At 36.0% G+C, this 72,089-nt stretch overlaps 2 protein-coding genes across 2 annotated transcripts; both read left to right on the top strand.

Moving 5' to 3' along the window:
• The first annotated feature begins 26,291 nt into the window (after positions 1-26,291).
• Positions 26,292-29,944, top strand: LOC149374599 (kynurenine formamidase-like). Its single transcript, XM_089592497.1, has 8 exons — positions 26,292-26,337; positions 26,421-26,511; positions 26,583-26,684; positions 26,776-26,910; positions 27,180-27,258; positions 27,688-27,873; positions 29,567-29,717; positions 29,804-29,944. The coding sequence occupies exons 1-8, from the start codon at positions 26,320-26,322 to the stop codon at positions 29,942-29,944; spliced, it is 903 nt and encodes a 300-aa protein (XP_089448623.1). The 5' UTR covers positions 26,292-26,319.
• A 10,581-nt stretch (positions 29,945-40,525) lies between these two features.
• LOC149374598 (uncharacterized) lies at positions 40,526-41,537 on the top strand. The gene is made up of 2 exons (XM_089592486.1): positions 40,526-40,565; positions 40,708-41,537. Exons 1-2 carry the CDS (start codon positions 40,526-40,528, stop codon positions 41,535-41,537), a joined length of 870 nt encoding a protein of 289 aa, XP_089448612.1.
• The last annotated feature ends 30,552 nt before the right edge of the window (positions 41,538-72,089 follow it).

Raw genomic sequence — 72,089 nt, 5'->3', positions numbered from 1 at the left:
ATAATAAGAACTCACCATTTTTATCTGCGCAGACACAGAAGACGATGAATTACTTTTCTCTTAATTTTCTTAAAATCTAAGTATTTGACATGTTATTTTTACAATTCTAAAATACTACTTATAAAAAAAGGTACGAATACAGTTTTCATTCATTTATATTTCGGGTTATAGTCGTTTTAGTCGTAAATCAAATTAGACTGCGTGTTAAACTAGTGAGGTTTTAGTAGTGACTTTCTGAAAAATAAAGTGATTGACTCTAGTATTTTTTTTATCGCAAATTAATTAGGCAAACTTTATTAATATTATTTTGAAATTTTAGGGATTACTATTATTCCAATAAACCACCCAAGCCACCTTTAATTATACAATAAGTGTTTTAAACTCATTATGCCCCCACTGCAAAGTAAACGAGTTCATAATTACTGATAAATATTGTTGAGTTTCAACTTCTTACAAAATCATTTAAGAAATTTAGTGGGGATTTTAAATATTTTTACACTCTCATATAAAATTTTTCTGTTTGAAAAACTGTTCAGGTATTCATAACTCAATAAAAAAACTTATGAGTCTTTATATTAAACTATGTTTTCACGACTATTACTGTTATTTATTAGCATCTTATCAAAAGTAGGTCGTTAGTGTAATCAGTAAGTAATAAGACTTTTTTACGAGTAAATATACTTCTACTTTTTTCTGCTTTAGTATTTTTTTATCCATGAGATCAAAATATTATGGCCCATTGAGCGGAAATGACTTTAGTATTATGAGTCTCGTTATTACAGCAAACAGCGTAACTCTGCACTTTTAGTTGTGTTAGATTAACAATAAGTAACTGTAAGATTTGTGTCACTGCAAATTTAAAAAATTGTTTTGGGCAAACGAATTTTTTTCTATTTGATATCAGTTTCATGCATATATAATAAAATAAGCTATATTATTTAGTCAGCCAAATTGCAACAACAAATTTTAGCATTTTCAATAAGTAATAAAATAAGCGAGAATATGTCACAATCCCACTATCACTAGATTTTCATCATAACTATTTTTTTCAAAAATTGGTAATTATAAAAATGTGTGATCGTTACATAATAAATAACGTAATTCTTTTGGGCAACTTATACTTTTGGTATCTACGTAGTTACAGCAGATAACCTTTTATTTTATTACGTTAGAAAGGTTAAGTCTTTGTTATGCATCGACCCTACTAATGATCTTTCATGATAAATTTTTTTTTTTTTTTGCTCAATGGATGTAATTAAACAGAGAACTGTGACACTTGCTTCATCAAAACTTTCCTTTAATTTGCCAGCCCTATATCGTTACTTAATTTTAATTGTCACACCAACATAACTGTAGTGCAAAAAGCATATGTCAATGATCGAGACTAAAAACATAAAGTTAAGTGCACTGCTGCCCACATTACAATTTGAGGTTACAAAAAAAACTATGTATAACTTATTTTTACGTATGACTATTAGATATTTTATTATAATTATATTAAAACTATTTTCTACAAAAAGAACTGAAGTGATAGTTGTTATACATTGAATCCAGTTGGGTGTTAGAAAATGTGTGTTTTTATATATTAATACATACCTAAAAATGTAAAAAAAAAAATAAGTAATTTTGCCCACTCAAGGCGAGTCAGTGAGTTCATCCAACTTTGATAACTCGACATTGCTCACTGAAGGGTGTGTCTAATTTGTTAAAACAGAACTTTGTACAATAAATAATTAATGCTTGAAAAGTAAGGCCTTAACCTTAGCTTTATCTATTTTCACTGTATATTGATTTGAGGAACGTCTTAAGGTTACATGCCTTATAAATGCATCGAATAGTAAGATGATTATTGTACCTAACTGCAGTAGTTAAACGTAAAACTTAAGAACTGTACACTTAACAAGTAGACACGTTGGTAAGCGATTACGCCTTGTCACCCACTATATGTAGGTGTCCGATTGTGATTTGTTAAACAGCAATAAAGCTAATTGTCGCTGACATGTGGAGAGAGAAGTTACTTATTTTTTGTACCACACATTCTCTGTCTTAGTCATCCCCACCGATCTGTTGCTCAGCTAAAAGCTTTTAAAACTTGTAGTTCGAATGATTGTTACTTGTTAACTCTAATGATAATCTTCAAGTATTTTTTATTTTTTAATAAATTTTTAACTATCCAGCAAATTGATGAAACGAAAATAATAATATATCTTTTGAGGATGATTATTGAATTACCTCCTGTTAGTTGATTGAGCGTTACTAAAATTCGTCTCCTAGAGTCGGACGATATTACTTTTTGGAGTTTTGAACTAGACAGAAATAGTAATTATCGTATAATATTCGAGATCTTTTTTTAATGGCTCTATTAACTTTTCTTCTTCCTTAAGAGAACCCATCACACCTATCTGAAAAACGCTAAAAGCTTAGACCAACGTGCATCTAAAAAAAGGTGAATTATCTATGAGTCCACTCGTAGCTATACTACGACATGACTGAGTATTACTCAAGTCAATGCATACTAGCCTGCACTGACCGGAAATGAAACAGAAACTTCATGCTTTTTAATACAAGATAATAAAATAACATTAGAAAACTAGTTAACGCAAAAATTTATGTGAAAGGAGATATGCTGATGAATAAAATATATATAACTTTACAAACTAGAAATTAAACATGTTCTTGAAGGTAAAATTGAAAGGTAATCAAATTAAATACCGAAGCAAATACATACAAGCTTAATTCTCGTAATTTCAGTAATGAACAGCTTTACATAAAAACGTTAAACATTGTAAATCTAGCAGTAAAATATCATTAACTTTACTAAAAATCATCTAACGTCCACCATTTTTTACGTAGATGCACAATTAACCCTGTTACCCTTAACTATTACCCTACCTATTTTTCAACTCTTCTGGGAAGCAAAGCCAGCTAAGGCCCTTTCCCCTTTTTCTGACGGTGAGACGTTAAGAGAGAAACCATAATGTATTTTTTGATCCCTAAAACACGATCAGCAAACTTTCTCTGTGACAACCAGTAGCGAAAAGGAATTGTTATTTAATATGTGTGAATTTTTTAAGCTATAAAAAGATACGTGAACATAAAATGAGACAAATGAGCGACATGCCACTATTTGATGTATGTCTCATAGTTGACTTAATAAAAATGGTTTCAAAGTAAGTTAGTTTATCTTCAAATTATTTTATAAAGAAAATAATGTAACTTGCATATTTATAACTTGTGCATTTATGAGCACTGCATCTTACCTTTACATAAAACGCTGTGCATGCTGTACTCATAAGAACTTATAAAAAAGTGTCAAATTACTGCATTCAGCAAAAAAATTCCAAGAGCTAATGACAAGATGTGCCATGTATATAAAATATCTACTGGGTAGCGTTTACTGTGAATCGACTATTCAATGCACTTTTCCAGCCAACAATTAGGTTGGTAAAGGATCTCTAAGTAGAGGTCAGTGGTTAGCTTTTTTTAAAATGCCCCTGGCGGTCTTGACAACTTAAGAACTTTGCTATTGTCTTTATTACAAGAATGAGAAAACTCGGGGCTTACATTTTGAGTTTTTTTTCTTGTTAAGAATTTTATCAAAAAAACCCTTGGCGATTTTTCACAGAATACTTGATACCGACAACTCATGAAAGTTTTAAAAGATCCGTAGCTATCATGCTAACTAAACCATTAAACTATGGAAACTCCGTTTATAAGAATGATTATTTTCATACCTGGTGGCACATGTCACCAGATTAACCAGCATGATCGAGAAACTCTTTGTACATGCTCTAGTTAAGTTCTGTTCTCCCTACTGAGGGTGCAGCAAACGTCTAGAAATAAAAAACACGCCCAAAGTAAGAGTCAATTATGTCATTTAATATGTTAAAAAGTTTCTAAACAACAAATGACGACGTTTTCTACTTTCGGTTCTTAACTATGTGCAGGAAGTCGAGTCTTAAAACTAAATCTTTCTTATCACTCTTAAATAAAAGCTCTTAAAACTGTTTAATAAATCGGTTAACAAATAATATATTTTTACATGTTTTAGAAGATTGTTGGAAATAGTATTCAAAATTTAGATCACGATCCATCTTATGTTAAAAGTATAATTAAATTTTACACGCATTACATAAAAAAACGTCAGAAATGTATTACTTATCGGCTGAAATTATTTGTTGGTTCCTTCTAAAGTGCAAAAATGTTTCTAAAATAAAAAATTATGATTTTTTCCAGGTTTGCAATGAAAAAGTGGCATTTTATGTAAGTAGCTCAATGCTGAATAAAATAGAAAATTTACCTTGTGAACTATCGAGTATTTTTATAGCCGGACCAAAATATGAAAGTTTTGCCTTGAAGAAAAACTCTCCACTAACAAAAATCTTAAATAAATTGTAAGTATACTTTAATAAATTTTCGTAACAGTTGTATATTAATTAATTTTGTGTAGTATTCTTAGATTTTTTGAACACGGCCTTATTACAAGATTTAAAATAAGTATCAGAAGAAAACCTAATAATAATATGATTAAATTTTATCAAGTTGGTATGGAAGATGTCATACTTCCATTCACAATTTTTTTATGCGAGTTCCCACTAAGCCTTATAGTACTGATGCTGGAAAAGTTACATTATCAATGGCTTAATAAAAACAAAAAAACAACCACATTAGGATAAGAGGCACCAGAAGGAAGTTACGTCATGCAGTCAAGCTATTGAAAAATTACATTCTTTGTGATGACACACCTAATCCATAAGCCTGAGAAATATTTTAAAGTAAATAAATAATATGCAAAAATGGTTAGTGATATTGTTTTGTTAAATATAATTATTTGTCTGGCTATAATAACTAATCCAAACTCAATGGTCAACATTTTTGATTAATTTAATTTCTACATCATACCGCACGACTTCATCATAGTAAATTTTCTGTGAGGTAATGCGGTAATTGAATTTATACGTAAGGAAAATTTTTTTTAGTTTACGTAAATAATTCTCTCGTAAAACTAATGATTATCCGTGTATTTCTTGCTATTTTACAAATTTTTGTTTTGTATGTAAATGCTGACTATCCTTAATTTTAATGTTCATTTGTAACTAATTATTTTTATCCACATCATTTTATGACATTATTGTTATGTATTAAAATTATTCGACGAGAATAAATACAACAATTTCTTGGAGCAAGTTAAAGCAGTTATTATCATTAGGGTGCTTTGCCCTAGATAGGCGGCCCACCTGAAGGTCATTTTATGAAAGTTACTCTTTTTACAAAGCAATTTGTATCTTTTGAATACATATAAGGAGTTGGCAAGATCATGAGATTTAATTTTTTTTTACTTGCTGAAGATTTTACGACCAAAACTTTTTATGAAAGCAATGTACGAATTTTCTTGATGAGAGGCAAAATATTTCTAAATCTTATGAAAGTAAGATTTTGATTAGTAAAAAATAAATTTTTACTCTTGTCAATAATTTGAACTATGTAGCAAGTCTAGAGCTGTTTTCATAAGACACCAGATTATAAAAAAATATAAACATCTGATTGACTGAATTTTGGAAATTTTTTTAGAAAAAATTTATTATATGATTTATTTTACGTTCGAAGAAAGTGTATACTGTACGTCATTTATTGGAAAAATGTGTTTAAGAAAATCTATGAAATATTAAAAATTCTATAAATTTTGTTTTCTAATAGCAATTTACCTTGAATTTTGACTCTTATAAATGAGCACTTACTTCTTATGAGTATATTATACGGAATTTTTAATCTCCAATTGAGGGATTATAAAGAAAGTTAAAAAAGATATCAATTTCAAAGTTAAGAAAGTATAAGTTAATTATAAAGCGAATGTTTTAAAAGATAACTTTAGTTTTCAAAAATGTTGTTTAAACTAGTACATGAAATGTTTTTTTTTTTTTTTTATATGTTACTTGTATAAAATAGAATAAAACAAAGGTATCGTGATAGTTATAGAGTGCTTAGAATCATTCATATTTACTTTAATAGAGGAAGTTGGAAACACAAATTAAATGAATATTAATGAAGATGAAACTAACAAAGTTACTAATAATGTGTTTAAAATTATTAATTTTTAAAAATATTTTTTTCATCATACACTGGCGGAAAGTTTGTGTTCCTGTACTGATTTTAGGGTAGGAAGGCATACATTCCCGTCAGCTTCAAATGCGCACTAAGGTCCTGTGCAGCTCCCTCCAAGTAACTTTTTTAACCGATATGTATTCAAACATGCAAAAGATTTTTTTTATTTTTAGTAAGTATTTTAGTTATTTGCACAATTATTTAATTCACAACTTCATTAAATATAAGTTGTTGTCATTATAATTGAAAATACAAGACAGAAGACTGTTTAACACTAATCTTAACAATAAAAATGAAATCTTGTACATTTAATAAATACATAAATTATTTGCCTTAACACACAAATTTTAATTTCTAAACAGAATGTTTTTTAACCTACTTGTTAGTTTGTTGATTAGATGAATAGATATTTATATTAAGCATACCTTCCTTTACTACGAAAGTTTAAATATCCCGATCGAGTTCATCGCCCTTTACCGTCTACCTTCGCGGCTCCGCCTATATAAGCGCTGGCTTGTTGTTGTAATTTATTGTCAGTCGATAGCACGACAGGTGACGAGTAAGTCAACCAAACTTACGAATTCTCGCGTACCTGCGGTAACAATTTACATCAAAATTTATTGTATTTTGTGTTTGAGCCTTCCAGATCACTCATTGTGTGTTTCTAATTTTAATTTTGTAGCCTGATGAGGCTGACGCATATTGTCAGCGAAACGTTGCGCATTAATAAATCAACGCAAGAAAATTTAAATACACTTTACTTGTATTTATTTATTTTCTCACATTTCGCCCCCAACGGATCACTGATCACTTTGAATTTCCAAATTCACCGGCCTAAACCGGCCGGTTTCTTGACGCCTAAAATTTAATTCATTAGATACATTTGAAGTTTTTCCACAATTTCACCCTCTTGTCACTTTTGGCATTCTTAAGACTTTTGTGACCCCTAAATTTTTGTCAACTTTGTTAAGTTCTAATATATTTGTTGGCAGAGTAGTTCGACGTCCGATGGCCATAAAAAAGACCGATGAGCTTATTAAGTAAACTCTTTCTTGACTTCAGTTAGCAGCAATCGTGATTGCCTAGATACCTCAGGATGATCTTCTCTGGCCTGCTGTTGAAGCCCCAGACTGATCGGAACAAAAATTACAAAGTCCGAAGCTTTGGAGCTAGTTGTAAAGATATTTTCCAACGTCTTCTTGTATAACGTCGAAGACGTTGGTGTCTAAAGCACTTTTTTATTTTGCAGATTCAGTTGTCTTGGTAATCTAAGATAGGGAGATTGCTTGCTCGTTAAAGACTGTTCCGTTGGCTCCATTTTTTTTCCTTTATAGCTGTTATAGGTTTGCCCAGCGCAGACCTTGGAGAGGATCGGTGATTCCTGGTTGAATGCTTAGAGTCGAGAGGTTAATATAGGGTCGTCGGTCACCGGGTTTTCCAGCCTTGCGAAGAACAACTTCGCAGGTGACGTCTGCCAGTGAATGGCTGATTTGGTTTAATAGTGCCTGTCTTCAGTTAATATAGTCTTTTAGTCGACGAATTGCTTCCAGAAATGTTTGTAAAAATGTATTTGTTGGCAAAGTAGTTTACACTTAAGTGGCCCCTAAAAAAAACCGATGAAATTGATGGTAAAGTAGGGAACGTAAATACTTATAATGGCCCTAAAAAGCGCCAGTGGTGAAACTTCCAGGCTATTCTTTATCATTATTCCTGATGATGAAGAGCTGGCTACGGGTAGCTTGATTCTTACCCAGGGAGTCTCGATAAACGGAGACTGTGATAGAGGGAGGTACGCCGCTGGCCAAAGAATATACGTATAGTCTTCGGGTCTTTCCTCGGATAACCAACCGCTCATCGTTAGTGGAGAAAATGTTTGTATGACACGACCACTAAGAAGGAAGCCGTTGTGGCTGCCCGTGTCTCTCAGGGCTGTCTTCCTTGGCTAACATTTTTAGCTATAAATTCTTTGACGGCACCAGGTGGAATGGTGGAACGGCCACTTAATTGGGAAGTGTTGGATCAGATTGTGCTCTAGCTAGATACGTCTCCTAGTATTCCAGCGGAAACATTATTGGTTAGAATGATTTTTTATTGGTAGCACTGGTCAATCCTGGAGATTCCGGGTGGATGTAGACCTAGTTTACTTGCCCATTGGAGAAGAGTATCATCGGTAACTGGGATACCCAACTGCGGGACTATCATCTACATTCTCTATGCAGCTCGATAAACTGCCGGAGGACGACGGCATAATTATTTAAGACGCTCCAGCGTATTATAACCACACTTGTTTAATTCTGTTGCAGGTAGCCTCGATTTTATGTTGACGCCACCTAGCGGATCCTACTAAACTAAAGTGAAATGCTGGCATATTTTTGAAAAACTTTGAGCTTATTTATTGCTATTGCTATTGTTATTAAATTTTTCAAGATAAAAACTTCACTAAAACCATCTAAGAACCGTTATAAACCAGTGTTTAAAATTTTAGCAAAATCGGTTCAGTAGTTATCGTGGTTAGCGATTACAACGGTTTTAGCGACTTTGCTTTATATATTAGTACTAGCAGCCCCCCGTCTCGGCTTCGCCCGAGACTTAGTAAATAAAACACCGTAGTGTGTTGACATGTAATGTGAAACGTTTTCAGTTAGAAATTTTATACATATTCATGACACATCTTAGAACAAAAATCTTCTTATTAAAAACATATTTTTTTGGAATCCATATAGTTTATTTGGTCAAGTATTAACGTGTGAAAATTCAAAAAAATAATTATGCTGAAAAGTACCGTGCGTTCTTTATGCCATAAAATAATCGGTGGCCATAAGAAACCGTTGATTTACAGTTTCTCCCGTGTAATTTACGAAAAGGGCTATTTTTTAAAGCTGTTAAGATTTTAAACCCCCAAAAAATTTATATTAAAAAAAAATTGTTTTTTCTCATATCTCACAATTTTATTACCAGAGCAACAAAGTCCTGGACCATAAACCCTACATTTTTTTTTGCCACAAAAATACAAATGTATTTTCTTCTTATTTAAAAATCTGAATTTAGATCTTTAAAGATTTAAGAGATTACTATGAGGGTAAAGTGAAAAGCTGATCTCTCACGTAATGCATTCTATATTTGTCGATTTTGAGGCTGTTGTTCCAATCTCGATAAATTTTCTGCGTCAGTATCTTGACGCTTCAAATTGTATTCATTAGATACATTTGAAGTTTTCTTTCCAATATACACTTTTGCGACTATTGGCATGCTTACGACTTTTATGACCCCTAAAGGCTATTTTCAGTCAACTTTGTTAATTTTAATATATTTGTTGGCAAAGTAGTTCGACGTCCAATGGCCCTAAAAAAGACCGGTGAGCTTCTTAAGTTAACTCTTTCTTGACTTCAGTTAACAGCAATTGTGACTGCCTGCATTCCTCGGGGTGATCTTCTCTGGCCTGCTGTTGAAAAACCCAGACTGATTGGGAGAAAAATTACGAAGTCAGAAGCTTTGAGGCTAGTTGTAGTGCTATTTCCTAACGTCACCCGGTATAACGTCGAAGACGTTTGTGTCTAAAGCACCTTTTTATTTGCAGATTCAGTTGTTTTGGTGATCTTAGATGGGGAGATTGGTTAGTGATACTTGTCCAGTGGAGACTGTCCCTTTGGCTCAAGTTTTTTATTCCCTTTATAGCTGTTAGGTTTGCCCAGCACAGACATTGGAGAGGATCAGTGATTTCTGGTTGAATGCTTAGAGTCGAGAGGGTAGTATAGGGTCGTCGGTCACCGGGTTTTCCAGCCTTTCGAAGAACAACTCCGCAGGTGACGTTGTGCGTCTGCTAGTGAATGGCTGACTTGGTTTAATAGTGCCCGTCTTTAATTAATATAGTCTTTTAGATGACGAATCGCTTCCGGAAATGGTAATAAAAGTGTATTTGTTGGCAAGGTAGTTTACACTCATGTGGATCCTAAAAAAACCGATGAAATTGATGGTTAAGTAGGGAACGTAAATACTTATAATGGCCCTAAAAAGCGCCAGTGATGAAACTTCCAGCTATTCGTTATTCCTGATGATGAAGAGCTGGCTACGGGTAGCTTGATTCTTACCCTGGGGGTCTCTATGTACAGAGACTGTGATGAAGGGAGGTACGCGGCTAACCAAAGAATATCTTGTCTTCGGGTCGTTTCCCGGATAACCAACCGCTCATCGTTAGACGGGAACATGTGGGTAAGCGCGTTGGGGACGCAACGACCAAGAAGGTAGCCGTTGTGGCTTCCCGTGCCCCTTAGAGCTGTTTTCTCTTGCTTACATTTGTAGCCACAAATTCTCTAACTGCACTAGGTGGGATGGTGGGACTGCTACACAACTCTGAAGAGTTGGTGCAGACTGTGCTCTGGCTAGATATGTCTCCTGGTATTGTGGCAGAGACGGCATCGGTTGGAATTAATTTTTTTTTTTTTGATCTCACTAGTTGAGATTCAGGGAGAAGGGACACCTAGGTCCGTTTCCCTTTAGAGAAGAGTGTAGTCCGTAACCGGAATACCCAGCTGCAGGACTATCACCAGCATTTTTTCTACAGCTTGTTGTGCTGCCGAATTCGACTATACCACTATCGATACGCTCCGGCCTATTATAACTACACTTATTTAATTATGTTGCAGATAGCTTCGATTTTATGTCGACGCCACCTAGCGGATTTTACTGAACTAAAGTGAAAAGCTGGCGTATTTTTGCAAAACTTTGAGCTCATTTATTGCTATTGTTATTAAATTTTTTAAGATAAAAACTATACTAAAACCATCTAGGAAGTATCATGAATCAGTGTGCAAAATTTCAGCAAAATCGGTTCAGTAGTTTTCGCGGTTAGCGATTACAACGGTTTTAGCGACTTTGCTTTATATATTAGTAAGAAGATAAAAATTCAAGTTAAAACATTGCAATATTGTTAGTATACTTATTACAGAACAGAATTTACCACCTTCTTTTCTAGATCCTTAGAACATGTTACCGGGGAGAATTCAATAATTGTAGCAATGTAGCCATGCACATTGTACTCACGTTATCAATATTAAATAGTTTTTTTGTTGGTTCCACAACCTCGAAAGACACGTTAAGTGGCACATCAATAAATTTAATGATCATTTAAATAATTAGTATTTTAAAAGGTACTTCTTATGATAATAATATTAATGATAATAATAATAATGGTAATAATAATAAAAACAATAGTAATTATAATGATAATAACAATAATAATAATAATAATAACAATAATAGTACTAAAGATAATGATCATAATAGTAATAAAAATAATTTTAATTATAATCATAATTATGATAGTAAGAAGAAGAAGAAATAACGAAAATGATAAGAATAATAATAACCAGTGAACTGTACAGTGGATGCTGGGGTACCCAAGTATGAAGTTATACTTCTATAGAATTATATGGAATGCACTACAGTTATGAGTATAAAAATACCTTCTATGAAACAGTATTGTGTACAAAGGTGGTGCAATAGAATATTAACAATATATAGGCTTGTCAGTACAAGACTGTGCACTTACATCGAATCTTCCGATTACTTAAATACAACTTCGTACTGCCTTCGCTAATTATATCTTAAACGTCGTGCTCACATACTTATTTCTTGTCTATAGTGAAAACTCAAATTATAATTCTATTTAAGAAATTAGGGAGAACTATTCTGTAGTACCGCTTTCTTCAATACAGTAGTAGTACCTAGTACATGCCAGTAAATGTCTCTTTACGGCCTTTATCACACATAGGTTTTGTTGGACAGGTATTATTCACATCAAACATTCATTTGAAATAGTATAAGAAATACCAAAAAAAAGAAAATTGCTGATCTTTTAACTGTATACCTTTTTTTCTATGTTCAATTTAAAAAAATCGAAATTTAACATGTAACTTTGTAGAAAAATCACGTAAAATTGCATTTATACAATTCGTAGAAATCTTGCAACTTTGGTATGAAGGATGACTTTTAGATAAACCTATCCAATTTTAAAATACATTCACAAGTTTGTTTTTGGATGAATTTAGAAAGAGGGGATCAAGTATGCGTAAAAGCATGTATGTGAGTATATCAACATGAGAAAAACAATTGCCTGCTTAGCTGCTCATATTAGCGCTTTTCATACTTCTCTGAACTGTTTCCCCGGTATCTATGTAAAGAACATCCTTATCAGGAATGGAAAAATTGTAAAAGAATAAAACACAATACGAATCAATTACTGTATTGTACAGTACAAAAAATTTAAAAAATTTTTTGTAGTTTTGAAAAAGTCATATAAAAATGTATAAACAATTATTGATTTATTTTAAAAGCGACAAATTAATAATAAGTGAATAAATATTTGTTCATACATAGGAAAGCTGCTCTGCTAAAATATACTAATTTTCTAGTTTAAAAAAAAAATTTTTTAACAAAAAATCAAGTCGCGTGGGAGCGCGACGAGGTAAGTTTGAGAAAGCAGACGAAGCCTCAGCGACCGCGAGACTATTTACTTCAGATTTGCATACTCGAATTTTCAAATACTGAAAAATAAGTGTTTTTGCCGGTATGTCTGATGTATTTTGGTTTAATTAAGTCTATTTAATCCTAGTCCACAACTTTACCAAAAAATATAGTTAAAAAAGTCATTAGAACAACAAAAACGAGACATGTGTATCTCAAAATGGTCAAAACAAGATTTTTTCAGGCTCAGTGTCCGAGAAATGGTCTTATCGTTAAGTTAGCTGCAAGCCAAATTTTTCCTGTGTATAGTTGGAATAGAAATGTTCTTAAAACCAAGCAGAGCTGCCAACAGTGTGATATTACCTACAGGTACTTTCTAATTTCACAAATTCACAGTAGATGATAGCATGCAGTGTTGGGAGTTCTCAGTGGCTAAGGTGGTAGAGCACGTGCTTCCCGCCTGGAGGGCTCGTGTTCGAGACTCTGTTCCGTCACTTCCTCCCGGGTAACTAGGTGGTGTTTTTAATGTGAACTAATCACTAGGATATCATATAAATAGGCTACTTGGTATATAGCATTTCACCGTGGCATGCCAAATGCAGTTTATACGAAGATGCAACGATGCCTCAGAAGGGGGAAGTGGTGGATATGACTTTCTTGTAAAAATCATCCCCTAAATGATCAATAATACAAATATTGCGATATATATGGCAAATTGAGGTCAAATGTACATGTGCGTACTTATAAGCATGTAAAATGTACCCAGCTATTCAAACAACGACTGACAAGATGAGGTGTTGGTAAGGTAGGACACCTACCGTGGGAAAATTTTGAAAACGAATAAAAATATGAAACCAAGAATACTTCAATATCCTATTTATCCTAACCCTGAATTTCGTGTGTCTTATATGCGAACACATTAATTTCAGTATCTAAATTAAAATTTGAAATAAATTAATTACTAGTAATAAATTTTATTATTTTTTTAGTATACTTTTTTTGGCAATTTAAAATGAATCGTGTAACACAGCTGTAACAGTATCAACATAATCTGATCGATTAGATTGGAAACTCTAATAATTTCTGAGAGTGCCCTAAATAACAAGCTGTAAACCTAAGCCTTATTTGATTTAGTGATTTGGATAGTAAATAATCATACATTAATCATCAATTTTTAAGTACTAGTAAAATAGGAAATGGTTTAATAAAAACAATTCTTTTAGTAACTTAGATACCACTTTTACGATTTTCGTACGTATTTTCGTGATAAAAAATTTTTTACTGTGAGAAAACCTCAGGTATTAAATAACTGTAATTTAGAATATTTGGATTTTATCATTACCTAAAAAAATAATGATTAATGGTAGTTGGTTAAATGACAAATTTAGGATTTTTGATATTTATAATTACTAAGTATTTCATCTAAAAAATTTGTTGTGGTAGCTCAAGCTATCACGTCACTGTATACCTATATTTCGGGGTAAGTCATCGGCGGCTACCGAGTCCTAGAATAACTGGCTCGGGAACACCAGACACTCCTAAAAGGAAAATAGAAGGGGGAAAATGGGGGCACTACTTCTCAATAAACACTCGTGGATATAAATTTTCACAGCGCTCTCGCGCTATTTATTCGCCTTAATGCACACTCTCAACAACGTCGCGTCTCTCTCTCTCTCTCTCTCTCTCCCTTTATATATATATTTTTATTGGCACGCTATTCTGGAAGTAGATATCTTCGTGCTGTCACCTCCGGTCATCCTCTTCGCCGAACTCCTCCCTGGCTCGACTGTTGGTGGCCGGCACCTAGGCTACACACACACACGGACATAACCTCAAGCATACCTTCCGCTCAATTCAATCTTTCCTATCCCTATATAAATCCTACACCCATTTATCCTGACTCACTCGGATCGTCCCCAAACCTTTACCTCGAAATAACTCTCTGCTTTACCTGTCACTTTTTTCTATATCCAATCACTCTCTCTTTCCTATCTGCTCTCTATGCCGCTCCACATGATACTGACTGCATTATGGCAGTACACTTCAACAGATGCGCGCGCCCCTCCCGTGTATTCGAAAAATCTCCAACACGCCTAAAAACCGATAAATTATTGGAGGTTTCAAAAACTAGGGAATCGACGCGGCCACTCGGCGCTCAGACCTCTTCATCTCCTTCTCTAGCAGAAGGCTATATATTATGCTTGGCCTCCTTGAGAATGTACTCAAAACTGGGTCCCCTTCATATCTGGCCAAACTCTTCGAATTCAAGACTAGATCATCCAACGCCATTGCCCTTCGCAACACCGATTCTCTGGAGCTGCAAGTGTCACCAGTCAATTTAGACATCTACAACAACTCTTTTACCATTGGAGCTGCTAGAGAATGGGACGCTCTACCTCCTTCTCTACGCCACCCACCGCTCACCTGGACCGAAAGCCGACTCTTAAAAGTCATTAAAGAACATGACAGCCGCTTGAATTCTTAACTATCTTTCTTTTAGTTTTAATTTATCCATATCAATTATTTATAAGCAGCTCAAATTTTAATATTCAGTATTAATTCAGCATCTACGACGTATAGTTTGCATTATATTTATCTTATTATTAAGTACGATTATTATTATTATTATTATTATTTATTGTCTAACTAACAATTTACTCATCTGTATGTGATATTACTTGCGAACACTATGTAATAGGACTCGCTCCTTATTAAACCTCTGTACGCTGTCTGAAACAGCTATGTATACATTGCAAGGCTACTTTGGACCGTTGGTCCTTAGCCTAATAAACTCTACTCTACTCTACTCTACTCTACTCTACGTGTCACGAGACTTGTGAAGTTAGCGCCCGCAAATATTAAACATTGACATTGCGTAATTGTTCAAGGCTTGAACGATTCCTCCTTATTTGCCGAAATTCTCTCCACTTGTATTTTTATTTGCGGATGACTAGTTCTCGAGATATTTGCAAAAGAAAACTGTGAAAATTGGCGCGGCGCTGGAATAAAAAAACCTTTTTTTCAGGTGCTAGATTTTGTTAAAAGAAAATTTTGCCTACAGAATTCGATTCCTCCTCTTTTGCGGATTGCATATATGAAGTGGTTGATCGATGTGAATGCAATAAAATTAGCAAATAATAAATTTAATATTATGGCCGTGAGTGGGGAAAATATCTAGTAACTTTCCCTAGTGACTTTTTGGTCCTATTCCGTTCCTGCAATTCAGGCGCAGAAATAAATCCTTCACATTGATAGAAATCATTTAAAATCAAAAGTAATCAATACAGTACAGTAATCAATCGTTTTCTCCTCAAATGCGGATTCCAAACAATATTCGATATCAGAGGTAAGCAATCAAAATAAAGTAGTAACGGGTGTTTTTCACGTTTTTCAACGAATCTCGTACAGACGAGCTCGGATGTACTCTCATATATCTATATCTACATGCATCATGACAGGTACGAAGAAGCAGTCAGCGATCAGCTGATTGACCTGCGCGGCAACTTTTATTCTTGGATCGCTACACTTTTTCTATTTTTTGTTTGAAGTAAAAAAATATGCTTTCTGAGAATAAAATATCAGTGCAACGCCTGATGAAATCAATCAATCTTTTGTATCCTGTAGTATGGCTATGATAGTAGGTGGTAAATTACAGGAATCAATAATATGTCTATTGTTGATCCAAAGCGATAAATCATAATTGTATTCTTGTATGTATGCATTCATCAGATGTTAATTTTTCAAAAGGTTCAACGTAGTCTTTCCTATTTGATATTACCTATATTATATGTTTTTTTATATTTATTGTTTGACACTTTTGACCGATGAATTATTTTGAAATTTATTTGAATATTTAAATAAACTAAATTAATGTGATTTCTTCATTTTTTTAGGTTATTATGCAGGATATTATTACCTTTTATGTTATTTTTATAAAGGGTCAATTGAACTTTTACTGAAAAATTAGTGCTATTAACTGTAACATAATACAATTAAAATTTTGTTGCTTTAATCTTGATATAAAATTTTTTTTAGATTTAAAGGCAAATTCTTTAATTACTCAGATTAATAGGGCATCGTTCATTGTTTATTTGTAATATATTTTAAAAATGGAGGTAATTTTACTATGAAGTTTATTAAAAATAGCCAATTAAAACAAATTGTCTAGTGAAGCTTGATTAATAGAATATTGAAACCTAATTAATTTTTGTTTGGTTTATGATAAAAAAAGTTTTTAAAATTATCTATTCAACGTAAAAAATCATAAAACTATTTTAAAAACTTGGATGTTTGTATTTGGCGCTTTCTTGTGACGTCATGCGGGCTCTTGCGCGCGAACTGTAGTACCGAAATAGTCGAAATACAGATGGCGCCTTTTCTATTAGTTCGATTAAAATATATAAGGCTTTGAGGCAGAGGCACCCCTTTCAAGTTTTGACTTGTCCAAAATTCGTAACACTACTGAAAAAATTGTAGCTTTAATCGTAGTGATCCGCGTTACAATTTCTAAATAAAATTTCCATGTAGTAAGTTTTTTGCACGTAGTCTCTCAATTATAACTAATTTTTGAATATTAAGGACATCTGTCACTTGTTAGTAATGCCGCCGGGGAAACGCGCTGTAGATCACAGCTATCGACTAAGTGTACTTAAAAATTTTTATTTATTTGACAATGAAGGTTGTTTACTTCTGGAAAAAAATCCTTTATGGAGTAAAACTAGTGAAGAACTTGGTATAAATGTACGAAATTTATACGAATATGTGAAACAGAATCGGTTCGGAGTAAAAGATAACTTATTAGCATGCATCGCAAAGCCCAAGTCGTTCGAAGAAAATTGTCCAAGCGAGAGTAAAACTGTACTAGATAAAGCATGCAAGAATATAGATGATGATGATTTGAATAAAAAAGATGGTTATTTTGAAGATTTAGAAGGTTCGTTAGAAGAAACTGATAGCGACAACAGTTGCTACCAAGAAGACGAAAAAAAGGACAATGCGATGGATAAATTAAACTCCATGAGGTTTGACATAGGATACCGACAGTACTTTAGATTAACGAGCTGTATAAGTTTTGTTTTCATGTTCTGGTGTCCAGAACAAATTATTCTCTATAAACAGGTATCAAAAGATTTGTTATTTTTAGAGTTGCTAATATTTCCTAAGTGCGTGAATAAAACCGTTATAGGTGAATATAACAGTGAAATTATAGATTTTTATGTTATAATAGGTCATTCAACAAACGAAATCTTATTCTTTTCTCAAATGTTAAGCGAGAATTCAAATAAAATATGTCTATGGTTATCTGAGTGGCTAAGATCTGGTGCAACCAGACCTAAAGAAATATACTGTCCTTGCCTTCTAGACGTAATTTCAAAAGTAGTCAGTGCACTAAACTCAAGTATGACTTATACAGAATACATCTTATTGTGTTTCAATTTTTTGACAAATAAAAAAAGTTCTCATTCTTTATGTTATGTTCGAATCAAGATGACTCACGTGAGTAAATGGTTTGATGAGTTGAATTGTTTTGAGAAAAAAAGCGTAAAAATTTTTTATGAAAGATGCGCTATATATTTAGGTACTATAAAGGATTGGAATTTATTTATTGAAGATGCAAAAAAAATATTAATTTTATTAAACAGTGACTACGAAAATAATTATTGCACACAACACAGAACTTATTTACTTGAAAAATTCAAAGAAAGTAATTTTGAAAAAGAAAATTTAAGCAATTTGAAGAACATTATTGATTGCGTGCAAGTGCCGAATGAAATTACAACGTATTTTCAAAATATTTTTGAAACTTGCAGTTTGTATTGTAGTAAGGGAGATGACTTTTCAGGCATACCAAACGCATTAGCGTGTTCCAACTTCGTGGATCAATTTATTTTGTTTTGCTCTCATGTTCCTCTGTGGGGAAATTTACTAGGTAATTCATCTAACAGATGGTCGATGTCAACGCATTCATTTGACAAATCACATTCAGTATTTAATAATTTAATATTTAAAAAACTGGATGTTGATAACTTTTTCAGAGAGTATGTTAATGAAACAAATCATTTAGTCAATAAAATATCAGACTACGCTCTTAATAGTGAGGAAAACTATGACAATAATTTGGAATATAGTTATTTATTTCAAACAGAGAATTGGATGGGCCAAGGAAAAGAGAACTATAACTGCGTTGATTTAGAACAGAATACAATTATAGATATTGAAGAATTAGTTTCGACACATGAACCTTCTACTATAAATTTTGGTAGCTCAGATTCAGCATTATACAGCACCACAAATTCTAAAAATACATCAGATACAATTGCAAAATGTAGTCAAGGCTTGAAAACACAATTTGTCAACAACACATCTTTAACTTCTGCTGAAACGATTCATGCAAACTTATCTAGACACACATTTATAAAAAATGGAGATAAGTCTTTATTGTATAATGGTCGGTGTTTTGCAGTATACAATACCTGTCCAATAGACAGTATTCTGGAACTTTTTATCCAGCTAGTTTTAAAACAAAAAAAATTCGAAAATTATTTTTATGCTTCTTATTCATCAAACGACAATTTAGATGTTTTCAAGTTATTGTACGATTACGCATTAAATAACTGTTCATTGGAATTTTTAAGAAAACGTCGTTTTGAAATTATGCTGGAGATAACAAAAGCAAAAGTTGATATGATTACTAGTCTAAATTGTAGGTATAGTGTAACTACATTGATTTCAAAACTTTTAAGATCTACAACTGAAAGTTTCAAAATATTATCTTGTACCTTATGTAATAAAACAACTAAAGAGAATATTTCTATTGTACCAGTGGGATGGTCAAGTTTTCTTAATAATGGAATAAAATCATTAGAGGAAGAAGTGAAAATAAGTTTACAAGATCGTCAAAGCATGTATTGTATTTCTTGTAAAAAAAGTACGGCAGTCTTACATTCTTGTATTAATTCTTTCATATTCATTGATGTCGAGGATACTTACAGAACTGCGGTGATTAAAAATTTGAGTAAGAGTAAACATTATAACTTATCAGTAAATCAATCACCTTTTACCGCATTGAAAGAAATACCTAAAAAAATTACAATACATGGAAAATCTTTTAAAACTGCAGGAGTCATAGCCTTCGAAGATGGAGAGGTACCTCATTATTTTACAGTGTATTACCATAAAGAAGGAATATGGGAAGAATTTGACGATTTAAAACCAAGTGAAAGTACACAGTTTCACGAAAATGACTATATTTCTTTACAAAGGCAAAAATATAAACTTGCTGTTATAATGCTCATAAGCGAATGAAAATATTTAAATTGAAAAATTAATACTAACATAGTACCTTAAAAAACAAAATTACACAATAAGTTATTTAAAATTTTGTGGATTCAATTTCATTTTTTTCCGTTACATTGTATTAATATGAAAAATTGTTAATGTATGTATTAAAGTTACAAAGTTTTTATGAATACGTTTTACGAATTTCTTTTTCTAATAAGATATTTTTATTATAATTTATTGCAAAATAATCAAAACAAAATTTCAAACATAATTATAATTGACTACTAGTACTGAAATTCTGCATGCTATTAATTATAGACGTGTGCTATTTTTATTTAAAATACTAAAATTGAGACTCAGTATACCTGAAAGTTTCGTTCATTTTTTATACACATAGTTTTTTTATCAAGATTGTTGATTTCAGATGTGATGTGATGATTGAAGGGCCTGTAACTGAACTTATAAAGGTTAACAGTGGAGAAATCTAGGTTGATTAAATTAATCATGATTACAATAAACTAAACTTAGGTCTTCGGCTTCCAGAAGTCCTGGGTAGACTGGAATCTGGACATATGATGAAGTGAATATAGCTGTACGCACTACGCAGCAGATGTATATCGCCCGTTGCATATGAGAACTGTTAATAGGACTGACAGTCATCAGCTGACACTGACACGGTGTTAGGTACTGATGCGATATAACTGTCAACTGCCACATCTAATAAATTCTTTGAGGAAGTTTTTGTATTTTTATTAAGTCTAGGTGACTTTTTATTCTAAAAAAATTTCAAAAATATTTTTTATTGAGATTCTGAAAGAAAACAAATGAAATTAAATTAAAATCTATATGATGAAAGATATATTTAGTATAACTAAAAAAATGTTTACTTGTTTGGTTAATGTAATGCTTAAAAACCACGTACTTTTTTTATCTTAGACTTATCAGGAACTGCAGCTGTCGAAGGTTCTTCACTTACTAGATGAGCCAATTGTAGAACTTTCGCTTGTGACTTTTGAAGATTCTGGAGTCTGCTTTTTGCTGGTTTGAAAATTCTTTTCCTGAACTTGAATAACAATTTTTTTACATCTGATACATTAAAATAGTTATCTACAATAAACAACAAATTAAGCTAGTTATTATACTCACTGAAGTACCTTAATTGGGTGCATATTACATTAGGAAATTTTAGATAAACATTAATATGATCCATAGACCTCAGTCATCAAGTCTGACCGAATTAGCTAAGATACCATGTCTTTTCTCAAGTAACTCTTGGCACATTCTGATCTTAATAAATCTCTTTGACATTCTCTAAAACTTGAGATTGAGTGAAAGTTGCAGAATGGTTGCTGTACAGCAAATTCATGGTTACTTGTCAAGGTCAAAGACTTGAGTGTAAAAGTCAACCGTATCATACGGTTTATTTTATTGAATTCCTTATCTACTAGAGCAATGATCAAAAAATAAGATTTTTTAAATTTTAATCATGGGAATTTTAAAAATCGAATAAAGAAAATAGTGTTCATACCTACTGGTATTTACACAGTAATCAAGCTATTACCTAGTATTTGGGCAATTTATGTTGTTACTCAAGTTTAACCTTGGTTGCATCAAAGTTTTTGCTGTACAATGCATCAATTACTTTTTGTAAATTCACTTACACTAGAGATTGAATAATAAGCATTATTCAAGCTATAATTTGCTGATAAGATGATAGGCCTTTTCCTTGTCCATGTACAAGAAGTTTAAAGGAGTCAGTATTTTAAATATTTTAAATTTAAAATCAATGCTAGATGAACCAACTGACTTCCAACTGAGGAGAGCATTTCTGCCGTCTCAGGGAAAAAAAGCGTAAGTGCAATGTTATTCTTATGGCACATACACTTTTTTTCCCTGGGACGGCAGATTTTGATTGCCATGATTGTTTACAGTTGAGGCAAATATACATCTGATGTCACTTCAGACATTGCTAATAAAATTGAATTAAAGATTTGCAAGCATTGTTGTTTAGGCAACTCATGTTTATAAAATTGACAAACCACTATCTGTAAAAGTGTTGCCTTTAGTTTTGTTTTCATTTTTTTGGGATAAAGCTGTCCAACAATTTATTATGATGTAATATTTTCTAAAATAAAGTAGCACACCCGGCCAATGGTACAGCCGCAAAGAGCACAGGTGAGTCAGTTTCCCAATCCCAAATAAAAGGTAAATATGCAAAAGCTTACGTCCCCAGACTCCCCACTCCCCACGGCTGCGTACGAACACTATACGAATTACGAACTAGTCCATCGTCCATCGTCCACGAATGTGAGATATTTCATCAGATATCTATCCATCGGAGCATCCAGCATCGCAGGCGCTCCGCAAGGAGGCGCTCACCATCACACAGTACTAAGGCGGAAATATTTGAACCTTGAATGTTGATAAACAATTTGTCGTTAATAAACAAAAACTAAGTAAAAAACAGTGAATGTAAATAAATACTTATTGGTATTCATTCTTTGTTATATAATATTAATTTGTATCTATTAAAAGTGTGATGAAAAATGTCACGTGTAAGATAATTTAAAATCAAATTCAACAAGATGCAGCCTATGTGATGGATAAATTTTGAGAGGAGTCAGTAATGAAGCCGAAGTGATGTAGGATATTTTATTATGGCATCAGATTTAAGCTTTAAGAACAAGATTTGCTTACTGCCTTTGAAGTAATGTGAAATGCCAGCTTCCTTTGGCAAAAAACCAACTGTCAAAAAAATGATAAAGCATGCATAAAGCAATTATGCAAAATATACAAATTACGAATAAGAGAATTTATATTGAGATAATTATAATCTTAGAAAAAATATATAAAATTGTGGGAGGATCTTTCTATATACCAATAATAATAATGATAATAGTAATAATAATAGTTTTTTTAATAATAATAATAATAATTATGCTAATAATAATATTTAAATACATTCAATATTGTTTTTTTTTTATATTTTATCTTACTTAAGTGCATGTGATCGAATATACATGTATGATTTGTATAAGGCTCTTACCTGTTCTTTTAATTAAAAAAATTAATACTTACATACATTTTTTTTATTTTATTAGAGAAAAATTATTTTAAAAAATTTAAATAATTAATATTGCCGTCTTACTATCTTATAGACCTCCTGTGGCTCCCTCGCTCCCTTGCGGAGGAATAGCCCCCAACTTCTGCTCCGCACTCCGTTTATGGAAAGAGGAACGCTGCGGGGACTACGGGTGTGTTCCAGTAACGCTCTCCGACAACTTAATTACGTATTAGGATGTCTTGCGTCATGTTTAAGTTGTCGGTAAGTTGTTGGAGAGCGCTACTGGAACACACGGTCAGAGATAACTTATAATACTTGCCTTTGAGTGTACACGCTGTGCTCACGCGAAATGTATATATATATATATGATTTCTGCCGTGCGCTCGTGCAGCTTGCGTATCTTGCACTATACCTAACTTTTGCGATAGGACGAGAATATGGGGGGGAAGGCCCCACTCTTAGCTGGCTCTTTTTCTCCCCCTTTTCTAAAGGTGTGTGTGCACAGGTATACATACATGTATAAGGGTACGAAACTGCTGCAGTGCTGCGACTGCTGCGCCGACGATGAAGAAAGAGGGGAATAAGGCCATAATATATATTACACAGGCTCCCATCATGTCCCATAGGTAGGTGTATACACTCCGCAATCCGCACAAAATTCAACTCCATATAGCGCGACGAGTCCCGTAAAACAAACGACAGTAGTGTTACACTACTACCAGTGTACATATATACACTGTACTGTTTTCGAAATAAACAAAACATATACTTATTATATAAAAATTTACTGTTTACGTCTGCGGTGCTAAATGTTTTAGACGATTGCAAACACAGAGCAAAGTATTTATCTAATCCCGTTTTAGAGTTTTTATAACGACCATATACTTAGTAAAACATGGTTCAAATTTAAAATTATGCTTCCTTCTTCAAAAGGCTTTACTCCACCATTAACATATTTCATTTACTTTTAAATTAAATATTTTTATTGTAGGACACGAAATTTTGGTAAACATTAACAATAATATAATATTAATCTACCAACATTGTAAACAAGTTTTGTACTTGCCACTCTGTATCACGTGGTCTTAGTATAACTTTGAGATCAGCATCAGCGCCATCTAACGGGGCTCGTAAAAAAAAAAAAACCAAACTCACAATATAACAACTTATAAGTACACTGCCTCTTTCCACACCATTACTTCAGTAATTTCCCTGATATGTAAAAAATTTCTTTTTTTCAGGATTGGCTTTATCATCTTGGGCTAATTGGGCTTTACAATTAAAGACAATTCATTAAAACCTATACCCTTTGAAAAAGTTTTAAACTCTTTTCAGGACGAATAAAAATATTAATAAAAATAAAAATTTTTGATTTCTTAAATTTGATCAAGCAGATATCTATGTATGCATGTCATTGAATAAATCTTTAGACGAGAGTCAATTGTTGTAACCACAAGTACAAATCAGATTAGGTGATTAGTAATGAATAATGAAATATACTCGAGATGGTTTTTAATCTTACCAAAAATTATTTTAAAAATTGCACATTAAGTACTGAATAAAGTTTTAACTTTCGAGAATTTTGGTGTGCAAAATACTACAAAGAACTGACACTTGTACAACCAAAATAAAAAATTTTATTACTTTAAATGTGACAGAGTGAGAAAAAATTACGAATAATCGTTTTATTTTTTATTTCCAATTAAAAATATTTTATATTCATTATTTCCAAATTTTTATATCATGTAGCATCAATCATAAACTGAAAAATAGCAACGATTTCAAATTAATTTAAACATTTGTCACGTTCGCTCAAGTTCGAATTATATACCACTAATCTTGATTTCTGATCATTTTCGTGTATGGATTTTTCGTTTGAATAGAAAGAGTTGGTACTAAGTTATTTTTTTGCAAGATTAATACTGAAAATTGTGATATAAAGTGACGCTACTAATTTTACCCGGATCACTTGTTAAGTTTTCGACACGATGAGAAACATTGGGATATTTTACCTCGTATTCCACAGTACAAAATCATTGTTACAGAGGATACCTCTCGTTTGTTCTAAAGTTATGGCAAACAATCTAAGTATACATGAAAATTGCATAAAATATTGTGAATCCGTGAGACTTAAGCCACTCAAAACGATCAAATAACTCTCCCAAATACTCTAATAGCATGCAGATAAGCTTATCATATCACACAAAGCCCAAAAAATAAATTTTGTTTATCTACTGTGGGACTTGGGCTACTTAAAACGATTAAATATTCATTTCTAACATTCCATCATCCAATACATGAGCTCATTATACCACCACACATAGAGTCCAAAAAACGTAGTGACCAATTACTTGAATTGTATTGTATAGGCAGTAAAAGGCTATAAATGTATCAATAATTAAATTGATCATGTTTATTTAATTCATTTTCTATACAATTTTTCACGACGTATAGATCAATTAAGGTTATTTTTTTATTAATACTAATTTTCTTGATTATTTAGCTGTCTTATTTTAATAAAAATTACTTTAAAATTTTCTTCTTTTCAATAAATTATTAATTAGTTATTCACAACATTTATTCATTAATTTATATTGCAAATGCTTGAAAAATGCGCCAAAAGCAACCAAGATGGTTCTCGCTTGGCCTACACATCTGATTAGTTGCCGGCTATTCATTAGATGAAAGCTTGAACAACCATGTATAAAACCATTTCTAGCATATCACGTGAAATTCATCGTAGAATTTAACGACTTCTCAATTCTGTGCTTCTGATATCAACACATATTTTGGAGTTAAAGTTTCTAGAAATAAACACAAGCTTTTCATAAACAAATGCAGTGGCTATCGGCTTACAACGTACACACTCTTGTCTAGGAGTTCATACTTCATTGCCATTAGGACTCTAACGTCAAACCCTAATAAATTACAGAAATAATATCGTTGGGATAATCTTAACTGGAAAATATGTCTCACTTCCATGTATCGAACAAAAACTCCAAAAAATGCATGGACGGTAGCAGAAGATGCAGTAGAAACTGTAAATAACCAGGTTCTCTCTCTCTCTCTTTTTCTCTAGGAATATGACAAAACTCCGGCTACCCTGCAGAATTAACGCCATCTCTGATCGACCAAGTATACAATCAATGTGCGATGCTGCCATTTGGGGTCACCGCCGGGAAAGAATCACATTCCCTTGGGTGTACAAACGTACACGCCAGGGAGAAAGAACGCAGCCACGGAGCAAAAAGCGTCCCTGTAGTTGCTCAGTTACGTGTGCGTGGTAAGATAATACGGAGCTTAAATAAACTGTTGGCTTTGTTCTCTACAAAACCAGAGATAAGAACTTTTTTTTTTTTTTTTTTTTTTCTATTCTTTTTTGAAAGGAACCTAGAAGCAACTAAATAAAAATGCAGTCCCTCACACCAGTAAGTGCATCAGGCCTATAAGGTTACTTTTTTTTTGTTTATTAGCAGGTCGAAAGATTGTAAAAATGATCGATTTTTTGCAGGACCACGAGTTCAATTACATGCCAAGCAATTGGAGCAAGAGGTACGGTCCGATAGAGTTGCAAGCTCGGTTCCTCAAATTTTGTGAAAACGGTAAGCTGTAGCTCTGTTTTTAAAAAAAAAAGTATTTCAATTTAACGCGCGTGGGTTCTTTGACTTTGTAGTTACGAGGAAAACTCGCTCGTCAATAGCGCACGAGCTGAACGTACCATATGGATCATCTGAGCGTGCCAAGTACGATATATACGGAACCGATCTTCCGGATGGTAAAAAAAAGTTTTTGTGATTCAGTGTTCAAGTGATCGTAGATTTTATGATTTTTCGGTGGTTATAGGTAATATATTTGAACGCTTTTAGATGCACCGATTTTTATATTCATTCACGGCGGCTATTGGATGGAGTTCAGCAAGGACTTGTCAGGTTTTGCAGTCCCAAATTTCGTGGCCCATGGGATTAAAGTTGTTGTAGCTGGTTATGACTTGTGTCCAAACAGTAAGCCGATATTTTTTTATTTCCTTTTTCGTATTATTTGTGATGTGATGTAAGAATTTTAAATATATAAGAGACAACAAGTGGTAATATTAATAAAAAGTTTATTTGCTTTTCATAAAAAGTAAACAGTAAGCGTTTCAATCGATTTTTAAATCGTCGAAACTTATCTATAAAATGAGTTTGAATCATTTTAAACAATAAATTGAAAAAAGTTAAATCATACATTCTTAACTACTACATCTATTAACAAACTATCTTTTCGATTTCAGTAAGATTAACCGATATTGTGCAGCAAATAAAATTACTGGTTGAAAAAATCATAATTTTGGCTCAGTCTTTAAAATCTAAGTAAGTATAGTAAAATATATACAATTTATTTACATCAAAATAATTACATTAATCTCTGTACAAAAGGAATTGATTTTTTTTTCCAACGATTTACATATTTACATGATGACTTACAGAACCTGACGTTCAACTTTTTTTTATTGTCAAAACTTTTGACTAAAAGACAATTGTGTAATCAGTAGTTGTAAAAGAGTTTTTCCTTCTCCCCAGAAAGAATCTCAATCAAAGGCCAATAAGTTAATCTTAAACAGCTGCCTTGTAAAACATTGACCGCAAAAAAAGATAGACAATGATAAAAGATTTATCGATTATCAAATTTTTTTTTTCATACAGCCATTCTGTCGATATTTAGCTCAGCACAAGTGGCGAGCTTCAAGGCACAGATGTCTGTAAAGGTAAATAATCTTAAAAATTTCGTGCTCCGTACAGATGTATCTGGCTTGGAGGTCATAGTGCTGGTGCCCATCTCGCAGCAAGTTTGCTGCACGACCACAAATGGCGAGCTTCAAAGCACAGTTGTCTAGAGCTGCTTAAGGGTCTTGTACTCATTGGCGGAATTTACGATTTGAAACCGGTGCTTTCTTTAAGTGTGAACGAGGCCGTTAAGCTCACTCCGTAAGTTTATTGCTGCTGCTTTTTCTTTAAATTTTTTTTTTGCATTTCTTCACAATATACAGTTATTCATGACAAGATTCTTTAAAACTTTATCAGAAGTTCTTTTTTTTCACACTTTCTTCGCTTTTTACCAGTTACTTTCATTGCAAACGTTGGAAATATTTTACTCATTTATTATTATAATAATAATCAACTGATTTAAAAAATGACGTCCACGTTATAATGGAGCTAAAACTAGTCTCACGTCAAAGTAGCTTTACCAGGGACAAATATCCACCCAATGCCCCCCCCCATTTCTTCTAGAAAATCATTAATACGTATCGTTTTGTCTATAACTTTTTTTCTTCCGGGTTACTGCGACAGTCCATACTGGCTTTATCGTTGGAGCCACCTACTCACTACCTCTGTGTAGGGGTATATTGCTGCCCCCATTATCCAGTCACCTAATTGATAACATATTTATCATACCATAGGCATAGTTAGAGCCTTTAGTAAAAAATGTTCCTCTCAACCTGTTTTCATCGGAGAAAGTTCATACCAGGCAGATTTTTCCGTGAAATATTCCTTTGGTGTCATTAATTATTTGGGGAGGTATGGGACACCTACGAGAGCGTCTTCCTTAGGCAAGCCCGGGGCAAAATCACTGACCGCACCGACGTAGTTATGGGAGAACAACTATTTTCTGACTTCAACGAATTTCTCACCCTCCTTAAGGTACTTTTCGCTCCGTACGACACGCAGAACCAAATAAGAGGCAAACTGGCTGCACTGCGCAAAAACGAACGCGAAAAAATGTTAGATTACATCAACCGCACGCGCGACATCCGTAACTCATTAGTAGACAGGAAAGCTCTCGACACAAATAGGGAACTTTCTAGCGAAGAAGCCTTAGAAATTGACCGTGATGTAATCGAAGCATTTTAAGACGGGATCCCGTTTTCATTACGGCAAAGATTTCCCCCCGAGAATAACATCAGCCTAGGCAAGATGTTCGACAACACACTAATAGCAGAACGCGAAATGCTGAAAGATGAAGCCGAACACCCGCATAACAGTAATAGCCAGCCCCGCAACGAATACCCGTACGGACCGCCACGCAACGATCAGACAAACTCAACATTACCGAACGATCAAACCATCCCCAAACCGAGGTCCGTTGACCTGCCACTATGATGTGGCCGTGTAATAAGATTGGCTACATAAGGCGTGACTGTAGGAAGCTCAAGTGGGACACAGAGAACGGGAACGTGCTGAGAAACATACCCCTTGTCCTACGTACAAATAACTTGTTAGAAAAAAATGAGTCAAATGAAAATAATTTTTCATGTGTTTGCTGGGGGCCCTATTAATGCTATTTATTCCTAGTGTAGTTACTTTGGCATAAGGCTAATTATAGCTTCATCAGGCAGTATATTCTTAAAAATTTTATTCCAAACATCATCAAAAGTTTAATAAATGTTGGATTTAATTAGATACGTTATACAACATGCATGTTTTTATGACTACTGAGAGAGAAATTTCATTCGACAATTCATCACTTCTCTTAAATTTGAATATTTTGATAATCTAGTCGAATAAATAATTAAAATAAGTAAAAAAAATGTATACTAACTTATATACTATATAACTTACATATTAACTATACTCGAAAATCACTTAAGCATTGATTACAATTAATGAATTATATTTTTAGAGAAGAAATCAGTTTGTATACTTTCGCTCCAATCGATGAATCGAAAAAATTAGAAAACAACTCAGAGTGTATAAGCAATTTAAAAGTTATCCTAGCTGTAGGGGAATGCGATTCCCCTATCTTTGTCGAGGAATCCAAACGATATGCACGAGTGAGTAACGTTTTTTTTTGTTTTCCATCTTTTAAACGTCAATTACATGAATGAGTGAAAAAAGCATATTTTTTTATTATTTACAGAGACTAATACAATTTGTAGATAATGTCGAATTTTTACTGCTAAGGAACAATATCGACCACTTTGACATAGTAGAAAATCTTACAACGAATGACTTTTTATTATCGAAAATCCTTATACACAACGTAAAAAACATTAAATGAGTAACATAAATCATAAGAAACTAAGGGAATTTATTAAATTTTTGTGCCAGAGTCAGCATTTGTATTGTTCACTTATAAGTGAATATTTGTAGGGGACTTACTGCTCGGTGCACGAACTGTATTACATTATACTAGAGACTGGCTGGTAAACGTGGAAGGGGCTCGCGCACACAAGTAAGGTAGTGTAAACTGCTCCGTCTGAGCTTGTGTTGGTGTGCTCGTCCCCCGCCCCTATTAATTCCCAATCTTCGGGGCTCTCTGGCGATCGCTCCGCTGAGTTCGCGCCGGGTTAAGAGTCGGCTTTCGTGGGCCCTCGAGGAAGGTCGGAAAGCTCCCCCGTGGCAGCCAGGCTCTCGTAGTTCAGTTGAAAAGTCGGCCATCGAACACAGAACGAACAAAACTAGATCTTTCCACGCAGACAGCAGTTTGTCAACAGTTTCCGTTCCCCGCTGGATCAAGGAAGCTTGTTAATCAAACTCGTCACCGAGCAGTGAATTCTCTCTCCCACTAGAGTGACTTCAGTAAGATCTTTCAATTGTCCTCTTTGTTTGAGGTAGTATTTTGTTATTTGTTATTAAAAGCTTAGACTCCTCGGACAACGCTTTCAATCGTTGTTTCGTGGCAGCTAGCTGTTTATTAATCTTATTCGCATACGCGTCTCAAATTTCCTCGAAACGTTCTCTTGGTTATTGTATGTTATATTTAGACTAATAAACAATTTTGGTTAGTTTAAATATTGTCGTTGATATTTAGTTTCAATCTCCTTTGCAAAAAACAAAGGGAAATTTATAATTTTCGAAAGAGAAACATTTCCTGATGTGAGTAGAAGATCCTCAAAGGATAAACAAAAAAACTGGTGATTTCGATTCGTGACTTAGAAAGTTAGAGCCACGAGAAAAAGCCAGAGCAACTTTTCAAAGTTTTTTCATGTATTAAATAATGTACTTTATGGGTACAAAACATTTTAATTAAAAAAAATTTTTGATGTATTTGCCGAGGAGCACTGACAGGTGCTACTTGTTTCTGGTAAAGCTACCTTAGCGTAAGACTAGTTTAACTTTTGATAGGCTAGTTCGTTTTTGAAATTAATTAAGTATGATTATTTAATGTTTTCAACATTTGCAATGAAAATAATTTGCAGAAAATGGGAAAAATATTTTTAAAAAAACTTCCTATTTGTTCACGAGGGAAGGGGTTTTATGCTGCTCCCAATCCAGTTCAGTCGTGTAGAGGTGGAAGTGGTTTACGGCGGAAAATAAATATAACGCAAATGTGCAATAAAAATATTTACAATATATTTACAGTGCTTAAATTATGAAAATGTGCTCAAGTGAAGGCAAGCGGAGAGAAGCTTTCTCTGCCGCCGCGGCGCGCTAACTAACATACTATGCTCGCAGAGCAATATTTATAGAGACAAAAGTTAAAGTAGAAATTCTAGTACATTGATAAATAAAGGTACAAGAGTAAAGGTAAAACGGTCTCTTGGGCATTGCAAATGTACGCGATGATAAAGGCGTATGATCGGAAAATTACTTCAACTTTAATACAAGAATAACAAACGTGACGCAATTTGAATTTAGAAAAGGTTTGTCGGCAAATATTCAGGTACAAAACTGAACATACCGCCCGCCATACTACGGTTCGGGGTAAACGGAGTATTAACAACTAGCACTGCACTTATGTAAAACAAACTTAGAGTCTGTATTTTGAAAATGTCAATAATGTAATGGACCGGAAAGCGTCCAGCCGAATATGGTGCGCTGGGCCATGGGTGTCCCAGGTAGTCCGATGCGTAAGCCCTCTTGAAGAACTCGTGGAAGCACATCAGCTCCTAGCAGCAACTCGATTTCCGTCAGATCGGCTCGAAAGTCGTCTGCAAGCTCCAAACCCTGTATATACTTCACGTCGCCTGGAAGCTTGAAGTTTCCTGACCTGTAGCTGGATATAAGCGAGAGCACTAGAGCTTCGCACGTGAGCTTCCCGTCGCTAACCATGGAGGCGAGAGTAAGGTAAGTTTTTCCATGAACTCGCGGAGTCTTGATGCCACCGACACCAATGACCTCCATGCTGGCCTCTTTATATCCCTGGCGAAGTTTACTTAGCAGGCTCTTTGCAACAAAGGATCGCTGAGAGCAGTTGTCGAGCATGGCACGAGCGATGAGTGTGCGTCCGTCCGGGCCTTGAATTCGGACGAGCGCAGTAGGCAACAGCGTAGTGTTTGAAGAGTCTGGCGATGCCATCCAATGACAGGATACGCGACTCCCTTTCGTGAGTGTAGCAGGCCATGCAGAAGATGCAAGATGCACTGTAGTGGCAGGATTCTCGTGCAGCAGCGTATGGTGATGCCCGTTGCAAGTTAGGCATCGTTTGCTTGATTTGCAGCTTGCGAGTTTGTGAGCACCAAGGCAATTATAGCACATGTTCTTGGCCTCAACAAACTGTTTGCGTTCATGTGGCGATTTTGCTTTGAAATCGGCACAGCGTAGTATGAAATGCTCACCTTGGCAAAAGCGGCATTTCTCCGTAAAGGCGGCATATGCGTACGAAGTAGAAGACGCCGTCTTGTCCTTCTTCCGTGTTGCCTTCTCTGTAGAAGACGCGACGATCTCGAGCATCGAGATGCGTTGTTCAATGAAACGCACGAGTGTTTCAAGTGCAGGAGGCTCGTGGGTACTGCTGAGCGATGACTCCCATTCTCGGAAAGTTCGAGCGTCGAGTTTCCGAGCTGTAACAGCGACCACCAAGTCATCCCACTGGTCCGTCGGACGCTTAAGCTGTTTAAGTGCAGCCAAGGCATTTACAGTGCCACTGAGCAATGCCTTGAGTTCGAGCGGCGATTCGTTGCTTACAGCCGGCGCGGCTAGCAAATCGCGAGTTAGCGCGGCAACCAAGCGCCGCTTGTTTGCATAATTATCCTCCAACCTTTTCCATGCAGCCTCGAAGTTGGCGTCGATTACCTGGATCGTCCTCAACAATTCAGCCGCCTCGCCTTGCACATGCGTCTTGAGGTGCTGAAGCTTCTCGACGTTGGAAAGTCGAGAATCGTTGACTATGATCGCAGAGAACAGATCCTTAAACTCGAGCCAGTCGTTGAAATGTCCGGAAAATGTGGGCACAGTAATGGACGGCAGGTTGCGAGAGTTAGCTGGTGGAACAGGAGCTGGGTCTGATGCGGGCGATGCAGGAAGTTTTCCGAGCTGTTCAGCCAAATTAGCTGCCGAATCGAGGTAAGCTTCTTCGGCGATTTCGTAGCTGTTTTCATCGAAATAGCCGATGTCCTTAGTATCGTCTGGAGCAATGTTGAGAATCCTGAGATGAGTGTCCTTGAAGTCATCCCAGTTTATTCGTAGTTGCTGTATACGGCTCTCGATGATTGCACGAGTGAACTTATCCTTGCCGCGCTTCTTGAGGTTTTCGTAAGCATTGCTAATGCTTTTGTACAACTCCTGTTGACGCTTAAGTAAAATTTTGAGTTCCTTGACGTCTGCCATGACGCAGTCGATGTCGCGATGAAGCGCTTGATAATAGGGCTGAGTGTTGGCAGCTAACGACCGCCCGCCTTGGCAAATTCAAGCACGGAGAGCATGCACACACTCTGATTCCTTAAATGACTCACTACTGCAGCTTCGTGAGAGCGCGTTCACCTACACGGAATCAAATGGTCAAAGCAAAATTCAAGGCTTCACTGAGCACTAGCACATATCCACTCCTGCACTGACCGTCGGTCCCTGGAACCACGCTCTGCTACCAAAAATGTTCACGAGGGAAGGGGTTTTATGCTGCTCCCAATCCAGTTCAGTCGTGTAGAGGTGGAAGTGGTTTACGGCGGAAAATAAATATAACGCAAATGTGCAATAAAAATATTTACAATATATTTACAGTGCTTAAATTATGAAAATGTGCTCAAGTGAAGGCAAGCGGAGAGAAGCTTTCTCTGCCGCCGCGGCGCGCTAACTAACATACTATGCTCGCAGAGCAATATTTATAGAGACAAAAGTTAAAGTAGAAATTCTAGTACATTGATAAATAAAGGTACAAGAGTAAAGGTAAAACGGTCTCTTGGGCATTGCAAATGTACGCGATGATAAAGGCGTATGATCGGAAAATTACTTCAACTTTAATACAAGAATAACAAACGTGACGCAATTTGAATTTAGAAAAGGTTTGTCGGCAAATATTCAGGTACAAAACTGAACACTATTTAATTTTAAACTTATTACAAGCAAGGCACAAAAATATTCTATATCCTTATAAATAAATGTATATTACAACAAAATAGAGAAAAATATAAAAAAAACAAACACAACAATTTTACGGAATGAGCTTAACTCTCAAATGATCGCAGATTTCTATTCCACCACTTCATCATGGTTCATCTTTTCTTCAAGGGCTGTCGGTAAGGTATTGTATAATCACATTTTGTTACAAAATGTTTTCACATTAGTCGTCTATCGTTATCTCGAAGATCAATTTTTTTTTTAATTTTGATTTTTTTACTGCTAATGGGTTAGGCACCTTGGACACTGTAATACTAGAAGTTTTTGACCATCTTTCTGGCGAATACAAATCTACCACCTCTACTGGTGGAAAAATATTTTTTTTTGGTGAGTAGTCCAAATCTATGGACTCTTTTCCCGGACTTTCGGGAGAGTCCGAGGTCTCCCAAGCCTTGGGAAAGTTGCCCACACTAGCCACTCGTATCCTGGGGAAATACTTCGAATTATCGTCTACCAATGTGGGAGAATCTGAAATTTAAAGATAATGATTATGATTTATTATAATTTGTGAGGTTAGAAAATATGTTGGAAACTACAACTTGATGGTAACTACCTGGTGACGTGCAGTTATCTCCAACGTCTATACATTCAATTTGTTTTTCTTTTGTATTATTTTCATAAGCTGTGTTTTGACATTTTGAATCATCATTTTTTTTCATCTTTTTAGCTGGTTTTTCTTCATCTTCTCGGCTGTTATGAGTCTGATTGTCTTTACCAGATTCTTCTTCGTCACTGTGAAGGAACCGTTTTCGCTTACCTACTTGTGAATTTTTCTCAACTAGATGTTTCTCATGATTATCTAGATTACAACTTTCCTCGGAGGAATACATGGCTGTCATTGATTCTTTTAATTTTTCATTGCTTAAATTCTTTTGCATATTTACATATTTTTCAAAAACTTCATTTAAATGCTTGTCCGAATTTAACTTATTAGCCTGAAGAATTTTTTCAAGGTTTTCGTCATTGGATGCTGGGTCAATATATTTACCACAAGTGTCGCTGATAAAACATCCAATATATTCTTTGAACTCCTGTAGTCGACAATTTTTCAAATATTTGACAACTGCTTTAAATGATTTTGTAGCTAAAAAAGCGTTAATTATGAAATAACAGATATATATACAGTAATCATAAACGAAAACAACTAATACACTTACCATATAATTCTATTTCTTGTTTACTAAATTGAAGGTTCCGAGTTTCAGTATGTTTTTCTATAATTTGTAATACTTCGTAAAAGTCGGGCGGAACAATATAATTCGGATCAGCATTAAAGTTCTGAATGTGTTTTAATTTGTTCATCCGACTAATACTAATATTTACAAAATCAATGATAGATTGATCAATGGCCTTAATACCGGTCATTTCATCTTGGATATCATTCAACGTAATTTTTTTCTTCATTATTTCTGATTTTAGTTTTTTATCTCTTGCTATATCACTAAGTGCTTGGCATAACTGTACATATTTTCTTTTATACCTATCTTCCTTTAAATACGCTGAGTCTTCATCATCATCAAAGATGACTTCTGCTGTTTCTAGTTCTTCGATTCTTCTTTGGCACTCTTTTATAACCTTCTCTAATATTTTAATTTTTTTCAACTCGTCTGTAGTATATTTTGGTTCTGTGTCTGATTCACTGCCTTTTTCTCGTGTTGATTTATCTTTTTTGAGTTTAATTATGCGTCTACTGATTTCCTCACGAACTTCAAATATAGTTTGGTAAAATTTAGCTTTTTTATGAGTTATGTTGTTCACGCGATTTCGAAGAAAAAGTATAAAGTCTCTATCATGTTTGTTGAATGAATCAAGCTTGTTGTATTTCTTTTGCAACTTTTCAAGAATTACTTTAGTGTCTTCATCAGCCTTTTCATAATTAGCACAGGCTTTCAGAAAGTCTTCAAAAACTTTATCCGCAGAATTTGGAATAATGTCTTTGACAATTAAGACTGGTTGAATTCGCCTAACAGTTGTATCCCTCACTCCTGTGTTTGATGGAGACTTGGTCTGCAATTGTTTTTCAACTTCATCAAAATATTTTAATGTTCCTGCCTCAGAGGGTTTAGAGTCCATTATCAAATTACAATTATTATCTACACGATGATTTTCAGACTTATTGTCGATACTAAGACAGGAATTCAGGCTCGATGAAGTTTTTTCCAAGTTAGAGTCAATGCAAACCTTAGATGTTTTTTCGCTATCTTCAAATTTAAGTTTCTTAGCACTACTGCCCTCTCCAGCTGGCTCAAAAGGGAATTTTCTTTTCTTCTTTAATGCCTCCTAAATAAAATTTTAATTGTAATGTGTAACTGTTATCAAAACTGTATGTAACTGTTATATTTGTGGTACATGAAACCTTCTCTATGTAATGTTCAAAAGAAAAACTCAAAAAAAATTTACCCGGGTATGCTAGCTTCAGTGTACTACAGGAAGGTAAAGTTTATTAAAGAAGATTTACTACTAAGTATAGGACCCACAGCAAAAAATCATTGATTTAAAAAAAATCTCATTTCAGTGGAAGTTTTTACCTAGGAAAATGAGAGGAAAATGGTGGAATTAAAATGTATAACTTTAGGCTTAAATGAATCAGTAGTAACATTGTTGAAATAAATCAGAAGGTGCCAAAAACTACTTTTGGGCTCAAAAAGGGGAGAAACAAAAATGAAATCGAAAAAAAGCTGCCACTTGTAGTACTTGAAAGACGGAAAGTATTAGCTTCTAAAAATAATTTTCAAACAATTACTATTTGCGTGAATAATAAAAACTTGCGATTTCATTGTTTCTGAAAATTGTATGTACAGAGGAAAAGATTTACAAGCAAAAAAAATTTTAACAGATACTTCCATGGTTATGCTGCATAATGAATTTCTTATTAGTTAAATGTATTTGCGATATAAATGTTGCAAACCATGCGTTAATTCAAAATATTGAATACGATTTTTTTGTATTTATAAAAAAGGTGATGGATCATTTTGTGAATTCTAGAGCGAAATTACAACTTAAAATATTTATGATAAAAGACAAAATACAGAAGTAATAGATATCTGGATCCCACGAAAACCGTATGGAGAGGAGAAAAATTTTCTGTATGTGGTAGAAGTCATGAAGTTGTTGAATGGCCAGTTCATCTTGAAAACAGATAAAAAACTATTTATAAAGTAAATAAGTTAGAAGAATCCATAAATTACTGAAAAAATCCTTCAAAGGTTTTGTTTATATTAAATAAAGATTACAATTTCATAAAAAGTATTTATTACGTAAATGTTCTGTTATAACGTTTTTGATAACGAAAAAATAAAAATACGACAATAAGAAAAAAAATTTGACCATAAGTCAATATAAGTTTTTTCTCTAAAAAACAAAGAACATTTTTTTAACTAATAGAAAAAACTAGTTTTTTGAGTTTGAAAAATTTTAAAACACATGAAAAATTTTTACAAAAACATTTCAAGGCTAGTGCTAAGGTTCAATAGATAACAATTCTTTAAGTAATAAAATAATTAAGGAAGCAATAACTGTTATAAAACTATTCAATCATAAAAATTTTTGGCGCAGTTTTTACTTTTCATAATATTTCCAGTGTACAATTTGAAATTAATATGAAAATTACATCTTACAAGAATTTTCGAGTAATAAAGAAATTAATGCACTTATTTAAGCATGGTCTTTGAACTGAAAAACAAGATATCAACATTTCACACCTCACTTATTTTAAAAATTTAATTGATGGTTACACATTAAATTAATTGATGGTCCAGCTGGTGAGCCTGAAATATTTTCTTATACAATTTGTAGCTGATAATTTTATTCAAACCTAAAAAAAGTTTTTTCCTTAATATGGACGTTCAAATTACTATTCGAGTTATACAAGAATGAAAATGATATATACCCTTGAAACGAAAAATATGACAATTTCAATTTAAATTAATAATCTTCATTCAACTTATCCTAATTTTTTAAATTATTGTAAAAAATAGAAAGTGAAAATAGAGAATTGTATTTCATCAGAAAAAGATTGTTTTCAAATACTTAACAATCATTCAAACTTAAATTCAAATAGAGCAATTTTTACAATACAGGGTGGCCCATTTTAATCTATGGACCCAAATTTCTTCTAAACTACGAGGTCTACAAAAAAATAGTTCAGACGAAAGTTGGGCAGGACAGAGGGGGCCATTTGATGGTACCATTAGTTTTGACCTTAAAGTCAGTTTATGCACTTAGATTTACAGTATACCTACTACAGGAGTTGCTTTGGTTAGCTTGTACCGCTCAGAACAAGAACAAGGGCCTGATTCACACCTTCCATAAACTAAATTCCGTCCGAGATAAACTGTCACGTTAAATTATTATGTATAAATCTATACATCTTTTTTCGAGCTGTCATGTGTTCATTTATGTACATCACTTATTTTCGTAGGTGGTCAAATGCCAGTTTATCGCCAAAATTGCAATTTTTTACTTTTGCTGGAGATTACAATGTCAGACCTGGTTCGTGGCAATTTTTCGGCGATTTTTTAATATTTTATTGAATTAACATCTATTTGAATCAAACAAATTAATTTACAAAATCGTACAGTGAAAGAAAAGGATAGTTTTTAAAGATAAGCTGGAATTTCAAATGAAATTTAATGTAGAATTCTCTAGTTAACAATTTGACTAAAACAATTTCCAAGTATAATAAGTGATTTATGATAAACTGAAGATAAGTAAAATCACGAAATTTTCGAAACAACATGTATCAATAATAGATTAGGTATATCTATTAAGATATTAACGAAATTTTGACTTTTTAATCATTCTTGGAAAAAACGTTTTTATCAAGTCGTTAACTATAGAATTCTAACTTGCGGTCAATTCGAAGTTATAAATTTTTTAAAACCAATACTACATTTTTCAGATGTAAAATTATAAATGTACCAAGTGTTGAATAGTTATAAAACGGTTATTTTCATTACATATAAATAGCAAAATATTAACAACATATAAATATTAACAACACTTTTACAGGTTACTCTATCTTCACTATAATAAGTGTTAGTTCCTCCTTAGATGTGATAAAAAATTTTTGTATTCCATAAATTTGCATATTTATTATGTACAGGGTGACCTATTTTAATCTATGGACCCGAATTTCTTCTAAACTACAAGGTCTACAAAAAAATAGTTCAGACGAAAGTTGGGCAGACCAGAGGGGGCCATTTGATGGTACCATTAGTTTTGACCTTGAAGTCAGTTTATGCACTTAGATTTACAGTATACCTACTACAGGAGTTGCTTTGGTTAGCTTGTACCGCTCAGAACAAGAACAAGGGCCTGATTCACACCTTCCATAAACTAAATTCCGTCCGAGATAAACTGTCACGTTAAATTATTATGTATAAATCTATACATCTTTTTTCGAGCTGTCATGTGTTCATTTATGTACATCACTTATTTTCGTAGGTGGTCAAATGCCAGTTTATCGCCAAAATTGCGATTTTTTACTTTTGCTGGAGATTACAATGTCAGACCTGGCTCGTGGCAATTTTTCGGCGATTTTTTAATATTTTATTGAATTAATATCTATTTGAATCAAACAAATTAATTTACAAAATCGTACAGTGAAAGAAAAGGATAGTTTTTAAAGATAAGCTGGAATTTCAAATGAAATTTAATGTAGAATTCTCTAGTTAACAATTTGACTAAAACAATTTCCAAGTATAATAAGTGATTTATGATAAACTGAAGATAAGTAAAATCACGAAATTTTCGAAACAACATGTATCAATAATAGATTAGGTATATCTATTAAGATATTAACGAAATTTTGACTTTTTAATCATTCTTGGAAAAAAACGTTTTTATCAAGTCGTTAACTATAGAATTCTAACTTGTCAAAATAAATGCAGGCATCAAACTAATTGTTCGTTTAATTGTAAAGATTAGTCCATTAATAAATACAAGATCTTATAATAAAACAAAATCGTAGCTTATCAATACAATTGTTTTTCACGGATAATGCAATTTTCCTTAGCATAAGCTTGAGGAACTTATTTCAGTTTACTTTGTGATTATCTTCCTAAAAATTTGTTTGGGCAATTTATCGGTACTATTATTTCTCGACTACTTTGCTTTGGACTACTTTTGCTTTTATAAATGAAAATTATCGAGCTTTTATGTTAGACATTGATTTTTTTTGTATTATTTTACTTCTTATGTAAATCTAAATTACTATTTACATTTCGTGTACCCGAAACAAATTTTTTAATATGGCTGATTATCCACTAACAGAAATTGTTGATATGATATTAGTTTTAGGGGAATGTCGCAACAATTACGCCGCTGCATCAATACTTTATGCTGTACGATTTCCAGATAGAAGACACCCTACTGATGTGACAATAAGAACCCTAACAGAAAGAGCTCGCGAAGGGCATCTTGTTCGTCAACGCCGACATCATGATTATGAAGATAATGATGTGTGAACATTAACAATTCTTGCAGCTGTCCATTTAGATCCGCACATTAGTACTCGACAGATTGAAAGAGAAACGGGTATACCGCAATGTACCGTTTCAAGAATCTTGCGATTTTTAAATTATCATGCTTACCATATTACTCTAACGCAAGCCTTACAACCTCGTCATGTTGTAGCTCGAATTAATTTCTGCCAATGGGCTTTGCGAGTCATTCAAAATGATCCCCATTTCTTTCGCTATGTTCTTTTCTCGGATGAAGCTAATTTTTACAGCGACGGGCAACTGAACAGACATAACTGTCACTATTGGTCGTACAAAAATCCTTACTGGTACAGAGCTGTAGACCACCAAAATCGGTGGAGCCTCATGGTCTGGTGCGGAATTGTAAATGGGTATTTGATTGGACCCTACTTTTTTGATCAAAATGTTAACAGGTTTAGCTACTTAGCATTGGTACGGGAGCACTTACCTGGTCTGTTGGAAAATGTTGACTTGGCAACACGGCAAAGAATGTGGCTTCAACAAGATGGTGCTCCACCTCATTTTGCACTGATTGTACGGAAGTTTTTAAACAACCGTTATCAGGGCAGGTGGATAGAACGAGGAGGCCCAATTGAATGGCCTGCTTGTTCACCAGATCTCACGTCACCCGACTTTTTTTTGTGGGGGGACGTGAAAAATGTTGTTTTTGCACAACGGCCAACAACGCGAGAGGATATGATGGACCGGATCCGTACAGCTTGCGCAGCCATTCCTCGAGAAACATTGCTCAGGACTGTGGACAGTTTTGAAAGACGTGTGCGCATGTGTCTTCAAGCCAACGGACAAAATTTCGAACAATTTATCCGTGGCTAAATGCAGCTATTGTGAGTGGCAAGGGGACTCACGATAATCAAGCACCCCGACGTGAGAGGCTAGGGGACTCACGATAATCAAGCATCTCGACGTGAGAGGCTAGGGGACTCACGATAATCAAGCACCCCGACGTGAGAGGCTAGGGGACTCACGATAATCAAGCACCCCGACATGAGAGGCAAAGGGACTCACGATAATCTGGCACCCCAAAGGAAACAGAAGTTACTACGTCCACGTCGTTGTTTCCGGGTAACGCTAAAAGTAAGATAAAAGTACTTTTGTTTTGCTATTTCCGCATTAAAAAATGCCACCGCCTATTAATAAGAATCAGCAATTGAAAACTTGCTGATTGACTTTTTAAATTGACCCTAATGTGACCTTTTAAAGGTTAGGTTTATCATGAACATGTAAGAGTAATAACATTCTTTAGGACCTAATCTCAAAAAACAAGGATTGCAGTCAAAAGCAGGATTTATGAATACAAAAATGCTTTACGACCTTGAAATAACCTTCAAAATTTATCTCAAGGTCAAGATAATTAAAGTAATTTGTACTTTTACAATTTATTGATCTTTCTCAAGCATTATGAACTGTAGTGTTACCCAGAAAACCACATCATTTTTGAAAAATTACGTCGAATCGTTTTTTTAGACATTTGACCTTCATTTTCAACTTTTCAAGGTCACAAAAACAATTTTCACAGACAAATTTGATGTTAAATTTCCCGCTTTTTTCAAATCCGCACTCAAAAATAGGGGTTACCATTTGAAAAAACCATCTTGACCTTGAAATGACCTTCAAAACTGACTTCAAGGTCAAAACTAATGGTACCATCAAATGGCCCCCTCTGTCCTGCCCAACTTTCGTCTGAACTATTTTTTTGAAGACCTCGTAGTTTAGAAGAAATTCGGGTCCATAGATTAAAATAGGTCACCCTGTACATAATAAATATGCAAATTTATGGAATACAAAAATTTTTTATCACGTCTAAGGAGGAACTAACACTTATTATAGTGAAGATAGAGTAACCTGTAAAAGTGTTGTTAATATTTATATGTTGTTAATATATTGCTATTTATATGTAATGAAAATAACCGTTTTATAACTATTCAACACTTGGTACATTTATAATTTTACATCTGAAAAATGTAGTATTGGTTTTAAAAAATTTATAACTTCGAATTGACCGCAAGTTAGAATTCTATAGTTAACGACTTGATAAAAACGTTTTTTTCCAAGAATGATTAAAAAGTCAAAATTTCGTTAATATCTTAATAGATATACCTAATCTATTATTGATACATGTTGTTTCGAAAATTTCGTGATTTTACTTATCTTCAGTTTATCATAAATCACTTATTATACTTGGAAATTGTTTTAGTCAAATTGTTAACTAGAGAATTCTACATTAAATTTCATTTGAAATTTCAGCTTATCTTTAAGAACCATCCTTTTCTTTCACTGTACGATTTTGTAAATTAATTTGTTTGATTCAAATAGATGTTAATTCAATAAAATATTAAAAAATCGCCGAAAAATTGCCACGAGCCAGGTCTGACATTGTAATCTCCAGCAAAAGTAAAAAATCGCAATTTTGGCGATAAACTGGCATTTGACCACCTACGAAAATAAGTGATGTACATAAATAAACACATGACAGCTCGAAAAAAGATGTATAGATTTATACATAATAATTTAACGTGACAGTTTATCTCGGACGGAATTTAGTTTATGGAAGGTGTGAATCAGGCCCTTGTTCTTGTTCTGAGCGGTACAAGCTAACCAAAGCAACTCCTGTAGTAGGTATACTGTAAATCTAAGTGCATAAACTGACTTCAAGGTCAAAACTAATGGTACCATCAAATGGCCCCCTCTGTCCTGCCCAACTTTCGTCTGAACTATTTTTTTGTAGACCTCGTAGTTTAGAAGAAATTCGGGTCCATAGATTAAAATAGGTCACCCTGTACATAATAAATATGCAAATTTATGGAATACAAAAATTTTTTATCACATCTAAGGAGGAACTAACACTTATTATAGTGAAGATAGAGTAACCTGTAAAAGTGTTGTTAATATTTATATGTTGTTAATATATTGCTATTTATATGTAATGAAAATAACCGTTTTATAACTATTCAACACTTGGTACATTTATAATTTTACATCTGAAAAATGTAGTATTGGTTTTAAAAAATTTATAACTTCGAATTGACCGCAAGTTAGAATTCTATAGTTAACGACTTGATAAAAACGTTTTTTTCCAAGAATGATTAAAAAGTCAAAATTTCGTTAATATCTTAATAGATATATCTAATCTATTATTGATACATGTTGTTTCGAAAATTTCGTGATTTTACTTATCTTCAGTTTATCATAAATCACTTATTATACTTGGAAATTGTTTTAGTCAAATTGTTAACTAGAGAATTCTACATTAAATTTCATTCGAAATTCCAGCTTATCTTTAAAAACTATCCTTTTCTTTCACTGTACGATTTTGTAAATTAATTTGTTTGATTCAAATAGATGTTAATTCAATAAAATATTAAAAAATCGCCGAAAAATTGCCACGAGCCAGGTCTGACATTGTAATCTCCAGCAAAAGTAAAAAATCGCAATTTTGGCGATAAACTGGCATTTGACCACCTACGAAAATAAGTAATGTACATAAATGAACACATGACAGCTCGAAAAAAGATGTATAGATTTATACATAATAATTTAACGTGACAGTTTATCTCGGACGGAATTTAGTTTATGGAAGGTGTGAATCAGGCCCTTGTTCTTGTTCTGAGCGGTACAAGCTAACCAAAGCAACTCCTGTAGTAGGTATACTGTAAATCTAAGTGCATATATAGTTTCTACGCACTTAGATTGTAACATCTTTTACACACTTTTATCTACACAATTTTATGCGTTTTAAGTGTATAACTCATGATTAAGAGCGTTAAAAAATTTACATACTTAAGTGCATAAAATCTTTGCACTTGGGTTTGTAGTTTATATCTATATGTATGGCCTCGGTCATAAATACAAATATGTTGCCTGTAGAAGTTATTTAGTTAGCTCGGAGCAAGACTACGTGTTCCGTTTTAAAAGCCAGAGTCCTCCAAACGCACTGGATCTCTAAGCCGAACAAATCTACTGAAGCTAGCATTTGGTTATTTTTGTCTACAGCCATTGTTTACGAAAACAAAAAGTATTTGTTCATGATTAAGAGTGTAAAAAATGTTTAATGTGTTCAAGTGATTCAAATTTTCAATGGCAACATCAATTTGCACTTCCTTCATAATTGTAAAGCAACTTGACGGTTTCAGACTTGTATATTTATAAAAGAGGATAAAGAAGGTTACACAAGGCATTATTGAAATTATTAGATTATGGGAGAATAAATATATTTTTTTACCTTTGACGAAGTGTTGTCATGTGTCCTTTGTGAAGCTTTAGGTAATACAACCTCGTCGTCAGACGAACTGATAGTAATTACCTCACTTATTTTCGAGAACATTGTATATTCGTTAAACACTCTAGTTATATTAAATAATAACTGCAGTCAAAATTCAAGTCTTTCTTGACTCCAACGTCAATAGTTCTGGATAAGTCTTAACTTGCACAAATTTAGATACCGCATTCAAACAGCACTTTTCACAGGTGTAACTTGCTTTTTGGCGTACTGTATACGATAGCAAACAATAATAGGTACTACCGATTCTACACGAAGGATATATAAGTATACACACGTACTATAAATTCTGACTTTTCTGCACTATGTAGGTACTGTGCTTACACTCAGCATGGCACGAGGCTTTGAGTAGAGAATGAGAATGGCTGCTACCGTATATATATATATGTTTCAGCTACCTGGCATGTTATGAGTGGTGGAAGCATTGCATGACGTATATGAGGCGGGAACAACCGCGCAAGCAAAACAAAGAAGAAAACTGCGCCATTTAAGTACCTGAGTAAGCGATATATCGCAAGATCGATACTGTCTGGCGGTAAATTCAAACGTCACACATTAATCTGACAACCCTGTACTCTCTATGCAATTCAAACAAGGCGTGTAGTTATATCAGTTGACTTGAATCAACTGGTTACAATTTCAATCAACTCATAATTTTTATCCAAAAAATGCTGACAACTTAGTGTTACAACTTTATAATATCAGCAATCACTAAAAATTACATTTTACCAGAAATAATGACTTTTAAGATCACCAAACTATTTTATAAGTGTGATCTAACAACATGATCTATGATTAAGATGAGTGATCTAAGATCTAACCTCTTATTAAAATAGGGTTATGGGGTTATTGGCACTTAAGGTCAAATATCTCAATAAATATTAAAGACAATCTACGATTTAATGTATTTTGACTTTTGGTAACTGAAAATAATCTTATATTAAAAAAAAAACTATAAATTATTTTAGACTTTTCGTCTTTACCGCCACAAGTATTAAATATGGTGGAGCCAATCAGCGCAGAGCAGTACCCCCTCTCCACAAGTCTAGAGGCTTTGAAGCACTAGCGCCAAACTCAACGTTAAATTGGATGAGGTGGCAATTTTTATAAACCTACCTAGACAGGAGGCTTTCTCCCTTATCCACTGTTCGGTTACTGTTTGGAATTCGGGAACGCAGTTCCATCACTTTTCATCCAATTTCATTCGTGCCTTTGGCGCCATATACACGCTCGGCCCTACTTATCTCTGACACGGTGTGTATACTCAACGTAGTCTGCTAATCAGCTTTTGCTTATTATACTTATAGCGGAACGAATGGATGTATGCAGCTTATAAGTACGTATTGTAAGGATTTTTATATTTTTTATTGTCACATTATCCCTTAAAATAATTCATAAGGCTAATTATAAGAAGTTACTTATTTACAAAATTTTGCGATTTACGTAAATATATTAATTAAACCATTATGTAGTTTTTTAATCATTGTATAAAAAAAATACTATGTAAAGCATATTTAAGTTAGTTTTGTCCGCATCTGTCTGACATTATGTAAAAGTGACTTAAAATTCTGATTCGGTTATGTGCGTGGCTTAATTCATTGCTTATAACTTTTGTTCATCTATTTTGACATTTTAATTTTCTCGATTGATTTCATATACTTAAGTTTTCACTATACATGACATAGTAATATTCATTCATGATATTTTATCAATATTTACAGATGCAATAAAGCTTCTGGATCAAATAAAATTAACCTACCATATGAGACAGCAGGAGCGCACACCAGTGACTAATATTTGCAGGAATTCATCTTTTCACATTATGGGAGCCAATATTTGGCTCGCTGCTATCAAAAAGCAGAGTATGACATGCATGGTATTTAAATTTCTCCTCAATATCATCGATGCAATGCGATCTCATTTTGTGGAAATATCTCTGAAGGAAAAAGCACAAGTTACCGGACACTTTTATTGGATTGGATGAAAAGGCATCAAATTGATGCAATAAGCTTTTCTTTTATATTATTAGAAGATATATAATGAGTCTACAGTGTCAAGTGATCAGTACTCATGTTGTTCGAAAGGTTAATGTGGTTTTTTTTTTTTTTTTTTTTTTTTTAATTTTGTAACACTTGTGGTAGAGTTTTAACCAAACTTTTATGATGTTTCAGTCGTTATGAAATCATATTAGGTCTGGTATACCCGAGAGCTCGAATGCAAAATGCAAAATCAAAATTTGTGTTAAAATAAACATTCTGTCATAAAATCACAATTTTGGAATTTATGATAAAATCAAAGTTTCAAACGAAACAGTCTATTAGTTTTATACCGTCAGATGAAGAGTTTGAATCAGTGAGGTAAATAATTTTGTATTCTTTGATTCTTTTCAATATTTTTTAAAAAACTCATATTTTATACTTGTAGATACTACACAACAAAAGATATTTCGTTGTCTTTCTGCGTCATTCCTCTAGTTTAGGAAGTTGGATACACTAAAATAAAAGTCAAAGCAATACTAAAATCAAATTACGAGTCATCTTAATTTGAGAAAAAAATGAAATACGTGTTCATAGACCATTGAACACAGCTTGAGTTCAGTTGATCTGCTTGAAAGGCAAAGCCAAGTTCAAAAGTATTTGAGAATGCTGTATTTTGGCATGAAAGAAACTTAACAATTAGACAATATTGATCTGTTAGAGACTGATATAAATAACATATAGACACATACTCCAGATTCTTCTGTGTTTAAGGTACTTTTTGCTGAAAAGTTTGAAAAGTATAATTATAATTGATAATGCTTTTGATTATATTTTATACAAGTAATTTTTTTAGGTATAGTGTTTTAAAATAAACTGCACAATTTATTATACATTTAATTTTTATTACTCAAATGAGTGCTGTTTTGAACAAAGTAAATCAAGCAAGATTTTCATGTAACAAAAATGTTTTAAAAAATAAATACAAAAATAAATTTTTTACAAACGAACTTATTATTATTTGGTTCTACAATCCAATTTCCACTTTACATCAAGTTACAAAAATAAAGTTATACTTAAAACAATGGTTTTTACAATTAAAAGGTAAATGACTTTCTTTTCTCTCTTAAGTCCTGTTTTATTTCACTCATAATTTGTATGTTACACACATTTTTTCACACATATGGCTTAATATTAATTTAAGTATGAAGAAAACAGTTATGTGATTTTTGACAAAAATAGTGTACAACTTCATTAAAACAATTGTATTGAACAACTGACTGTACATCATACTAAATATATTGTGTGAGAAGTCAAATACTGTGGCACTACAAATAATAAATTCATGAAAGACGTTTATATTATTTCACTTTACAAAACATCAATGTTACTATTTTTAAGAAAGGGTTGCTATTACTTTTTAAAAAACGGTGTTTTTTAAATAAATCATCTTTTAAAATCCAATTATTTCTTAAAGTTCGGCAATAGGCCGTATAATGGCGAAGATTCTCTTTAAAGTTAGATTTTTTGCATGATACTACTCCAACTAAAGCGTATGTTCTATTTTTGATTATCAATTTTGTTGGAATACTTCTTAAATAATTTTCATTTAAAAATTCTAGGATGTCGATGAATAAAAAGTTTTCTAATTCGTTACCGTTGTTCTGGGCATAATAGTTATCAATGTACGAATTGAGTTCTTTGATATTTAATAATTCTAATTCTAATTGAGGTTTTAATTTGATAAAAAAAACATTTGTTACACATTTTTCAAATAATTTGATTATAAGATGACCAAGATTTTGTTTATAATATAAAATATTATTTTTGACATCAAAATGTTGCATGCAAATTAAAAATCTATTCTCATACAGTGTTCTTTCCTTAGCATTTAAAATAAAATCTATCAAAATACCTCTAAAACACGACTTACCTTTACAACCAACGTCAACAATTCCTTGAAATTCAGCATAGTTTCTGTAGGCGTTACTGTATAATTCAAAAACAGTGTCAAACAAGCACGTACTTTTATATATATAGATTTCGTTATTGTGTATGATAGGTTTTAAAAGTAACCCATTTTTCAACAAATCAATTGAAAATTTTGATTTAGGTCTATTATATAAAATCACTATATCTTTCTAAAGTTCTAAGTATTTACCTCTTGTTTTACAAACAATTTTGTTTGGGCTGTCAATAGACATATTTTTGTAATCAGATTCGTTCAACTTTGGGAGAGCTTTACTCTGATTCTCTAAATAAGCTTTGGTTAAACGAATCGAACCGTCAAGAAAATCTATATATATGGCAAGAAACAGTTGACCACAAATCGGCCGACTTATAGATGTTATATGTCTGAGATCTGCGAAAAAAGACTCCGACCGTCCTGAGGATGCAACATTTGTGTCTGAACAAAAATATTTTGTCACAATATTCGTCCATGTAACTGCTTCTAAGGACAACAAAAAAAAATTTTTGGCAAATTCTGGACAGAAAAAGTTATTTCCACCGTTTTCACAAATATATGATAAGGCTTCTTTTTCCAAGGTTTTAAGGACTCCAGAAAGACTATCGGTCCCAACTTGAATTTCATCGTATGTTTCATATTGAAAATCTACACTGTCTGGTCGCTGTTCTTGACAAAAATCACATGTACAATTTTCTTCGCAGCAAGCACACTTTTCACCTTTTATTATACATAATAATTTATCTAAATGTCTTTGGACTTCTGATTCATCATTTACACCAGGGCTCCGGCAAACTAGCATGATCGAAAAAAAAATTTCTTTAAATTCTGCATAGCTGTAGCACTTACTTAAATAAGATATTAGTCTTAAATAAAAATCTTTTACGTTAGAGTTGTAATTTTTAAATAATGGCCAACGCGTTATTGATTTAATCAGGTGTGCAATGTCCGACCTTAAAAAACAGGGAGGCATTTTAGTTTCTTTTCCCGTAAGGACATTAAAACAAATAGATAAATAATGTTTTGTTAAACAGTTGTTAAATGCCATGCAGATAGAGCTTTGTAAAGCACTGGAACCATCGGTAACGATTTCCTTCGGTATTAGAGCACCATCTTCCATCCACTGAGAAAAAGCGTCTTTTAGATATATAGCGGATTGATATTCCGATACAAATTGAAATATAGGGTAGATTTTTTGTCCTATCGATATACTCATGACGTATAAAAAAATATGCGATGATGGCTCCCCATTTGTTGTAATTTTTTTTATGAAACGGCCAGCTGCATCCATAGATACAGAGATATTTTTCAAGTTTCTTACTGTATTCCACAAATCTATTTGTTCGAGTGTCCAAAACGTTACAGAAAAAGGGAAATTTCCTATCTGTTTGATAGTTTTATTCCATTTATCGTTCATTTTCATAGCTATAATAGCTTCTACTACATTTTTTGATTGAGAAACTCCGTACTTTTTGTGGATTGCTTCTTGACGAGATTTCCGCAATACTGGAGTATTATGCACGAGAGGGCCTTCAACATCGCCATAATTTATACACTTTTGAGCTTCTAATCTCTTAACTTTTAGGGCTTTCATGTGCACAAGATCTTTTTGAGTTTCTTTTCGAAGAGCTCCAGAAAGATGTCTTTTTTTAAAATGACGGATATTTTTGGAGTCATACGTAGTTATATTGAATACATACTTTTCAGTCATCAAAATAGATATTCCTTCTACTGTATTGCCACATTCATTACACACCCCATTAAATTTGATTAGATCGTTTTGTTGTAGAACGGACCCCTTTTTGAAAGAAAACGCACAGGGTAAGAGTTGATTGAACCAAATTTTTTCAGCTACACTGTGTGTCCACTCTTCAGGCAATATTTTTTTATTCTTTGCATTTAACACTGGTCTCACTTTTTCTAATTCCACATCATCAAAAATTATGTTGAAATTTAAAACAGAACTATTTAAGACAGACTTTTTACTTTTCAATTTGGCACTTGCACATACTGTTTGATTTTTTAATAACGTATCTAATTTTATTTTTAGACCATTCCAATTTTTAAAAACATAAAAGTAAATAGCTTTACCACTCAACGCATTATTAAGCTTTAAACTGGCTTTTTGCCAAACAGCATTTGACTTAGCTAGTAATTTTCCAGTCTCATCATAAATCACCATATTCTGCAGAATTTCAAACAGCTGATCAACCTGTACAGCTGGATTTCGAGGCATTGTAGCTATGTTTACTTCTGAAATCAATTAAAAATATTCAGATGTGTCAATCTTATCTGCAACAACAGCTTCTGGCGCGTCGAAATACAGAGTGAAATTTACGAATGTCCTGTGAATACTGTTAGCTGGTTCGATGATTGTTCGAAGAGCTATATTTACCTCTGACTTTGCCCTCTTACAATTAGTGTCCTCATATTCATTACTTAACTCATAATTCTTTATTTTAGTATGCTGCTTGTGTCCTGAAAAAATAAAATTATTGTAATAATGCAAAAAGCAAGTCCTGAATCCTAAATATATCATGATGATTTGTAACCGTGAAAACCCATAACCAACAAAAAAAAAATTTCTCACCATATCACAATACTTATGTCATCAGGCGTTGCACTGATATTTTATTCTCAGAAAGCATATTTTTTTACTTCAAACAAAAAATAGAAAAAGTGTAGCGATCCAAGAATAAAAGTTGCCGCGCAGGTCAATCAGCTGATCGCTGACTGCTTCTTCGTACCTGTCATGATGCATGTAGATATAGATATATGAGAGTACATCCGAGCTCGTCTGGACGAGATTCGTTGAAAAACGTGAAAAACACCCGTTACTACTTTATTTTGATTGCTTACCTTTGATATCGAATATTGTTTGGAATCCGCATTTGAGGAGAAAACGATTGATTACTGTACTGTATTGATTACTTTTGATTTTAAATGATTTCTATCAATGTGAAGGATTTATTTCTGCGCCTGAATTGCAGGAACGGAATAGGACCAAAAAGTCACTAGGGAAAGTTACTAGATATTTTCCCCACTCACGGCCATAATATTAAATTTATTATTTGCTAATTTTATTGCATTCACATCGATCAACCACTTCATATGTGCAATCCGCAAAAGAGGAGGAATCGAATTCTGTAGGCAAAATTTTCTTTTAACAAAATCTAGCACCTGAAAAAAAGGTTTTTTTATTCCAGCGCCGCGCCAATTTTCACAGTTTTCTTTTGCAAATATCTCGAGAACTAGTCATCCGCAAATAAAAATACAAGTGGAGAGAATTTCGGCAAATAAGGAGGAATCGTTCAAGCCTTGAACAATTACGCAATGTCAATGTTTAATATTTGCGGGCGCTAACTTCACAAGTCTCGTGTCACGAGCCCTCGCCTCTCTCCTTCTCTATCTTACACACATGCTCACCCAATCATACCTCACACACTTTCAATCCCTTTTATGGTCTTCGGTCCTTCTCTCTCCTCTGGCTCGTAGTCCGCGGCACCGAGAACACACATTAAGTAATGTGTTATAGATGTACATATAGAAAATATATATGTTATTCTAGGACTCGGTAGCCACCGATGACTTTCCCCGAAATATAGGTAAACAGTGACGTGATAGCTTTAGCCACCACGTCACATGTTTGGCTTTGATAGAAAAAGAAATTGTTTTGTGTATTATCGTCGATATTACAGTAGATCGCGTTAGCGCTATGTTGCTAATTCCAATAGATGTTTCACATCAAAAAGCAGAGGCCCAGTGGATGAGCCCTGTGGTACACTCGAGGTCACAGCAAGAAAAGCGGATCGCCCACCATTCAACCCACTCACAGCCTGAGAATGACCCGTGAGATATTTGTGAAACCCTCGCAAAGAGCTCCCAACAAAGCCTAAGCAGATCATCTTTTGCGTCCCTCTATGCCTCCTAAATCCTGACTGCAAAGGTGAGAGCAAACTATTGGTTTCCAGAAAATCAGCAATTCTTTTTGCTATCACATTATCGAATACCTTTGCAAAGTAAATAATGTTAGCGATTGGCTGAAAGTCTCCCAGCACTCGAGGATTTGCCAACTTGGGCAAAAGGATAATTATTGATTGCTTCCACTTGGTCGGATGAATACCACTCACAAGCGACAAATTAAAAATTCTAGTTAAATACGGCACAATAACATTAGGCATGGATTTAAAGTAAACAAGTGCAAGCCCATCTAGACTGCAGCCTCGCGAGCTCTCCAGACAAGCAAAAAAGGCCTCTCTTACTTCACTTTTGGTACACGGGTTCAAGGTAAAGCGTTGGGCACAGGCAGGCGACTTCGCGATTATACTTTACAGATCTGTACTTGTAAAGGCCGCGTGTATACTGGACATATGGACATATGTAAAAAGTGCCTTGCTACGTCACCGAGTTAATCAGCGCCAATTAGTGCAGACTTATCGCGACCAACTACTCCATACCGACGAAAAATACTCCAGGTCTCCGTGTGTCCATGAACAAGCCACAACAAATCACGCAAGTATATTTCTTTTGAAAGTTGAAGTTCTATCTTGGTGACACACCTCAGATCCCTGTAATGCGACAACATCGACAAGCAACCCATTGTCCGTGCAAGCCTATACACCCGATCACACTCCTGGCATTTGGCCCGCAATTCCGCGTTGAACCAGGGCACCGGTTTCCACCGTAACAACCTTGTTTTGATTGGCGCATGCACATCCAAGGCTGCCCTAATGGCACCCGTTGAAGCAGCAAGAACGTCATTAATGTCTCCTGTGGCTAAGCTTTGTGAGCTAATGGCTGTTGCAACACTAGCGGTGAAAGCTTCCGAGTCGAGCCTGCTGAAGTCACGCATCGTACGCCATAGGAGCTCTTTGGGAATGTTAATCGCGTAATCGATGAAAATATAATTGTGACCATTAATGTAGAGTGATGGAGAGGAAACCACGCGAACCACTTTATTCTTCGCACTATAACCATGATAACATCGAGCCAAGTTCCGCCCGTATACATATATCGAAGGGACACGCTTCAAAATCGTGACCGATCACAGTAGTCTCCAGTGGTTAGTAAATGTCAACAACCCGACTGGACGACTGTTAAGGTGGGCCATGAAGCTTCAAAGCCACGGCTTCGATGTTAAACACCGGAAAGAGACGAAAATCTGCGTGCCTGACGCCCTGTCGTGAATGTACGAGGATAACGAGAATTGCACTGTGGCAGCACTAGTATGGGAACCCTCGGCTGGAGATCCTAAGTGTCAAGAGATGGTACAAAAGGTACGGGAAGACTCACGGGGACAACTGCGATAAAAAATCGTCGGGGGATACTTTACGGTTGACGAGACTCTCGGTGACACCAATGCCTGGAAGCTGGTATTTCCTAAAAGCCAGCACAACCAAGTGCTTCAGGAGTGTCATGACGTACTATCTGTCAGCCATCTTGGCCGCGACAAGTAATTCGTGCGTGTCTGCTGGTTGTACTACTGGCGGGAATACTACTAGGATGTTGCCCGTTACGTGCAGAGCTGCTTGGTTTGCCAACAAATCAAGGATAGACCAGAGGCTACCCCTGGGACTTATGGGGCGTAGAGTCTTCACCGTTCCATGGCAGGTAGTGACAGCTGACATGATGGGCCCTCTGCTCAAGACGACGCACGGCCACGATTACATGCTTGCTTTCGAGGATTTATTTGTACGTTGGCCCGTCTAACGACTCGGGATCCGAAGAAAAAGTGGTCAGCGATCCTCAACTACCCTTGGAAAGCAGCGAACAGGCGAAGCAGGACCCACCTAATTCGAGTCTAATTGATGTAAGCGAGGCTGCCAGACTACCAACGCCAAAGCGAGGCCGCCCGCGTACAGCGACCCACCGCTGCTAAGACTCCTGTGAGCGATGGCAAACCACGTGACGATATCCGAGCATGCGACTAAGTGACGGGTCAGTCGCCAAACGACGCACGATGTTTGCGACCCCAAAAACTAGTGAGATGTTAGTACTGTAAGCTCCTCTATCCAATCTAATCATATTTTTTTCTTCTTTCCCCACTTTTTATTCTTTTTCTTTTCTGGGGCTGGATTATTACAGATGTAGTAGACATCACCATTGAGCCTTGGTGTTCTCATAAGGCGACTCAGGCATGCCCAAAATGAGCGTGAGGCCAACGAGCTCGTTGAGGCCTTCGAACAAGGCGTGTGGAGGCGGAGGAGACTCTGGAGTTAGCGATTGAGCCCCACAGCGATGATCAGGCGGACCCACCACCGACGGGCCTGCCCATCCCAGAGGCCATGGAGGCTCCACAGCTGCTAGATCCCAGCCAACGGTATATAACCTCCGAGGCCTCTGCAGGCCTAGACGCCACCTGGCAAGGTGTCCAGGGGCGTCTTGACCGGGCTCGCGAGCGGGTTGTGGCGAGTCGCAAGGAGGCGATCGCCGCGTTTGTGGAGGTCGAGGCCTTTGTTCGAAAACACAGCTCTATGACCACAACCACTAAGGCCGAGAAAAAGGCCATTATCAGCCGTAAGAGTTTCGCGGCCTTCCTCAAAACGTGGAAGGAGATGTGGACGCGTCTCTACGAAGAGGAGCGCCAGCGTTCTGAGCAGTCTTGGCAAAGAGGATTTTCGCGTACCCCCACCACTATCGGAACTTTCCGTTAGAAAAGTTCTGAAGCCAATCAGAGCAGAGCTACAGCAGGAATGTATGGAAAGACTTAATTCTCCTGAGATTCCCGTATACTAAGGTGTGCTCAATCATTTAACAACAGGGCTCCCAAATCTTTTAAATTAACAACAATGACCCAGGGCGCTTACTGGCTACTCCATTAAATAATTAATTATTAAGTGATAACGCAAGCGCCTATCACCCAACGACCCGGGATGCTTGCTGGTCACTCTAATAAATAATAACGCAAGCACCGATCACCCGATGACCTGGGGCGCTTACTGGCTACCTCGATAATTAATAAAAATCGAATAAATAAATTTTAAAACAAAAAGTTTTTTTATTTTGAATCCACCAGATGGAAAACTTTTTTTCTATTACTTAAAGTGATGAAACGAATATTGTATAAAAATATTTCTTACAAAACCTATGTGGTAGTTTACTATCTGAGCTTTTTAGTAAAAAATGACGAAAAAAAATTCTACGTGTCAAAAATTGTTTTTAGTTGTAATGGTAATAGTTCCGGTCTCATACCATTAAGATTTAGAACCACTTCTTCACTTGGGATAAAATGTGTATTTCCACTTTTACTTACGGCTTGCCGGGCTACTAGCACTTTACTATCCATTCTTACCGTCATATAATTCTTTTTCTTTGATTGAATGAGTTTATTGACTAGTAAGCCAGTAAGCACCCCAGATCATCGATCATCGAGTGATAGTCACTTGCGTTATTATTCAAGATTTAATTATTTATTAGAGTAGCAAGTAAGCACCCCTAGTCATTGGGTGATAAGCGCTTGTGTTATTAGTTAATAATTTATTATTTAACAGAGCGGCAAGTAAGCGTCTGGGCTCATTGGGTGATAGGCGCGTGTGTTGTTAGTTGATAATTTATTATTTTACAGAGTGGCCAGTAAGCGCCCCAGCTCATCGGGTATTAGACTCTTGTGTTATCAGTTAATAATTAATTATTTAATTGCGTGGCTAATAAGCACGTTGAGTGACTGGGTAAAAGTTGCTTGTGTTATAATTTAATATATTATTATTTAATAGTGAGGCCAGTAAGCACCCTAGGTCATCGGGTGATAGCCGCTTGTGATATAAATTAATAATTTATTACTTAATAGAGTGGCTAATAAGAACTTCGAGTGATCGGGTGAAAGGTGCTTATGTTATTATTAAATAATGTATTATTGAATAGTGTGGCCAGTGAGTGCCCAAGTGCTAGGCGCTTGTGTTAACAGTTAATAATTAATTATTTAATAAAGTGGTCAGTAAGCGCCCTGGGTCATTGGTTGATATGTACTCGTGTTAATAATTTAAAAGATTTAAGAGCCTTGGTGTTAAGTGACCGCGCATGCCTTAGTAAGTATACATAAATTCTAGGACAAATAAGTCTTCCCCTACACTCTAGCTGTAGCTCTGCTCTGATTGGCTGCGGAGCTTTTCCAACGGAAAGTTCTGATAGTGGTGGGGGTACGCGAAGATTCTCTTTGCCAACATTGGTGCCGAGGAGGCCCAATGCTTCGAGGAGGAGCGCGGCAAACGGAGCCAGGTGGAAGCCGAGGCCTGGTAACTCCGCCAGGAGGCCGAGCGCCTCTTGATGAGGGCCTGCATGGTCGAAGCCCAGGCGACGGGAAACACCACCCACTCCGTCTACTGTTACATGTGCGGCGTCAGGGGGTTAAGCACTCCAAGGAGTGCCAGAGGTGCTCCGATCATTATAAATACCAGCGCGTGGGTGGGGACTGGGTCTGCGAGTGACTCAGTCCGGGACCAGCCGATCCACGGCACACCAGTGGACAAAGATGCATCACCCCACCGAATGTCTTTTTTTTATTTTTTTATTATCTTTTCTTTTTTCTCTTCTTGTAATTCTCCCCTGGCAATAAATAGTGCCCCTTTTTTTTGTACCCGTTGATTTTTCTTACCTTCCGTTTTTCTTTTTCCTCTCGCAAGCTTCAACCCCAGCTTTCCTAAATGGCGCCTACGATAGAGAGTTGAAAACCCCGGTATCCCAGAGAGTTGGATATCCTCCAACGTCTAGTTGGAGGGTATGACGGTGAGGGACCGTTAAGCTATTCCCGAAAGGCTAGCATAGGTAGGGAAGTAGGGAAAAGAGGAGAAAGAGTTCAAGGGACTAGATAGGAAAGGGATAAGGGAAAAGAGGGAAAAGTAAGGAAAAGAAATTGAGAGAGAGAAGATAAGCTTGGGCTTTGGAGCACGCGTGAAGCGATTTTGTTTTCTTTCGTCGAGAAGCGTTTTTGCCTGATTAGAGGCGTTTTCTTGGTGTTGTGGCTGTGATCGGTTTTGCTGTGGCCTTTGGTGTCTTTGGGTAGGACGTTCAGGGTGACCAAAGTGGGTGCTGGAGGCTGCTGTGAAAGCAGATGACCACAAGTTCCACGAGAGGTGGAATGTTCCCCCAGCAAGATCAACGCAAGGCTAACGTTGGTGACCTTGACCTCCAGACACTGCCAGTAGGGACGCCTACTGGCCCCAGCGTATACACGACAGCTCCTTTGTAACTTCCGGAGTCCGCATCTGTGTCACCGTAAGTACCGGTCCCAAGGTGACCGTTCTCTTGTAAAGGGCAGCGGCCCTCGATTAGTCTGCGTAGTCTGCCCATGCCCCTATTTTGCGCTGTGATCTTTTTGAGCAATCGTGCTCGACGCGCAATTACACACACACACTCACTCCTACACCCACGAGTACTTTTTCGTATTCTATTATATTTTCTGAATATATTGATTTATTTTTAAATTACTACTCGCGAGTGCTTGTTCCTTCGTGTACCTTATTCCCCCCCCCTCTTTGTGTTACTACGAGACAGTCGCGAGAAGCGAAGTTAACCTAGGTCACCAGCGATCCCTAGACCCAGCGGTGTCTCGAAAGGTGAGACTCGCGTATATATATTTTACAGGGAGTGCCGCCGAGGGTATCCGGGCAACACAAGCCCAGTCAAGGTCGAAGTTTCCGCTTCGTTATTCCGCCTCGGTAGTACCCCGTAACTGTGTAGTTGAGTTAATATTTTAATGTAAGAAAATTTCTGAAGCCTTAATGCATTGGCAATGAATAGCATTCTTCCTATTGAATCTGTAGCCTCAAGAAGTTCTAAAATCAAAACATAAAAACGGTAGAGTATTTTTTGCGCAACATACATTTTGTATGATACTCGCATTATAATACTGTTTAGTACTCATACTTACACAAAATCAAACGAAATAATATTTACTCTTGACAGGTACTTCGTATAAACCTCATATTAAATACAATAATGCCTTACTATGTCGAAAGTATATGCAAATATTAGAGCATTATTTTAATCCATTCAAAAAAAGGTTTATATACAGTACCAGCCAAAAGTTAATATCATTTTTTTTTTTTTTCGTTAGAGTACGAATACTAAAAGGTATTATACGATACCTCTACCATATTTGTTTGAATTTCAGAACTTTTCAAGGGTACAGATTCATCAGGAAGAATGCTATTCATTGCCAGTGTATGAAGGCTTTAGAAATTCCTTACATTAAAATATTAACTCAACAACACATCAAACTTACCTAACTTTTTGTTGTGAGGAAAGGTATTCTTTTGTGGATATCATAACTTTTCAGGAAAATACAATTTTTTAAATGTTCGTATTAAAAACTTAATTACATTAGATATCACTCATACTAGAAAGTACTGGATAGAAACGAAGTCTGTACAACATAGCTACGGTGATCTTCTATGGTTTCACTAAATTTCTACTTAAAGAAGCTCATATAAAGATGTTTTAAATATATGAATGTGTGCAGACGTTAATTTGTACAAATAACTCAGAAATTTACCGACCAAAATCAATTTTCTTAAAAATACTGTTTTAGGATTTTCACCTATAATGCTTTTTCCCTTTTCTTTGTTTTATTGAACTACTGTATCATATGTTTCTCAGCAATTTTTTTTTTTAAGCTAATTACATAAATTAAATTACTTTTTTTACATAAAATACTTTAGTAACTATACGCACCAAAAATCTCAAATGTGTCACTTATTCAACTAGCTTTCATTCTTAAATCTTTCTTATGTATTAATGGGATCTAAACTTTCTAAGTTACAGTTATTTAATAACCATGTGGTTCTCACAACAAGTGACAGCTTACTACGGAAATACGTATGAAAACCGTAAAGCGATGTACAAGTCACTTGAATAATTGATTTTATTAAACAATTTCTTATTTCACTTCTACTTAAAAAATTAATTATTAGTGTGTAATTATTAGCTACCCAAATCACTGAATGAAATGAGGCTTAGGTTTACAGCTTGTTATTTAGGGCACTTTGAAAAATAATATGAGTTTCCTTTTATATTTTACTACTATTTAATAGGACTACAGCTGTGTTGCAAGATTTTTTGTAAGTGGCTGTTTTATGAATTATACATAAATCAGTTAATTTTTCGATTGCATCTTTGACTCATAATACAAGGTTAAAAAAGATATTAAAAATATGGTTATGTTTTGGTGGTCTGTCAATTTATTTTTCTCCTAGAGCTCCAAATTATGTCACCAAATGTGGGCTTGATTAATTATGAGTAACGGTAGAGTAAATCGGCAATGCTATTTTTTTTTTTTTTTAATAAAATGATAGTTTTTTTTGGTAAATTTTGTTAATTAACTAGTTACTTAAAAGGATGTTATTATTGAGGTAAAAATTTAATTTTCTTTTTATTATCGATAATTTATATTTGTCATAAAAATCAAACTCTTTCTACTTTTAATTTGTCTACGAAAATCGTTAAAACGGGTAATAATTGAATACTATTACTAAAGCAATAAAAAATTTATAGCTGATAATTCATTGATTTATTACAAATCCCTATTCAGATACTACAATTCAGGTGTTTACGTTTAAAGTGCACAAAATTCAGGGTTAGAACGATAGGATATTGATGTATTCGAGATACTTACATTTCTGTGCGTATCCAAAATTTGCCACTTAACAAAGGTGCCTGTACATGAGCGTCTTAAAATCTTAAGCCTGTAAGCCACATCTATGCTAGGTGATTAAAGTCAAACTGATATTAAGGGCATTCCGTATATCATTTACAATTTCTGCTTTATCGACTTTTATATAATAAAAGATTATTGTTGATAACTAATTATATAACTATTTAAACCCAAAATGATGAGAAGAGCCCCTAAGCTGGTACTTTGAAGAAACGATTAAGCCTAAATTTAACACAATTTGTTGCGAATTGAGAGAAAAAAGTTACATTTCAGATTGTGCATACTGACTTACTTTTTTATGATCACGAAATGTAACTTTTTTCTCTAAGTTCACAACAAATTGTATTGAATTTAGGCTTGATTGTTTCTTCAAAGTACCGGCTTTGGGGCTCTTCTCATCATTTTGGGTTTAAATAGTTATATAATTAGTTATTAACAGTAGTTTTTTATCATAGAGAAGACGCTAAAGTAGAAATTTTAAATAATATACGGAATGCCCTGTTATGACCTAAGCCTTCGGCACGGAGCAAGAAAAAAGAGTTAACCCATAAAAAAAAGCGAGTAAACGCTGGCCCGTGCATATATATATATATATATATATATATATATATATATATATATATATATATGTATATGTATGTGTGTATGTGTATGTACGTGTGTATATATATATTATAATAATGGCAATAATAGTAATAATACATTAGACTAATCGTAGTGTTTCATGATCAGCATGTTGTTATTTTGAAGCAAAGTTGGTACAATTTACTTTGCAATAGTGTTTTGCGGGAAGTCCCGCACTCTGTACTCACTACTTATAAAGAAAAATTGATGTCTCCTTTTACAATAGCATGTACATAATTATCAATATTTTGCTAGAATTATGAAAGCTCTGGAGTAAATATTTATCGTGTATACTTAGCTACTTTGAGGTTATTTTTTTGGAAAATATGACAGAATGATTTTCTCTTAAATTATACACAGTGTGGTCGAATGGAACTTCAGTAAATTACTTAAATATAAACTTTAGGACATGTGGTATAATAAACAGCAATGGTATGGTCATTGTTGTGCTACGTTTAAATAATAAAACATCATTATAAAAAAAAAAAAAAAAAAAAAAAAAAAAAATAAGCACTTCAGGAGTGCAGGCAGAAGTCAAAACTTGAACTAATGGCGCGCTGGGCACTTTTTTGAGTGAGCATTTTTAGGTGCGCTCGCGACATGTAAAATTGTACATAAAAAATCAAGTTTATCAAAGCAATTCGGGCACTTTTTGAATGGACATAAAGTATAATAATATAGAAACTATATTCAAAGGAAGTGGTTTTATTTGAATGAGAAAAAATTAGTAAAAAGTAAATACAAAATTAATCAATTTTTTTTAAAAAATACTAGAGCAGTAAAACAAGTCAAATGAAATATTGAAACAAATAAATTTTCCGCTTAATATTCATTTATAAAATAAATATAAAAAATTATCAATCTCGTCAGTCGCGAGGGCACGAACGAATGCCCATGCAAGGACTGCGTATCAGCGTTGGTCTGAGCATTATTTCACGCTCACAGTTCATGCTTGATCGCACATAGCGCCGCTGACTGGATCCCACAAAAGAACTACTTCGCGCGAAAATTCGAATTCAAAATCGTATGATTTTTTTAACAGACAGTAGACACGAAAATTCGAATTCGAAAGAATTCTTGGTATACTATTTATGTATGTAATCATACAACATTATCCAATATTTTTAGGCATTAATTAGCCAATACAAACAAAGATTTCTTTCGAATTTAAATTTCTGCGCCTACTGTCTGCTACAAAAATCACACGATTTTGAATTTGAATTCTCGCGCAAAGTAGTTCGCAGTAGGATCCAGGCAGCGGCGCTACGTGCGATCAAGCATAAACTGTGAGCGTGGAATAATGCTCAGACCAACGCTGCTCTGTCGCTGCTGCGTATAGCAGGCAGCGCTCTCGCATACCTATACACTCTGAGTATACATATAGGTATGTAATCTTGTCTGTCGCGAGAGCACGAACGAATGACCATGCAAAGAGCGCGTATAGTATACATATATTATAAGAATACACGCGGAGTATATCTGTGTAAAATCTCACCCGTCGCGAGAACGGCTGAAAATGCTTACCCACAAAAGTGCCCAACGTGCCATAAGAAGTTTTTACTTTAAAAAATACATTTAAGGCCAAATGGAGTAATCAAGCAAGAAACTAATATAGGTAATGCTTATAAAAATACATTAAATAATACGAATCTGGCTTTTTCTACTTACTTTCTGATGTTTATATAAAATAAAAGATTTTCTGCCAGCAATCCCCACCCTTCCTTTTTTTAACGCTCATAAATATTATCACTGATTAGCATAGCACGCTACTAATGTTTTGTTTTTTCAAGAGGCATATAATACGAAATTAATGAAATAACGAAATGTATTTACTCATTTCTAAAGAATTAAAAAAATAATCCAAATTTTAATTGATGCTCACTACTTGCTCGACTGTCCTCTTTACATACAATAATTTATGGATCCTTTGACGTAAGTACACGTAAAAAACATTAAAAAACAAATAAAATTGTTTATGTAATGCAAAAATGTTGCGACACTTACATGACGATACCAGAACTACTGAAACAATGAGTATATACTTTAGGAGTGCGTTTGCATTACCAGCGCAGCAGAAGCTATAGGGCACATAACCATTGTGAAAGAAATACCGCGAACCTAGTACTAGTAACAGGGAAAAAAGTAGTAATAAGTTAATTATAATATACATAGTGATAAACCTTCTCGCATACCGCTATTTGTTCGTCGTGTCAAGTCTCAAGTGTCACTATGTACGTATAATATTTTCGACAATATAAGAAATATGTTGTTATAATTTTCGAAAGCCTTAGTTTAAGTTAAAATTTAGGTTAAGAGTAGCAAGGTAAAGTTAATAAGTGTAAAAAAGCCAGTAATTATTCATATATGTAGAGACAAAATCATTTTAAACTTACTTTCTCCCAGTCGGGCTTACAACGGTTTTAATAATTGCAGCTAAATGATCAAGTCAATTTCTTGATTTACTTGTATGTAACATGAGAGTAATACCTATTTGTTAAAGAACTATGGCAAACCAAAAGTTCACGTCAGGGAGCAACTTCTATGCTTGTGGTGTTTCTGCATACCTCTGGTTTTGAAGTATTGAAAAATTTTACCTGTTTTTTTATTTACAAATTTTGTCAGCCATTTTTCAGTACAACTTCTTTACGTAAGTTATTTTACTTTATTTACAATATCGTTTAAAATTTTTATTTTTTTATTTAATATTGTAGGCTATAAATCATCATTGTTTTATTGCCAATAACTGACAAATAAAAGTTATTCGTATAACTCTTGTCAAGAATTGGTCAAAAATTTATTTTGCATGTTACTTAAAAATACATGACAAACAAAACAATTATGCTAAAAGAGACGTACATGCATATAAGTAAATTATGTATATGAAATTATTTATTGTATTTCTCATAGGATTGTCGATATGAAAAAAAAGTAGAGTATATGAAGCACAGTTAAGTAGAGAAAAATGGCTAAAAATTCCTGCTTTTACCGGTTGGCTCGTTCTCCTTGTCAATCGCTTGATAGTATGGTGTTCAGCGTGTGAAAAGGAACTAGGGGCTAAGTTTGAAACATTGAAGTATCACGCCAGCTGTAATAGACATTTAAAAAATGCTGGGATTGAGGAACCTCCTACTAAAGACGATTTCAAACTACCAAGTGAGCCCTCCACACAAGAACGTAAAATTGCCAAAGAGAAACTGAAGTTTATTTCAATAATGAAGTCGTTAAACATACCTTTAAAAAATGCACCCGCATTATTAAAATGCATGATGTCTATGGACCAAACGCTATTAAAGGAGCTTTATATTGGAGCAACAAGAGCTCATAACTTAAGTGTCAATGTAATTGGTGCTTTCCAAAAATATTGATTAGCGGAAACGTTGCGATCAACTTTCTTTTTCGTCTGCCTCGATGAGGCAACGGATGTATCTAAAGATTAATCTCTTATTATTACTTTACGGTCAAGTGATAGAGAGGATGGCAAGGTAAAGAGAGCTTTGTGGGATTTATCACCATGGTACATCGGTGGTCAAAAAGATAGTGCTGGATCAAAACGATTATTTGAAGTTGTCCAAAACTAACTCATAGATTATGGTATCCCTTTTAAGAATATTTTAGGAATTTGTACCGATGAATGTTCTTCTATGACTCGAAGAAAATCTGGTTTACAAGCCCAAGTGGAGGAAGTAATTCCTAATATAATTAATATTACGTGCCCAGCACACAAGAAACTCGGCTTCTAAACATGCAAAGATCATGCTAGCTGACGAAATAAAATTATTAATTGAGAAAATATACATCATGAGTAACAAATTAAAACACAAACATTATTTGAGCAATATCCAAACGAAGCTTGTAATTCCTAAACATAAAATTCTTCGATGGGTTAAAATAAGATGGCTGCAATTGGAAGCATGTGTTAACCGTATTTTGGAGCAGTGGTCGGCTATTTTGGATTCAGCCCAAGAGCTTGCTGCAAAAAACGATGAATTAGCTGAGGAAGTTCTTGCTTTAATGAATAAAAGAGATATAAAATGTTACCTTTTGATGATGCAACACATTCTGAAGAAAATAAACAATTTAAATTTATTTTTTCAAAAAGAAGACGTCGTAATTCACGTCGCTAAACGTCAAATTGAAAGAACGTACAAAGATTTACTGTCGTGTGTAATGGATCACACTGCTATTCGTCACGTACCAGCAGAAAAGCTGGACCCATTTAATATTTTTTGTACGTACCTATGACGGAGTCATTTTTCTCTTACCCTATAGCATTAAGCGCCAAAACGTGTCATCAAGTCGGAATCTATTTTTATTTATCAGAAGCTAATAAAGGTCCGGGTCTGTGTTTCTCATGTGCTACGTGAGAGTAATCGGATATAAGGAGTAGTGCCAAGGAGAAAAGAGAAGACACAGTGCCGAAGAAAAGCCTAAGAATGTGTAGTTCTAGTATATAAGGGTCTACCTGTGTAAGGGCGTATTATAAAATATTTGATATTACCGCGCCATTGTGCTAATCCAGTATTGCGTCATCGACGAATATTGTATGTATACCTATGTATCTGTATTAAGCGTATGTACTATAAATTGTGTCGCGTTCGAGTGCGTGTGAATAATGTCCTGGCGGTAAGATTCAGAAGTATGTATGGAGATATAGGGCGGTAATGCGCGAGGCTGCACTAATTGGTGGGCCTAACGCGACACTCTTGGAGTAGCATTCGAGCGAACCAGAGCTTCGAAGTTTTTCGCGTTTTCGGGAGGAATCGAGAGAATCGAGAGAGAGAAAAAGAGAAGAGCGGAATTAGCTTTCCAAGCCAACTGAGGACGACTTTGCGACCGACGACCGAGGAGACGAGAAATATCGCCACCCCCAGCTGCCATCTGCGAAACCAGGTCATTGGCAGGCCGAATAGTTGATTTGACCCGGAAAATGGTGAACCCGAAGGTAAGGGTAAAGTAGAGTGGGCGAGCGTGTGTGTATTTACGTGTGTGTAGGGGGATCGAGTAGCGCGGGACGCCCCCAGGATGCGTGGAGTGCGAGAACGGGAGAGTCCGGGGGGAAAGTGTGATTGTCACGGATTGTTGCGATAGCGCTGGATTGCGCCAAGATTCGGGCCTAAAAGCCTACGTGTAAAAGTTATCCAAAAATAAAGTGAAGTGTTCTCAAAAATCATTTAACTCGTCTATTGTCGTACGTGTGATTTTTCCTCCTTCCGAATTTACAGGTTGCGCCTCGTTTCTCTTTGGGAGAGTAGTCTGATCCCGACGGACTACCACCAGCGGGACCTCCTCAGGGACGAGTCTCCTGGGTCAAGCAGCGGACATAGTGAGCGTGGGGACAGGGGTTTTTCACGTTTCAGGGTACGGCGGATTTGGGCGAGAGGATTTGTGTAAGTGTCTTTGGACGTTGTCTCGGGACCACCCTGGCTGCGACACCCTATAGTATCTCAGGGCGCGAAAGTCCACGTTACAAAGTGGCGCCCGATATGGGGCTTTACTTAGCCGGGGAACGAGAATCGGTGTTATAAGTGCGCGAATTACGGTGTCTTTCTGTTTACAAATTGTTCGAATTGCTTTGAGCCGAGAGTGAAAGTGTTGTTGGTAAGGAAGTCGTTTTTCGTCTTAATATTGTCGTTGTGTCTTTTATTCGATATTAGTGAATTAGCGCCATTCTGTTAGTGCATGGAGTGTTACTTTTCTTTTTTTAGGCCAAGTTGGTCGAGATTCTGGAAACTGCTAAGAATTTCCCGGTTTTTAAGAGTGTTTGGCTCGGGCGACGCCAAGTACAAGCACGTGTGCAGAGAGAGAGGGGAAGGGGACGCATGGTCGTGAGTGAGAGAAAGGCGGTGAAGCTTGGGGAAATTAAGCGTGTGCGTGAATTGGACGGGCTTTTTGATAGCGCCAAATTTTCAGGTGAACGAGTGAGCGGCTTTTTTTGCGCGTTTTGTTTTTCTTGCCCGTGCGACTTTCGCTTTTCAGGTACTAGTAGCGGCCATCTTGGAGGCCGTTTGCGTTTTTTGCGTGCGTGATTTGTTTACAGGAGGAGAACAGGGCCTATTGTGCCTTGTCTTCCATATATATATTTTTACTGTGGTTTTTATATTACCATATAAATAATATTTTACTTCTGTTTATTTTATTTTCCTTTCTTCTTTCTGAGCGTTGCCTTTCTTCATATTCTTTCGTGTTTTCGTCGCGGGGACTGAGTTTAGAGGGGGACGAGTTTGCGCTGCGAGACAGATTGTTGCGGTATCGAATGCTTGAGCTCGAACCGGAAAACGAGCTCATTCCGCGGTATGAGTGTGATTTCGCGCTAGCCGGATCCGAAGATGGCGACGAGTCAATCGCGGGGGCCGAAGCTAGTCAATGGGGGGCAGAGGAAACCGTAGCGACTAGTGGGGGCGAATTTGGCTATTCCGCCCCCTGAGAAGGTGCCGCTCGGAGATTGGGAATGCGGAGCAGTGACGAAGGTGACCACCGGTGGCTGGGAGCCCCGAGAGTAGATTTATCGCTACATCTTAATGATCAAAATCTTAGCGCCCGGAATCCGAGTTTTGCACGCGTCGTGACGACGCTGACTTCGGAGTTCGTTCCACCGATGTGTCCCGTGACAGTACCTGCTACCGTGATGACTACGACGGTGTACACGTCCTCGGTCATGGCGGCCTCCGTCACGCCTCAGCGACGGATTTTCGCACTTCAGGGTCAAGCGAATATGCGCTTCGTGGGGACGTTGCCTCCCGGTGATACCGGGAAAATCGATTTAGGAGTTTTCGATGTGTTCGATCGAATCAGGAAGATGCAGGCCGTGGGAGTAGGGGCCCTCCGTAGAGCCGTGGGGGAAACTCGCCTAGGAGCCACGGGTGGACGAAGAGACACCGCCGGCAACCTGGGGAGGTCCCCACTAGTGAACTCGAAGGCGCCGGCGTTATTGTTCCCTCCGTTGCCTCGGACCCGCACCCTGGAACTTGATGCTCTGCTCGACCGTAAACAAGGCACGCTTGCGCTGCGTCTAGCGTCCGGCGAGGAGAGTTGTCAGTTCTATCAAACCGCGACCGAATGGGTTAACAAGTCTCCGGGTCCGGGAGACGCCGCGATGAAGGAAGATGTGCCAAGTGACCAGTGCCTCGATGAAACGTATGCGCAAGCGACGGCCGAGTTACGGGGACTCAATCCGCGTCGGGAAGAATCGGGTAGCGAGACTGAGACCTTCCGGCTGCCACGGAAGCCGCTGCCATCGAGAAAGCCTCTGACGCAGCCAAGGGTACTTGGGAAGAAGGTCGAGGAGGGGGTGGAGCGCGCGTATGAAGGAGACAGTTTCTCGGACCATTCGCAACAACCCACGCCGTCAGATAGCGAAGGCTGGACCCTGGTCTTCCCTCGCCGTTTGAGGCCGAGAGGGTTTGCGGCAGAGTCAACGGGAGCCCGAGTCCCCGGCCCTCAAGGCCAACGATTTACGCCAGACTTACGCAAAGCCGGCCCATCTCCGACCACCTTTAACCCGGTGGATAACCTGCGTAGGAGACCGTTAAACCCTCACCCACAAGGGGGAGGTTTCCAACTGCCGAGTGCTAGGAACACGCGTAATAGACCCCAAGATCAGCGTAGGCGACAGACAGGGCCGACCCTACCGGAGGAAATGCGGGATGTTCGGGGCGAAGAATGGCACCCTAGGGCGGGCGAGCAAGCGTTGAGTGACCAGCCAAGCTCGGATAGCGAGAGCGAAGCAGAGTTCACTGGTCGGTGGGCCAACGGCCATAATAGACGACGTGCTAATACATCGGAGCGTGGTCGAGCTGAGAGATCGGCTGAACCACGCGAGAACCGGGCCTCGAAGGCCCTCCAGAATTGGAAACTCCATTTCTTGGGAGAGGATAAGGGGGAAGATGCGGAGGATTTTCTCGAGCATTTGGAAGACTGTCGCGTCAGTGTGGGAGCGAGCGAAAGCGAGTTTTATCGCGCTGTGCCAGTAATCTTGTTCAAAAGAGCGAGCCGTTTGTTTAGGGCCGTGAGGAGCGAAGTAGTGACCTGGCGGCAGTTCAAGCGAGCGTTTAAGCGACAATTTGTGGGCGAGGATGATCGTGAGGATTTGCTAGACGATCTGCGGCGCCAGACTCAGGGGAAAGGGGAAAAGGTGAACGATTACGTGATGAATATCCGCTATATTGTGTCGCGTTTTGTCAGGCCGCCGTCCCAGAAGACGGTTACCGAGACCGTGTACCGGAACTTACTTCCGGAGTATCGTAAGGCGACGAGTGGGCAGCTCATAATGTCGCTTGATGACATCCAAGAGTACGGACGCCGTTGGGAGCGACAGTGAGAGTTAGACGGGAAATACGCTCCGCCTCCACCACCGGAGAAAATGCATGTCCCTGGAGCCGCCTTTATTAGCTCCGCGTCAAGGGCCAAAGTAGCGGGGGTTGCCAAGGAGAATCCCAAACAAGTCGCCGCTGCCGCCGTCGAGACGCCAAATAATAAAGGGGCCAAAAAGAAGGGACCAGTGAAACCATCTGCAAATTCGGACATTGTCGCGTGTATGCCCCCCGCGCCTTTGTTGCCGGGACCGAGCCTTCAGTCGCTGGGTCCGGCGATTGTGGAGCAGAGCTTGTATCCGTCGTACGCGGCTGCTGTGCAGATGACTCCACCCAACGCGGTGAGAAACACAGGAGTGCCGGCATGGACTGGAGGCCAATGGGTATGGCCATCCGTACCCCAACCCAATGTAGGGGGGAACTTGGGGCCGTGGCCTACGATCCCACCTCCACCTGCTCCCGCTGCACAAGCCAACCCGTTCCGATGCTGGGAGAGAATCCAGCTAGAGATCGTCAGCGCCCTGGGCCGTTTATGGGCGCCTATTTTACGTGTAGTGGCGTAGGCCACCGCTCGGCACAATGCCCCGAGACTTTATGTTATGCGTGCCAGCAAAAGGGCCATATGTCGCACGGGTGCCCTAACCGACCCCCTCGGGTTGAGGGCGCGGTCGGGGGCACGATGCCGCGGAACGTGTATTGCCAAGTATGCGGCCTTCGAGGTGTGACCTTCAAATCGTGTAGCGTGTGCGAGAAACTTCGTGAGAGTCTGGGAAACTGACAACTGGGGGGCCAGTAAAGAGCTTGCTCCCTGAACCCCCCAGGGCGGGATGTGAGACGACGGAGACAGCGAGAGAAGCGTGTGAAGCGATGAAGCGAGGTGAAGCGAATGTGAAAAATCGATCGAGTGACGAGAAGTGTAGCGACCTGGCTGATGATAGCGGTAGTATCAAGTTATTCGGAAAGTCCAAGAGAAAGCAGATCATGAGTAGCGAGATAAGTGTGACCCCTGATTCCGAGTCAGAAGAGGTGGGTCTGCAGGATGTTCGCGGATTGTTCGAAGGAGATGATGAGGATGCAGGGGTCTATCGAGCGATAGCGCCAAGCATGCGCGTGATGTTGGGCGGCGACGTACTGAGCGAGCTTAAGAGTACACCTGTCCCTGAGGGGAATAGGGCTAGAAGAATTATTTGGCTGAGGCCTCGTGGAGGGGAGGGGGTGTCGCTCGGAGGCGAGAAGGAAGTGGAAGCGAGTGCCAGCGAGCGGGAGGACGATCGCCTGTTTGAATGGCCCAAGCCAGTGTCATGGGACGCGTTGAATAGCTAGCCGTTGAATGTGTTTAAGACGGTGGACGAGATGTTGCAGGAGAGTGTCGAGAAGAGGGCGACTAAGCCCCGGAATGAGGGCCCACTCTGACTCTCCGGACTCGGATAAGCGATCAAATAAGCCTTGGGTAACATTAGAAGTAAGGAATCTTATCAAGCTTCGTAACACTGCTTATAAGCGTGCTATCCGCACTAAGTTGCCGGTTGATTATGATGATTATCGGCAGAAGCGACGAGATGTGAGGAACGCACTGGACTCCTCGAAAAACAAGTATTTATCTCGTGAATTTGCAAATGCATCTGATGCTAGGTCTACTTGGTCACTGATTCGGAAAGTTGGTCTTACACGGTCGATCTTGCCCTCACCTATTCTTTCCTTTACGCCAAATGAACTGATTGCCAATTATACATCGTTTTCTCAATCAGCTCCATCATTACAAGATTCGGATTTACATAAAGTTTTAGACATACCGTTAAAGGCACAATCACCAATATTTAAATTACACCCGGTTACTACTACTACAATTCGACGTGCCCTACCCACTGTCAATTCTGCAACTAGTGGTACAGACGGCTTGTCGGCCCAGATGCTGAACCTAGTTATTGACCCTTTGATTGAACCCATTTCCCTACTTATAAACAGATCTTTTACTGACGATTCTTTTCCTGAACCTTGGAAAAAATCATACGTGACACCACTCGCTAAAACCAGATCTATGACTTCGGCATCCGATACGAGACCCATCTCCAAGCTTCCTGAGATATCGAAGATTGTCGAGAGGCTGTTACACCAACAGCTATCCACGTTTATGGATATAAACAAGCTTCTAGATCCTAATCAGGCAGGTTTCCGCCGGGGGCACAGTACCCAAACTGCCCTTCTTTCTCTCCTTGAGGACGCGCGCAGAGCAGTGGGCTCAGGTATGCTGACGATCCTCGTCACGTTTGATCTGTCTAAAGCCTTCGACACTGTCTCTCACCAGCTACTTCTTGCCAAACTACGAGGGTTAAATTGTGATGATTCTTTTATTAAATGGGTCTACAGTTACTTGTCGGGTAGATCACATGCTATTTGCCATAACGGGGTTCCTGTCCCAAACTGGCTACCACTGGGTTGTGGTGTACCACAAGGCAGTGTCTTAGGCCCTCTTCTATTCTCTGTATTTCTAAACGATCTTCACCGGGTGTTAAAGTTTTGTAAACATATTTGTTACGCTGACGATTTTCAAGTATACATCTCATGTC

The sequence above is a fragment of the Copidosoma floridanum genome, unplaced genomic scaffold (genome assembly GCF_036245765.1).
Source record: "Copidosoma floridanum isolate Cflo_tuat_1 unplaced genomic scaffold, Cflo_Japanese_pri ptg000018l, whole genome shotgun sequence".
In the NCBI taxonomy this organism is placed as follows: domain Eukaryota; kingdom Metazoa; phylum Arthropoda; class Insecta; order Hymenoptera; family Encyrtidae; genus Copidosoma; species Copidosoma floridanum.
Note: the sequence above shows the minus strand (reverse complement) of the source record. Positions and strands in the feature narration are given on the sequence as shown.

What these genes read in the sequence shown, in the direction of transcription:
- LOC149374598 (XM_089592486.1), top strand. Translation starts at nt 40,526, where the DNA reads ATGTCGCAACAATTACGCCGCTGCATCAATACTTTATGCT. An exon ending in CTGCATCAATACTTTATGCT is followed by an intron (nt 40,566 to 40,707) that starts GTACGATTTCCA and finishes CAATTCTTGCAG; the next exon opens with CTGTCCATTTAGATCCGCAC.
- LOC149374599 (XM_089592497.1), top strand. An exon ending in CGGAACCGATCTTCCGGATG is followed by an intron (nt 26,685 to 26,775) that starts GTAAAAAAAAGT and finishes GAACGCTTTTAG; the next exon opens with ATGCACCGATTTTTATATTC. An exon ending in AATCCAAACGATATGCACGA is followed by an intron (nt 29,718 to 29,803) that starts GTGAGTAACGTT and finishes TATTATTTACAG; the next exon opens with AGACTAATACAATTTGTAGA.